We start from the raw sequence: 71,611 nt of genomic DNA on the forward strand, positions 1-71,611 counted from the left end.
GTTTGTTTTACTTTAAGAATTTTATACATTGGTTTATGATTATATTAACAGTTCTTCGTTTCAGAAAAGAATTGAAGGATAAAGAAGTAAACTTTTATGTTGATTTTCTTACTGTTAATTATAAGGAACTTATTAATATTTATAATTGTTAGAGGTGAGAAAACTCTCAATCTTATTTTGACTAAATTTGCTTCTATAATTCTTGATTTCATTTAAAGTCTCATGGTTGAGTTCTATTGGTATTAACTTATATGACATTGATTGAAGGGTAAAACGATAGATTCAAGTCTCATCGCACCAAAAGGGTAAGATGATTAAAATCCAGATGACATAATGAAAAATATTTGAGGGTAAGATGGTAGATGATGTTCTATCGCACCAAGAGGGTAAGACATCAATTCGAGTTTTGATGCACCATAATGATAAGGTATTGGGTTCAAGTCCCATAGAATTATGGCCTACTGTGCCTTGTATGGATAAGACATTGAGTTTGAGTCTCAGTGCACCATATTGATGATAAAATGATTACTGAGGTAAAATAATATATTTTTAATGAAAAGTCTTGAAATTCATCATATTGAATTTGCTTCATTCCTTCAAAAGAATCTGGAAGCAACATGTGATAACTTTAAAATCCGTCTGTTGACTTGCTCCATTCAATCATATGAATGTGGTAGCAGCAAATAATTCGTCTGAAAGATGAAAAATAATTAATGATATGAATAAGGGCGTGAAGGGACGAAATTATAATAGTCATCATTGTGGTAATTATAAAAGGAAGAATACTACAGGTTCTCCAAATAGTCCTTCAAAATGTGAAGGCAATTTTTATTATAAAATGGTATGAAAGGTCATTGGACTTGTGAATGTTGTCGACCCAATTTGACAACTTTATAAATCCTCCATCAAAAGACAAGAAGATAAAATGATGATACACTTGATCTTTCAAAGCGATGTTGAGGTGTGTCATGGAAATATGATGAATTTTAAAAACCATGACAATTTCTTATAATACAAATTTATGAAGTACATATAAAAGATTAGTCCATTCCTTGAAGAGAACGTGACTTGTGATGAGTATTTTGAATGCTCGACCATTCTATAAGAAAATGAGTCAAGATGTGATAAAATCATTATGGGTTGAATATATGCCACAACTCACCTCTATAGGAGGTTTGAAAAAAAATGATATATGCCAAAACTCACCTCTACGATAGGTTTGAGAGGAAATAAATTTTATTTGGAAGAAATGGCTAATGGCATTGTACGTTTAAGCGTCACTATGATATGTTTATTGTGAACTATCGAAAGGGCAAAAGAAAGAAATAGTTCTTGCCTATAAAGGTTGTAGTCATTATTGTGTGGCAATACAAATTTGTCATTGATTGTATACCTATTGTACAACAAAGTAAAGCAAGAAACATGTCTTGCTCATAATGATTTTGACCATGACAATAATAATATAATTTCCTCCTTGAAGGAGATGTTCATCATAGTGATGGTGTCATGCAATATGTGATAGTACTCAAAATTAGTTGCAAGCTCTAACGTGTTCTGCTATTATCAGATGAATAATATTGGGGTTGTAGTAAGTCTCAAAAGAAACTTTTTAAGTTTCGGATGAATTGAAAATAAATATTGAGACTATAAGTCACTACAACTGAAGAGAGTATAAATATTTATGTAAAAGATTATCCCACTTTTCCTCTTGTTTGTTGTAGACAAACATGAACATGCTGATGAAGTCACATGCAAAAGTAAATTATACGTGTACTAAAATAAATATTAGTTGGCATGACCAGTTGACCATCATGGTTTCGATGTGATGCAAATATAATTGAGAATTTATGTGGCTTATATGATGGAGAAATAAAAGATTCTTCAAGAATTCTCTTGTGTTGCTTGTTTTCATTCTACCAACTAAGGTTGGAATTGTAATCCCCTTAAGTTTTTGGAACATATAAAAAAGTGAATATGGGCTCATTCACCTGCCATGTGGATTATTTGCAACTATATGATAGATGCATCTATGTGATGATCACATGTGCTTTATTGTCAACTTACAAATTGGTGTTTGTAAGGTTGTTTGCTCGAATTGTTAAATTAAGAGCACATTTCCAAATTATGAAATTATATTGATAATATTGGTTGATTTAGCGAAAATTGTATGCCTCCAATAATAGCTAAATCATGGTTAGGAGAACAGAACCCCAAATAAATTTTGGTATGAGATAAATTTATTTAACATGTAGCAACACATGTATGCATCAAGCCAACAAGGTTTCCCCATTAAAATTGGTTCAGGGTCAGGAACCATATAATTTCATATAAAATGTTAAATGTGCGGTTATGATTTTAATTGCTTAACCACTCACAAAGATGAATTCCCAAATAAGGTTCAGATGAATGTTAGATTTTCTAACATTAGGGGGAGAGATGATTGACAGCTGAAAATTATGTGTGAGGTTAATTATGAATTATCTAGATCCTCGTCAAATATGTGAACTTAAAGTGAAGGAGAGGAGCAAATGATCAATGTGGTCATAATAATGAGGCAAGTTCTATAAGAGAGCACCACAACATAACACTTCATAAAATCTCGGAAAAGGTTCAGGTACCTGAAAAAAATAAAGAAAAATGAAGACATCTCGATAAGTTATGTCTTATTGAAATCGATATCAAATAACTGTCGACGTATCTTTGATATGAGGTAGCGTTCAATGATATAAATTGTGACGAGGATCTTGAATTCAAATTTGTCATAGAGTGTGGACAGATAAATGGTTGGCCAAGTAAAATGCATAATTCAAGTATATTGTTTCACTTAGAAAAGTGACGTTTTGGATTGATTGTCCATAAATCAAGGTATAATGTCAGTAGAGTACAAATAAATTATTATGCGATAGTATAACCATAAGATATCAAGTACGACTTGTGCCTTGGGTCATAAAGGTTTGTCGCAAGAATCCTGACATTATTGGAGATATTTTCTCCTATGGTGGATGCAATGAAGTTTGTTTTGATCTGGCAACATATAAAAAACTTGAATGCATATAATGAATAATTGTCATGTAGCTAGACAATGAAGGTAATATGAAAATCCTTAAAACAATCGAGATGTCTGAAGCATATAAGAGTTTGAAAGAACCTTTTTTAATAAAGCTTCAAGAATCCTTATATGAATTGAAATAGTCAAGGAAGAAAAGGGTACAAAAGAATGACCCTAATTGTCCTTGTATTTTTATGAAAAGGTCTTGGTAAGACAGAATTTTGTCTTGACCTACAGATTGATAATTTAATAAATGATATATTTGTTTATCATAGCACATACACAGATATGTTTTGATGCATTTTTATATGGATAAATCGGATTCATTGAGTACCCCAATGATTATGAGATCACTTGACATAAATTATGATTCAGTTTGATCTCAAAAGAAGGATGAAGAGTTTCTTGGTGATGAAACTCCATATCGTGGTGCAATCAGGGCATTAGTGCATCTTACTATATTTGACCAACTATTTGTTTTGCAGTAAATTTACTGGCAAGAATCAGTTTCTCCCCGATAAAAGGACATCAAATGGTGTTATGTATACACTTGAATATCTTGGAAGGACCATAAGTATGGGTTCATTTTATTCCGAAGAAATCAAGTCAAAGCTGATTGGTTAAGCAGATGCAAAATATTTATCTGATCCGCATAAAACACGATCTCAAACACACTATTTGTTTGCATATGGAGGCACAATAATATACTATCGATCAATGAAGCAAATGTTGCTATAAAGAAATAAAAGTCATCTATGAAGCAAGTCGAGAGTACGTCTGGTTGAGATAAATGACACACCATATTCAGGAAATGTGTGGATTTTCTTTGAAAAAGAATATACCAACCACAATGTACGAAGATTGGACATCATCGCAAGAAATTAAGTGATATTTTAATCAGGGAGAGTATAATACGCTTTGTACTCTTTTTTCCTTGACCGAAGTTTTGTCCCACTGGGCTTTCCTGTCAAGGTTTTTAATGAGGCAACAAATAATGCGTATCAAAAGATATGTGTACTCTTTTCCTTCACTAGAATTTTTTCCACAGGGTTTTTTCTAGTAAGGTTTTAATGAGGCACATTATTTATGGACATCCAAGGGGGAGTGTTATAAATCCATTGAACTAATTAAGTGGATTGTCCATTGGATATTCATAAATTACTTGTATTCATGTATTTATATTTCCAAGGTGATATGAACCTTGGTGAATAACTATGTATCTACTAATTGCGTATTTATCATGGTGGCCTTTGGATTGATATCTCTAATCTATAATAGACATATCATCCACCTTTTGTAGAACACACTTGAATAAGAAGAAAATTTTATCTTCCATCTTACTTCTCTTGTCTTCATCTCTTTATATTTATATTGCATGAACTTGATTTTATAACATAAATAAATAAATAAATAATATATATTAGGTTAACCCAAAATATTGATAAGACAAAGTTATACTATAATGTCTAAAAGTGAAAGTGAGGCCACTACTACTGAATTGTCTAATAAAGTTTGAAAGGGGAAAAGAGTGTGACAAAAGAGGATGGACCGATCCCATCGCAATTGTGCAAAAATGGTCAAAGATTGAGGCAGAAACTCCAGTGGGTTGCCAGATTATGTTATTGTTGAAATTCTTTGTAAAATCCCCATCACAGATGATTGCACAACAACCATGCATTCTCTCTAAACCTGTGGACTTGCATCCATCCATTGTTACCGCTCTGAATGGCCTGATAAGACGCTTATTCAATTCATTCTTGGACAATGCATTACTCCAAATTCATTCCTCCCGATGCTAATACTGTTACGAGTAAACAGATTAGACTAGCCCAATTTTAGGATGCCTGCGGTCAGGTGCCTTGACATAGTGGCTATAGCAGTAGGAGTGGTGGTGGACTGTGCAGATCCGAATTCTTAGTATATATTGCTAATAGGTACCTCTTCGGTGGACTTCAACAGTGAAATTTGATGAAATGGGAATAGGTTGAAGTAAATACAATTAGTGAGTTAGTTAGTGTTTTATCAAGTTAGTTAGAAATTAGTTATAAGCATCTTAACTTGCACATGATAGGTAGTTAGATATAATTAGTCACATTATAAATATGCTGTAACAACCAATATTGTAACTAATTTTCTGGAATATACAGTACACAATTCTCTCAATGAGCTTTCGTCTTCTTCATCTTCTCCATCTTCTTCATCTTCTATTCTCTTCATCTTCATAGATTTAGTTACAGATTTTCAATAATTCAACATGGTATCAGAGCACAAACTCATGATTATGAGTTAGATCCTGCATAATCTTTTTAGATTTCTGTAATTTTGTTGAGATTTTCTGTTGATTTGATCTTTAACAATGTCTAAAACTGACATTGATCATAACCATCCACTTTATCTTCATCCTTCAGACACTACTGGAGTTGCTATCATCTCAATACGATTGACAGGGTCAGAAAACTACTCATTATGGAGTCGGGCGATGCGAATCCAGTTGTTAGGAAAGAACAAGTTGGGATTGATCGATGGTACCTTGAGTGTGGACAGCTTTGATAAAGAGCTTAGTCATCAATGGAATCGTTGCAATGCAATCGTAGTGGGTTGGATTATGAGTTCAGTAGCAAAGGAGTTACTTACAGGAATATTATATGCCAAAGATGCCAGATCAGTCTGGGAAGATCTAAGAGAGCGTTTCGACAAGGTCAATGCATCAAGGATCTATCAGTTGCACAAAGGAATAGCAACAATTATGCAAGGTTCAGATAACATTTCAGTATATTTCTCAAAACTTCGAGATTTATGGGTCGAATTTGATAGTATGATTCCCAATCCTTGTGATTGCCCTAAATCCAAGGATTTTGTTGCACATATGGAGAGTCAAAAGCTAATGCAATTCTTAATGGGACTTAATGAATCATATGATCATGCGAGGAGCCAAATTCTAATGACTATTCCTACACCTAGTGTCAACAAAGCCTATTCTATGCTTATTGAAAGGGAAAGCCAAAGAACTATGGCAAGCACATCTATCATGGGACAAGGAAATGAAGTAGCTGCACTTCTTGCTAGTAAGAAAGATGGTTATCAGAAATCACAAAGAAATTGGGAGTTGCAATGTGATCATTGTCATATGAAGGGGCATACGAAGCTCAATTGTTATCGACTAATAGGATATCCACAAAATTATTTCAAAAACAAGAAGAAAGTAGGACAAGAAAATACAGCATATAATGTTCATACAGAGAGAGATGCAGAGATGACAGAGAATGGTTCTAATGATAGGAATATGTAGAGAGCACCAACATTTAACAATGGACAGTATGATCAGATAGTAAAATTGCTAGATGAAGAAAAATCTCATGCCAAATATGGTGAATATGGCAGGTATGATCCATTCTTTTATGGCTAATATAGAACAAGAGAAATGGATAATTGATACAGGGGCATCCAATCATATGACTGCATATTTGGATAATTTGTCTGATGTTAGGATTATTAATCCAGAGAAATGTGAGAAGGTTTATTTGCCAAATGGAGGAGTGACTTTAGTTTCACACACAGGGAAATACAAGCTTACAAATACAGATGAAATCAGCAATGTGTTTTTTATTCCAGATTTTAAGTACAACCTTCTATCAGTGTCAAAACTAACTAAGGAATTGAGTTGTTTTGTATCCTTTTATCCTGATTTCTGTTTGTTCCAGGACCTTTCCACTGGGAAAGTGAAGGGGATTGGTAGAGAGAAGGATGGACTTTATCTCATGAACTTTAAGAATTCCACAAAAAGAGCAGTTGCAGGTAATACAATCACAAAAATGGAGTGTGCTGATCGTCTGAATAAAACAGACTTGTTGCTGTGGCATAAAAGACTGGGACATGCTTCCAGCACAACTATGAAGGAGATACTTGGTTGCAAATTAGGTGATTGTAAAGATGTTGTTGAGAATTGTAATGTGTGCCCCTTAGCTAGACATACCAGATTAGCTTTTCCAAATAGTGATTCAAAATCATGTAAAGCTTTCCAACTGCTGCATATGGATGTATGGGGACCTCATAACATTCCTACTTTTGATGGAAATAAATACTTCCTTACTGTTGTTGATGATTTCACTCGTGTCACGTGGGTATTTCTTATGAAGTTTAAAAATGATGTATTGCCTATTTTAAGATCTTTCTTCAAGATGCTACAAACACAATTCAAGGCTGAGATTCAAACTGTGAGATCAGACAATGGTGGGGAGTTCGTGAATTTTGATTTAGCTGAATGGTTTAAAGATTTGGGGATTGTTCATCAGAAAACTTGTGCATATACCCCTCAGCAGAATGGAGTTGCTGAGAGGAAGCATAGACACTTGTTAGAGTTTGCAAGAGCTCTAAAGTTTCAAGGTCATATTCCTAATAATTTTTGGGGTAATTGTGTTCTTACATCTGCATATATTATTAACAGGCTGCCATCAGCTGTATTAAAAGGAAAATCTCCTTATGAAATGTTGTTCAAGAGAAAGCCTCGTTTAGATCATCTTAGGGTACTTGGATGTTTGTGTTATGCAAGTGTTTTACCAAAAGGTGATAAGTTTGAAAGTAGAGCTGTACAAGCTGTTTTCATGGGGTATTCATATGTCTCTAAAGGTTATATCCTTTTCGACATAGCAAAACAGAAGTTTTTTGTAAATAGAGATGTGGTGTTTAGAGAGTTCACATTTCCTTTTCAACATTCTTCTGCATCTGGTGATGATTGTTCTTTTGATTATGATTATTCATGTGATTCATCCTATTATGATATCAATCCTGATATACATGTTTGTCCTACTTCACCTCCTCTTGGATCTGATTCATATTCTGATGCACATATGGTGCCTACTTCAGTAGAGGTTGCTTCAGTAGAGGTTCCTGTTATAACTTCTATTGATAGTTCCTCTAATCCTCCAAGAAGGTCTCAAAGAGTGTCCTCTAGACCTCTCTGGATGACAGATTATGTGACTGCGCCATCTGGGAATTCTGTGCAATATCCCATACAAGACTATATGTCCTATACAGGCTTGTCAGCTTCACACTATAGTTTTTTGAGTATGTTGAACACTGTGGTTGAACCATCTTCCTATCAACAGGCTTCACAAGACCCTCGTTGGATAGATGCTATGAATGCTGAGATACAAGCCTTGCAGGATAATCATACTTGGGACTTAGTCCCTTTGCCTCCAGGGAAACATCCAATAGGTTGTAAATGGGTATATAAAGTTAAACTTCAGGCCAATGGTGACATAGAGAGATTTAAGGCTCGTCTTGTGGCAAAAGGGTATAATCAAAGGGAAGGTCTTGATTACAATGAGACTTTTTCTCCAGTTGTCAAAATTGCTACTGTGAGAACTGTATTATCTATAGCTGCTCAACATGACTGGCATATTCATCAACTTGATGTCTATAATGCATTTCTTCAAGGAGATCTACATGATGAAGTATATATGCAGTTGCCACAAGGTTTTCCAAGTCAGGGGGAGTCTGGCATAGTCTGTAGACTTGTTAAATCCTTGTATGGGCTCAAGCAAGCAAGTAGACAATGGAATGTGAAATTAACAGAAGCCTTGCTGCATTCTCAATTTCAACAGAGCAAATTAGATCATTCATTGTTTATAAAAAGAGAAGGTAAAAGCACTGTGATCATCCTTATTTATGTGGATGATATGTTAGTAACAGGGAATGATTTGGAGTTGATCAGAAGGACCAAGGAAGAATTACACAAAGCATTCAAGATCAAAGATTTAGGAAATTTGAAATATTTTCTTGGTATGGAGTTTAGCAGGTCAAAGAAAGGAATATTAATCAACCAAAGAAAATACGCATTAGAGATAATCTCAGAAACAGGATTAGGGGGAGCTAAACCTGCGTGGACACCATTAGAAATGAATGAGAAGTTGACAGCAATTGAGCTAGATAAGCTTACTGGAAAGGAAGATGATGACATGTTAGAAGATGTAGGACAGTATCAAAGAGTCATTGGAAGATTATTGTATTTGACTTTAACAAGACCTGATATAGCATTCTCAGTACAAACTCTTAGTCAATTTTTACAGCAGCCAAAGAAATCTCATTGGGATGCAGCAATGAGGATAATCAGATATGTCAAGAGACAGCCAGGTCTTGGAATTTTGATGAGTAGTAATAAATCTAATAATATGGTAGTATACTGTGATTCAGATTGGGCATCATGTCCAAATACAAGAAGGTCGGTATCAGGTTTCTTGGTCAAGTATGGAGATTCATTGATTTCTTGGAAGTCAAAGAAACAAACCACTGTGTCTAGGAGTTCAGCAGAAGCTGAATACAGAAGTATGGGAAGTGCAGTAGCTGAGATAGTATGGTTGACAACTCTAATGAAAGAATTGGAGGCTGGCATTGAGATACCTGTTAAAGTTTACAGTGACAGCAAAGCTGCATTGCAAATTGCTGCAAACCCTGTGTTTCACGAGAGAACAAAACATATTGAAATTGATTGCCATTTTATTAGGCAGAAAATTCAAGAAGGGTTAGTAAAGACTGAACATGTTGGAACTAAGGATCAAATAGCAGACATATTGACAAAAGGGCTTCCAAGAGTACAACATGAATATTTAGTTGGCAAGCTGGGGATGCTGAACATTTTTGCACCTGCCAGCTTGAGGGGGAGTGATGAAATGGGAATAGGTTGAAGTAAATACAATTAGTGAGTTAGTTAGTGTTTTATCAAGTTAGTTAGAAATTAGTTATAAGCATCTTAACTTGCACATGATAGGTAGTTAGATATAATTAGTCACATTATAAATATGCTGTAACAACCAATATTGTAACTAATTTTCTGGAATATACAGTACACAATTCTCTCAATGAGCTTTCGTCTTCTTCATCTTCTCCATCTTCTTCATCTTCTATTCTCTTCATCTTCATAGATTTAGTTACAGATTTTCAATAATTCAACAGTCAACAGCACACCTATCGCATTTGCTGATGTTACTGGGGTTTAAAATGATTTACAGATATTCCTTTATCTGGTAGCTCAATTTTCTTAACATCGGCCTCTCCCAAAGTAGTAAATCACACACTAAATTGTACAAGAGTAAAACTAGAGGTCGGAGGGAGTAGTATTATATGTACAATTTGGTCTATTTTAAATTTGATAGTGTGTTACTCAATACACTACTTCTATCTCCTGTATAGATAGATGATTTGTATGTTGTTGCAAAAAGAAGATGTTTGATTACCGTTGTTGGAGTGCAAACGATTGACGATATATTCTTGGTTTAGCAAATATACCTTCCTTGGTATCGACAGACTCTTATGTTCAACACCTCGTCTAGAGAATTTGACAATACATCTTCAAGTGGTACGTATGGATGTTTTCAACTCATTTAATGCTTCGAAATACTTTTGTTTCGTCTTCACTCATTTTATTCTTTTTCGTCATGTGTCTATTCTATTTAATTTGAGAGAATAGTGTTTGATATTAGGGTTATGTGTGACCTGCACTCAAGACTCTTTTCTACAATGAGTACTTAAGTAGTTCCTGTTTTGTTTCGCATTAAAGTGTTACTATTACAGGCCCATTGATCTCCTACAACTGCAGCATCTTACTCAGAAAAATGTACTAAATCTTCTTAATGAAAGATCTCGTCTATTAATATTTATTTCTGTCAAGTGTTTCACTTGCTTGTCTATTGTTGATATATGTAATTATATTCTGTTTTGTTGCTGCAATTTCGTAAATTAGGACGATATTCATCATAGGTTCGTTGCAGAATTTGAAAATCTTAAAGGTTATTTTAGAGTGGAGTCCCTTTATAGAGGATGACACCACAACAGGGTTTACTGAACTGATCAAGTGTCTGCTTGAGCACGCAAAATATCTGGAGAAACTGGTTGTAGTGGTTGAGACCAGCGATTGGTCAAAGGTGATACAAAGTTTGTTAGCTCTTCCCAGAGTTTCTAATAGTATTATAGTTGTCTCCTCAGAATCGGTTGTTGGTGCTGAGTACTGAGTACTTATTTAGATCGATTCCGTCTGTTTCCCAGAAATATTTTTTCAATTCTTATGAATCTCTTTACATTTATTTGATAGATTATATAAAGCTTTTATGTTAATAGTATTATGAAACTTTTAGGGGGACTTCAATTTGGGGAAATCGTCAACAGTTCTTTCCACATATCTATCGCATTCGCTGCTGTTACTGGGGTTCAAAAATGATTTACAGATACTCCTTTCTCTGGTATCTCGATTTTCCTAACAGTCTTCGGCAGGAAGGCTTCTGCCTTTAGCCATTTCCGGCAAGATGCAAAGTAGTAAATCACACATTAAATTGCATGAGAGAAAAACTAGAGAGGGGAGGTAGTAATATTATATAGTTTGGTATGTTTTAATAAAGCCTTATAAATTTGATATTCTGATACTCAATATACTACTCTCTCCTGTATAGATAGATGATTTGTATGTTGTTGTTGCAAAAAGAAGATGTTTCATTTACCGTTGTTGGAGTGCAAATGATTGACGATAAATTCCAGGATTAACAAATATACCTAGCTGTATGTATGTCTTCAATTGATGGAGATACTTTTATTTTGTTTTCACTCATTTATTATTTTCCTTTTATATGTGTGAGAGGGAATTATGTTTTAATGAGAAAGGAGTTGTGACTTAAGTGATCAGAAGATGTTAAGTTAGTTATAATTAATATTAGTTAGTTAGCATTTAACTGATTACAACATGTAGCTTCTTTGTATTGATTCATATCAGAAAATGGAGATTATTTTATTAAGACATAGAAGCTAGATTTGGCAACACTGCACATTAACCCTTGTAGTGGAGTCATTCAGTTAAATTATTCCTCTTAAATCATCATCAAGTGACGATTCTGGATATGTTCCCATGGAAGTTATTCTCAGATTGGGCCAAAACCAAAGATGATCTTGGCAAACACATGACTGCCTTCTTTCTCCTCAGGCATGCATTTTATTCCAAACTGTGAGAAGACTAAAGTGACACATAATTTTTTGTATACCCTTTTCCAATTAATATGGCTCTGTTACTCCATTTGACTGTTTCTGCATCTTGTGCCACATCCAAGCATAAATCATTTCGAAATTCAATATCATGAGTAACTTTGTTGTTCTTTGTGATATGCAACTCTTATACAAGTTTCACTAAATGCGTCCACCAGTGATCACAGGACCAGGTCCTTTGATACAGTGTAAGTGCAGAAAGTGAATAATAGGCATACGGGATTTAACGTGGTAACCTCCTTGCTCAAGGGAATAAAAATACGACCTAGGTCACAGAAGATTTTCAACTGCCTTCACTAATCTCCAAGCAAAAGTGAATACAGATCTCAACTATACCAATGAGACTAAACTCTTAATCTCACACTAAGTAATAACATATTACTTACTGAGCCAAGGCAATGCATCCATTGCCCACTATATTAACTATCACTAATTAATATAGACTTCAAACAGTAAGACACAAAGTTAACTCTATCGATGTTCTTACACTGACTCACACAAAGGTTTGAAACGTTTCTTATAAGAGTGAAACAAACCCTACAAGTATAGCACATTACAAGCATTCAAAACAACGACACACACTGAAAAAACTTCCATAATTGATCAAGATCCTTATTGTATTTTGTGTTTGAAGCTTGGTTCTTTCGGAAAGATTTTTGCTCTCTTTGAATGAATGAATCATCAAGTTGTTTGTCTCTTGGAATATATCAATAAAGAAGAATTGTTGACCACCGGACAAACAACCTCGTCCGCTCCTAATGGTGCAGTACGCTGCCATTTTCACCAACCACCTGATACAACAACTTTACAGTTGTATAGCAGTACAGACTTGGACGAGAACAGTCTCACTGGGACTTGACATAGTGCTTATAGCAGTAGGAGTGGGGTATTAGCAATGACATTTCCTTATTTTAATCAGGTATTAGGAATCTTGAACTTTTGGCCTATGAAAGAGAGGATTTCATAGATAAGAAAATATTATAAGATAAATTTCCAAACATACATAAATATCAACAAACTTAAACTAATTCAAAGGGTACTTCCTAATACTCATTTCTAGATGGAAAATAAAAAAGGGAGTGTGGTCAAGATCACTCATATGTTATACCTTCGCTTACATCTCTCTCTCCAAAAAGAATGAACTACTCTCTCCGTCCCATTTTAGGTGGCACTTTTCAGTTTTCAAAATTTAAACAAATCTATTTCTAATCGTAAGGTTTTTATACATCTTTTAAATATTTTGAATTGTTAACTATACTACTTTTTACGTAACAAATATATAAATTTGTAGATTCCACGCGTAAATTCATGTTTTAGCTTCGGTTAGAGCAAAGCCCAAAATGGCATAACAAAATAATTGTTTTGCCAATGATGGATTTCGCGCCACGGAATGAATCGAGGAACTATTTTCTTCCAATAGTTAGACCTATCCAGAAAAATTGTCGGCCTACGAATGTGGTTTCGATCCTTCCGGTGATGCCAGAAGTCGTTTTGATATAAGATTTTATCTTGTTTCCATTTTGACTCTCAAAAAATAAAAAATATCACATAAATTGAGACAGATGAACTGATAATTTTGTCCAAACACAGAAATTAAGTGACTGATATTGAAGAGGACAAAAACAAATGCAAAAATAGCAACCATTCTGACGAATAAAGATGACAATTTTCATTTATCTAAATAATGAAAAGGATTGATGTGGCAACAATATTCTGATTTCTATTTTTGTTGCTGTAAAACTTACTTTTTATTTTCAGAAAAATATTTAGTATGAATCATATGATTTACAGTTATTTTATTATTTATAATATTTTCTCAAAATGAAAATACTAACGAATGAGACGCCTAAACCCAACTAACTAAAACTCTATTGACACACAAAAAAAATTATATCTTTTTTTTATAAAACACTTAAACCCTTGAAACAACCTCTGACAACCGACCATCTGTCCTGCTTTCATCAAAGTGATACGATTTCTTTTGGACAAGAAAAAAACTTGTACAGATTTTTCAGTTAACAAATCTGGTCTTCTGCAATTTTCTCTCTGCAGCCATTTTCTCATCTTTAAAACTCCCTCTCAACTCCACTACACACCATTTTCTAACTGTCAAACATTTTCTAACACTACTATTTCATCTGCAAATCGATTATTGAGTAGTTAAAATCAATAAAGTTTTGATCTTTTCTGTTTTTTTGGCACTTAAAATTGGATTCTTGATTTTCATTTGGTTCAATGGGGTTTGGTAAAAATAGAGCAAGTTCATCTTCCCATGTTCTGCGAATCCCAAGAGAAGATACACCACTTTTAGCAAACACCCAACACCTTTCTTCATCTTCCAAAACTTTTGCTAATGTTTTTATAGCAGTAGTTGGAGCTGGAGTTCTTGGCCTTCCTTATAGTTTCAAGAAAACAGGATGGTTTATGGGTTCTTTAATGCTTTTATCAGTATCCTTTCTTACTTACTATTGTATGATGCTTCTGATCTATTCGAGGCGTAAGCTTGAATCCCATTACAAAGTTATCAAGATTTCATCTTTTGGTGATCTGGGATATGCTGTTTGTGGATCAATAGGTAGATGTACTGTTGATGCTATGATTGTTCTTTCCCAAGCTGGATTTTGCATCAGTTACTTGATTTTTATAGCCAATACTTTAGCACACTTGTTCAATTATTCAAATCCCAAAATCTTGGGTTTGTCACCTAAAAAGGTGTATATTTGGAGTTGTTTCCCATTTCAGTTGGGGTTGAATTCAATTCCTACACTCACCCATTTAGCCCCTTTGAGTATATTTGCTGATGTTGTTGATTTGGGTGCTATGGGGGTTGTTATAGTTGAGGATGTATTGATTTTTCTCAAGAATAGACCAGTTCTTGAAGCATTTGGTGGGTTTAGTTTTTTCTTGTATGGTCTTGGTGTATCTATCTATGCTTTTGAAGGTGTTGGAATGGTTTTACCTTTAGAAGCAGAGATGAAAGACAAGGACAAATTTGGGAAAATTTTGGGTTTGTCTATGGTTTTCATTACTTTGATGTATGGTTCTTTTGGAGTATTGGGTTATTTTGCCTTTGGTGAAGAGACTAAAGATATAATCACTACTAATCTTGGGAGAGGATTGTTAAGCACCTTAGTACAGATTGGACTATGCATAAATCTGTTTTTATCTTTCCCACTTATGATGAACCCTGTTTATGAAGTGATGGAAAGAAGATTTTGTGAAGGAAGATACTCTTTTTGGCTGAGATGGATTATGGTTTTGGCAGTTACCTTAGTGGGATTGATGGTGCCAAATTTTGCTGATTTCTTGTCACTAGTTGGGAGTAGTGTGTGCATTGTTCTTGGCATTGTGTTGCCTGCTCTGTTTCACTTAATTGTGTTCAACAAAGAACTAAGCTGGCATGGTTTAGCTGTTGATGCTGCACTTGTTTTAATGGGTGCAGTTCTTGCAGTCTATGGAACTTACTCTTCCATGTTGGAGACTTTTGGAGTCAAAGCATGAAGTTGGCTACTTGCTTCGCGTTACAATAATTGAATCCTTAGACATATATCGCGTACTCTCTGGCTAAGGTTGAGTTCAACTTACTCCCAAGGACATATTTACCTTTGTCATGTCATTAGGTCAGCAGAGACGAATCGTGGATTCAATAAAACTCGTTGCATATGCAGGAAAAAATAGTTTAAATTGTGTATATATAATAAGATCAGACTGATTTCTCCTATGAGAATAAGTTTTCTTTGAGTTCCCACCTTCAGGGATTCTACTAGTTATCCAAGAAAAATTTAGTAGTAGTCTGTGTGAGTTTCTTGAACCAGTTCCAAGTTTGAATGAAAGACAAGGTTGTGATAGGGAATCGACATTATCATATAACTAACATACTAAGAGTAAAATCGCACAAGTGGAATTTGAAGAGGGTAGAATGTATGAAAACCTTACCAGCTAGAAAGGTTATTTTCAAAAGACCCTCGGCTAACATAATCATATTACAACAGTCAAAAACCATTTGAATGCCAAATTATGTGAAATGAATACATGTGGTTTATATGATCCTACTACATTCCTCAATCAACTATCATCATAATAACTGGCACACTGGCAGTCAAGTGAGAAGAAATCACTCTCGACTAGATTATCCCTGAAATAGCAGTTAAACAAAAATGAACAAGTTTTTATACATTGAATATGGGTATGGGTGAACACAACATAAGATCTGTTCACCTGGACGTTCGATGAATTAATGCAAGAAAGGAAAAGGTCAAAATAAACCCCCTGGCTTAAAAAAAAAAAAAAAAACTAATGAAATAATATTAGGGAGTACAACTTATCATAATGCTATCTCATGCCACACAGAAAAACTATCTAATCACAACCAATTTACTATCCCTACAACCTAAAAACCTGGCCAAAAATAGTTTTAAATGGAGGGAAAAAAGAAAAGAAAAAGAGATTGCATCCGGAGTAAGGAAATCCATTACCATCTTAAAATGCTTTCCAATTATCAGAATCTCTCTTCGGTGTCTGATTCTCCGCAGATGTCTTAAAGGGATCATGAGACCCAAATGGATCAGCATCATCAAAAGATGGGAAACCATGACCATAATTTGAGTCCCTGCTGCTACGGATGGAATCAAACCTTGATAGTGACTCGCGAGCTGGAAAGGCTCCAAAATTATAATCAGAGTCTGCTGTGCTGCGGAATGAATCAAACCGAGCAAAGGAGTCACGTTGCTGGGATGAACCATTATCATACTCAGAGTCTCTGGTGCTGCGCATGGAATCAAATCTTGAAAATTCACGACTACCGAAGAGGCCGCCATCTTGCATGTTGAATGAATCATATCTGGAAAGGCTGTTCAAGTGATCTTCAGAGAATTCATTAGATCTTCGAGGTGAGTTGGTAGAGCTAAACATAGGTGTGCCTGGAACCGAGTCCGCAAAGGAAAATGGACTCTTTTTCTGGAACATATTGTCAGCAACTGGCGAGCCACCTGCGTTATAGGCCGGTGTGCTGGGAACAGAATCAAAGAAGGGACTTGGTCTAGAAAACAAGCTGTCCCCCTGTGGGAATCCAGAGATGTTACTTGGTGTGCTTGGAACAGAATCAAAGAATGGGCTTTGCTTTGGGAACTGGTTCTCTGAGTAACTAAACCCAGTATTATTACTAGGGGTGCTAGGAACAGAATCAAAAAATGGGGCTTGCTTAGGGAGCGAGTTGCTGGAATTTGTAGATCCCGTTTTTATGGGCCTCAGGCCCCAGTCGTCATCGTCAAATAGAGCAGTTTCCTTGTGCTTCTCATCACGAGATTCCTGCAAAACCACAGACAAGAAGCAAATATGAAGCACTCCTTCCACTGAGCCAATGAGAAACAAATTAATCCAATCATATCACAGATGAGTAGATAATTGCCTAGACCAAGATGCACCAGAAGATGCAGTGACCCCAAGATGCACCAGAAGATGCAATGACCCCCCACCCCCTCAAAAAAAAAAATTCAGGCAAAGAGACACTTCGGAAAAGGTTATAGGTCAAAGAGCCATAAATGTTGGACCCTGACAATTCTTTTCCTATAGCATAGTAATCGAAAAAGTGAATAAATGAACATGTAATGTATCCATTTGCCTCTTCTTCCTCCTTTTTTTTTTTTTTTTTGTAACTAAAATGAAGATGTATCCATTTACCTTAGCAGCAGAATTGATGTTCCATGCAGCATCTGCATCAAGGTCTGTATCAAATGTACCCCAACCAGATTCATCAAAACTTTTGTCCCCAGAGAACGCCGATTCAGCTCCCCAGTGTTCACTGCACTAGTAATACAGAAGTTCAGATTTCTAGAAACTTTAACGCTTGAGAGAAACTGAATTCATCAAAGAATAAAATTGAATAACAGAAAATATCTTTCATTATTTGGAGGGCATAACACCACTGTATATTAACACCAAAAAAGGACGAAAACAACCACATTACCTTTGGGCAGCATGGGGAGAACCATCAAAAGTACCATCCTTCCTATTCAGTGATTCTTCAAATTCCTTTGATGGACTCTCAACTGCATTACTCCCGGTTGGACTATTAATTGAACTTCTTGCTGTATGGGTAGTCTCCACATCACTCATCACTCTGGTTTTTACAGGGCTTGGCAACTTCTCTGACTTTGCATCAGTGCCAGCATCATCAGATGATTTTCCAGTATCATGGTCATTCAGCGAAGATGCTTTCTCCCGAACCAGTGAAGATTTTGGTTTAGGAGGGGCAATGACATTTTGTACGTCAAGATTGAGCTCTTTCACAAATGTGAATTCTGCGGAGGACAATTATTCAACAATGCAATGAGTTAAAATTTATTAAAAACTTGAAAAAAGTTAATAATAGAATTAAGTTTAGGGAGGAGAAAAAGTTGATTCAGTCATCTACTCATCTCTGAAGGCACTATGAAGGTTAAGTTTTTCATCTAAAAATGACAGAAGTGATCAGGTGGTCTCTGGAGGAACTTTGATCGTACAAAGTAGCTGTACTGGAAGGTGGGGCTGGATCACCTCCTTTCAGGGAGATATCCATCTTTTGATTAAATATATATCTTACAACATACCTTCATCGTCAAATTTATCCCACTCTCCATCCCAGTCTGCTGCCCCCTCTTGGATGCCAGGTTGCCAACCTTTGATATTATTACTAATATGTCAGAAACATCAAAAAAGTAAAGCAATTAAAAACCAGACAGCTTAGGTAAGAAATACAAGAGTCATCAAAATGGCATGCTATCCCCTTTTTTTCACCGACGTCCTGACCAATAGATGAACACACACATCTCTTGAACATCAGAATTAGTCCCAACTCATGATCCAGATACACAAGATATAAATATAAAGGAATAGGTCTCAACTCTCATTAAAAAAATTATAATACGCAAATACTCCTCTTTAGTATACGTGCCACAGATTACATCCTCATATGATCAATTGGTGCTATTTTATCTATATAAACAACAAGATTAGAAAACTACAGAACTGGAACAGATCCTAATGCAGCCAGCAAGATACCCCTACTTAAGTACTACACTGAACTCAGGTGCCAAAAGGAAGGCCAACACTAACAAACATAAATGACACTTTAAAGAAGAAAAAAAAACAGCCCAGTAGAACAAAAAAATTGTCGTTAATATGGGGTCAACTCAGAACCAAAAATAACAGGAAATGCTAGAAATAAATTTACACCAATGCTTTTGATCTGGATTTTATGATATCAAGGATAAAGTACAGACAAATAACAATGAAAGCACATATAATTGCAAAACAACAAAAATACAAGCGCCAATACCAAATGGAAGCTCAAGCAGAGTAGTTGGTTTGGCCCGTAGCCCATAAGTCTTGCAGCGTTCATTCAAAGTTTTCACTAGCCCCTCGAGGTCGCCCTGAATCTGATTAGCACGGTCCTACAAAAACCAGACTGGATTTAGATAAATTCTAGATATCTTCAGCGAATCTAATAGTGGAAAAAACATACTACCTGGATACCATCGGTTTTACCATCTTGATCCATTTTGACAATTGTTCTATACAGCTCCATTTTTTTTTCCTGCAAAGGTTTCAGCAGAATACTATCACAACAAAAGCTCTACTAGATTTACAACATTTATTAGACGCTAGTAGAACACAAGAGTTAGTATCAGTGCAGTGGGCTAGAAAGAGCCACAGTAGTACTTGAATATCCCGAAACGTGGCCTCCTCAATTGTCAATTTAGAAGCAACATCTCCAGCCTGCTTGTATTTCTCTTCATATTTTTTAGCCAGTAATTCGACCTGTAAAATTGTCAATTTTATTACACCACAAAATCATTGGACATATTAAAATCTGTTATGCTAAAATAAGTTTTACCTCTCTTTTATCAGCAGAAGTTCTTGCACTTATCTCATTTAGTCTATTATCGCATCGGCTTTTGTATAGAATCTGGTGAAAAAGACCAACACAAAATGACAGTTTTAGTGATGTGCTTCCACTTCAGATATCCATTACTGAACATGCCAGCAAGGAAACCCACCAATCAGTTACTGAACGGAAATTCACAGCTTCAAGAAGAACAACTCTAGACCAAGGCTATGAATGAATTACGACATGATACCCTAGAGCATATAAATATATAATCACTAATTACTCAGAACTCAGTAGGCCACAGGACAAAATCTGTTAAGTCACGCCACCTGAATGACATGGAACAACATCAAGCTGTTGTATGAAAATGAATGATAAAAGATCCACATGGTAAGTGAATTTCAGACTCAAAATTCAAGAATAGTTAAGGAGAGAAGTAGAAATAGTGGTGTTAGAGTCCTACATCAGTGTAGGATGTGGTAATTTGTTTCCTTAAATGGTCTTGGTCAATCCTCATCTTATAAGTTAGCATTTGGGATTGAGTTATTCCCTAAGTCCATTTCTTATCATGGTATCAGAGTCACATTCATCCTAATTCTTGGTTTACCCTATGATACACCCTCATGTTATTATATTATCCATGCTCCAAATGTTCAGATCTGCGTGTTAGGGGAGTATTAAGAGTCCCACATCAGCATGGGATGTAGTGATTTGTTTCCTTGAAGTTTTTGGCAATCCTCACCTCATGAGCTAGCTTTTGGGATTGAGTTAGGCCCTATGTTCATTTCTTATCAAACTGTGACCTGCACTCTTAATCCAAGATCTCGCTGCATCTTATGGGTCATAATTCTATATTTGGCCAGATCTAGTCTAGTCACATTTGACCCAGCTTCTCTTGCTGTTTCCATTTTTCTTTGCAAAATTCATCTCAATCTAGCACTAGACAATGGGGAAAGGGCCCGCTCATCACCCACAACTATTAAGTATTTGAAGGTTCCTGTTGCTAGAACAGCATGCCATTACATTTCACCAGTGAAAAGTTCAAAGAAAAAAAAGTAACAGATGCTGCCAGTCCATCCATCGTTCTGCTGTCCGCTAGTCTGATGCTATGCTTCTGAGTTATGTGCCAAATCACTTCTTACTTGGATACTTTGTCTCTGCCTCTCCCCCTCTTTTAAGACTGCATTTTCTAATTTTTTGTTTATTTTTCGTTTAAATGTATATGTATTGTGTTTGAACTTCATCACACTTTCCTTGGGTTCACCATGAATTAGTTAATTCATTCGCATAAAAAGAGTATGTAAAGTTATTTTCCATGCACTTTCAAATTCATTTCCTAACCTCAACTTCTGTTTCGTGTTCAATAAGTGATTCACTGATTGAGCATTTGGACTCGCATATCTTAACTTGAGAAGTATGAAAGTTCTAACACATCTTTAAAATGAAGTAAATTAATAAAAATACGAGGGAGCATTACAATCACTACAGTTCCAATGCTTAGCAACACTATACACCCAGTAAACACAACGATCTCCATCTATTGGATGATATTGCTCTCCTCGCAAAAATGAGGAAAATGCAAACTCAGAACATGCAATCCCAGCTTTAAAGTACTATAAATGCTAGACGCTTAAGCACTAAAAGACCTCATACCATCATAGAACTGTAGAAGAAATGTGTAAAGTATACCTAGTTTTCTCCGTCTCAATGTTGACTATAATATACCCAACAAAAATATGGTTAGACAGACTTATGAAATATTTTATCACATAAGTAGACCATATCAAACCACGTATGGGATTCCGACACATGATGATCATTTCAGCCACTGAAATTTCGGTCCATTTTATTCCCTCCTTTTCCCTCTACTTCTCCCCCTCCTAACAATTCCTTTTTTTCCCTTTTTGCGCAGAACAAGTATCAAGAACCTTATTCAAAAAGCATCGTTAAATTAATCGATAAAATTATGCAAGAGCAGCAAGGCCAATGCTAACACAAGTCTATAAAAATAATTGCTGCTGGTTATGAATCAGGCATAGATGCCACTATCAATCAATATAACAAAACTTTACCTTAAAAATTTCACAAACAACTAGCCTAGTAACGTGTACTTGATTTTTGAAGACGATGCCATAACACAATGCGGAAAAACATATTGACATGAAAAACAGAACAGTAAAAAGCTCCAACTCTCAGATCGTGTTTTGTTCACATCCTAAGAACAATGCACAAGAGAGACACGGGTACAAGCACTGATCTGTGTTTGAGCTAAGTTTAGCGCAAACTTTACCAAGAACCCTAGCTGACATGCAAAGTCATCAAACGATAGGAACCGAATTATTGCTAGAACAGACAAAAATTGGTTGCTATGTAGCTTCTTGTCTGTCACTTATTTAGGTCAGTAATGAGATAACAAGTTACACAAACTGAACACAATCTGTAGTACATAAGCAGGAAATTCAACCATGGGAAAAACACCTAATCTATCCCCCAAAGGCATGGAGTAGAGGGCCTAATTTCAGGATTTATATTCCAGGTTCAAGACATTGAGAGATATCTAAATAAAACGAGAGGACTTTAGGTATGTAATGATCAAAATACTCACTACTTCCTGCATCTTTGCATGGTAGAACTGATTCTTTTCTTTGGCCTCTAAAATTTCCTTCTCCAGTTCCATGACCTGTGATTGGCATTATAGCATATCAGATAGAAGGAATATATGTCAATTATTAATGGCTTTTACAAGTACTCACCAATAAATCAAGCTTTAACTGAAAAATAAAATTGGAATCTAAGCATCAAGTTTAATCAACTTCTTATAAGTCAAAAATGAAGATCATCATTAATCCTTAATAGCAGAGAAGACAATAACTGGTCAAGATTATAACCAATGTCTTCATAGCATCAAGTAGATTTGCAATTCCACAAAGTCCAGATATCATGAGCATGTGAGAAGTATCTAAAAAGTTCTGCTTATGAAATTATCATGGACCATACACCATGCCAGTAGCATATATATTTTTCACAATCTGAAGCAAGTATAAATGCTTTGCTCAGCAAAGTCACAGTGTTGCTCCACCAATAAACAATCTTTCTATTCTTAAGTTTCTAATCAGAATTACTCAATGGCCTTCTGATACATCAGATGCAAAAAGAAAAGGTAAATACAAACAAATGTCGAAACAAAAGAATGGAAGACACCAGACAATCTCTTGGAAGATTTACCCAAATATGATGTTCATATGTGAATCATGTCCGCTATATATTTATTGCAAGGCAAAAGCTACATCATACCACATCTGTGTACATTACAGATTATACATGTCAATAAGTAGACATTTGATACAAGATTCGACAAAATGACCACGACTCTATTTCCTATTGAAAAACATCCATCCTAAATACTGTTTCTCTCACTGGTTCTATTCACTATTCAGGCAGTATTTTTGGGAAAGAAGAGAAGAAAGTGGGTTTCAGACAAGTAAAGGCGAGCGGAGAAAACATTTGAAAGATTTTTTTAAAACTGGTAACTGAATTTGAAAGAACATTTATAGTCGACCTTCTTTTCTGCATCAGTAGCTTCCTGGAATTTCATGTTCAATGAATCCTGTTCCTCTGTGCTAAGTTGGTCAATCAGATGCTTCTCCAATACTGGAACTTTAGGTTTCTCTTTACTAGGCTGCACAGCTTCATCGGGCTGGGGAATGGGTACTGGACGTGGAGGCCTCCTTGGAGCACCAAAAGCAGCTTGTCGTGCAACATTTGGCCCCTGTGTTTGCTGGAAACCTGAGGGAGCAAGAAATGATGAGACTAACACATCAGTGAAAAGTTGGAAGTCGCAAGTGAGATTCTTGATATAGATACTGCATAAGAAATACCGAAGGCCTTGGTGATTGACATATTAGTTAGCTCGCTCTTTTAATGCCTTTAAATTGTAATATCATTTTTTCACCATGCAAAAGGAATCTGAAAATACTATTTAAGGTTTACCTTCCTTCTCAAATTCAATAACATAGAGATTGATCTGAAATTCTTACCTCACTTAAAGAATATGGCCAATTTCTATTTTTAAAAAAATCATCTACCACATTCACTTACTGCTTTCTCTTTAGATATTCATCTACTATGTTCTCTTTAACAAATGACAGAGCATTTCTCTAGTACAAACAAAATTGTCACCATAAACTTTTTGCTTGATTTCATCCACATGATATAGTACACTAACAGCAAACACGAATACATGTTTGCTCATCATGTACTTAAATAAGTTGATATGAACAAAAAATGTAAGGAATATAAAATCTCATAATGTGCTCATCATGTGCTCAATGGAAGGTTTATATTAACAAAATGTAAAATTCAAAATCACAAAAATACTATTTCTTTCATAAGTTTAAACCACATTAGATCAAAGAAGAGAGTTTATTAGTCAAACACCCCCAAAAAAAAATTAGCATTCCATATCGGGTACTTGTACCATTTAGGATCAATATTGTTAATAAAAAATGAAAACATAGAATTATCTTGCTCCTACAAACTCTAAGACTATGGCAACTCCTAATTGCACCAAAATCTCTTCAAATCCTCCTTCCTTTGGTGAACTTCTATCCTTTTAGAAAATATATGCACGCATTAGGTGTGTGTATTAATAGTACCTTGTTTGGCAAATTTTTTCATGCCATGTATAACTAATGCAAGCATTAGTTATACACTCTATTGTGTATTAAGTTGTATATTACTAATACCAAGGAATTCTAGGTATTAGTAATACACAACATTTTAACACTTGCATTAGATTAAATAATTACAAAACTACTCATTTTCTTTGTTGTCATAAGTTTCTGTTTTTATTTTAATTTGCTTTTCGGTGTCTTCTAATTTTTTGGTGTCTTAATAGGCTTAATTACCTCTAAAGTATTTTTTTATAAAAAAAATGTAATTGCAATATAATTAATCAAAAAATTTACTATTGTGACAATAAATTTGATTAAAAAAATTATTTATCAACTTTTCACAAAAATATTTGACGCAATAGTACAACTATCTAATATTATTTTTGGGGAAAAAAAAAAGAAAGAAGAAGAGTTAATGATATTTTAGAAAATTATTTTTTGTGATGTTTTAGCAAAGAACTTTATTGCAAAGGGAATGTACAAATAAATAAAGTGTGAAGGGTATATCTATAAACATATATTTTTAATAGAAATTATGCAAGATTTGTTATTTCTAATAGATCAAACCAAACAATGTATAAGAAATAATGCTTACATAACTAAAGCAAGCACTACTAATGCAAACATTACTAATGCACTCTATTTTGCATTATTCTTATACACACCACCAAATGACCCCTAATTGTGTTAATTAATTAGCATAGTTTAGGAAACATTATCATTCCATTTCCTAACGTAATTATAGGAATTTAATATTTCATTTTATTGCAATTCATCGTCTTTCCGTAATTAGTTAGCAGTCACTTGTACAAATACTTCTTTTCATGGGATATAAAGATATACTCCATCTGTCATTTTATGTGGCACCCTTTCCTTTTTAGTCCGTCCCAAAAAGAATGTCACCTTACGATAATTAGAAACAATTTAACTTTAAAATTCCCCTTTTACCGTTAATGAAATGTTTGTCAGCCACATAACGTAATCATATTGATGATGCAATTCCCTTTGAACAATTGATCGAATAGAAAAAATTCTATGATTTTCTGGCTGGTTTGAACTAAGAGTACAATTATATCAGGGCAAGGTTCCTTCTCTTGAGGATGCATACACATATATTTGACTCCTATGTACAACAGGAAAAGAGCTGATGAGGTATCATTTTGTATCAGGCTCCAATTGAAAAGTCGGGGTTAACAGTCTCTCATGAACAACCAAAGGCAATCACTGTCGTGCTAGATTTTAATAGCACCTTCATATATATTATGCCTATGATGCATGCTCCAGTTAGGAGCTTCCCTAATACTACAACAATATTCTAAGAAGAGAGGTCCTTAATTCATCTTCATTCCTGAATCATGGGAACTGCAACTGCAGCATCCTAGATCATCAATTTCCACTGCTTGTTATCCATTTTCCTACCATGGTTTATCCATTTTACTAGGGGGTCTTACGGATAGAGGGTGTGTTTGGTATGACGGAAAATGTTATTTTGGAAAATAAGTAATTTTCTTATTTAATATCTAGTGTTTGGTATATAAGCTAAAAATATTGTTCCAAAAACATTTGTACCTAGTCTAGACAAACACTATAGGTGTTGTAGGTAGGAGGTAGGGGTGTGGGGGTGGGGAGGGTGGGTGGGAGGGTGGGCTGGAGTGGGCTGGAGGATGGGGAAGAGATAATCTATGTGTAATGCCATTTGTGGAAATTGTTTTCCTTAGTTCCATTAGGAAAGTCATTTTCCTCATTTTTAAAGAACTTATTTTCCAAAAGAAAATGTTCCCAAACATGAGAAAATTGAAAACATTTTTTATCCGTGTTTTCATAATCACTTATCCAAATTCCACCCATTTTTAATTGGGCAAGTTGGACAGGATACTTGCATTTTTTATCCATTTTTCCAGAACTAGATGAGGCCTAAAACTAATGGTAGAGAAAAAAGATAAATATAACTACACTGCCACAAAACTGAGAACAAACTCCCTATTCAATCAGGATTCTTAGTTAATGAATAAATCTTGCATATGCATGTGTACATGATTGGCTCACAAGCCATGTCCAAGGCATGTATGTGCATAGTATAAAAAGGGTGAAACATACCCGGTGTCTCTCTCCAAGCTGTCGCACCATGAGATCCTGTAGGCTGGCCAGAAGCAGGCAACGGTGACTCGTCAAAGATAAGATTAGCTGGAAGGACTGAAGGGAGAGAGCGACCTTCCCTGTGTCGCTCCATCAGGTAGAGTGCAATGCAGAATTCCCTCAAAGAAAGCATGCTGTCATTATCTTGATCTGATAAATCCCACACCTGTTTTAAGACCTCTGGGAAACCAAAAACAAACTGCATTGATGTCTCATAGGACCAAATAAATACCAGCTTGACTTTAAGATAGAAAACAAGATAATCTAAGATAATTATAGGGAAGATTCTCAAAAGAGTAAGAGATATGCTATCACCCTCTTAAGTCAGTTGTACAAACAATGTCTCAAAGCACCAATTGACCAAGAGCTTAGCATTATGACAAAGCAGATACAATGCTTCAAATCAATTGTAGCCACAATTCTCAGAGAAGTGAGAATGATATTCTCTACCACTACTCTATTCTCTTTCTTTGTCGATACTGTATGCTCTATGACTACTATTAACCATCATTGTCGGTATTTGTTATCAAGCTGTTGAATGAAAACTGTTGTCTTTAGAAGCCTAAAGTCATAACTCTAGCTATGACACGTCTCTGTTCAAAGAAGAAATGTGGTTGGTGAATTCCATAATGTGCCCGTTTATCTTATTATCATAAATTATATTTAATATGTGTTTTTTATGGTAATAGAAGTAATTATGGTAGTTGCAGTAAGCTTCAGATTGTTAGTCACTTGAATTGCATACAAGGTCCAAATCTGTAGTAACTTAAGATCAAGGTTCTTTATCAAGGTTGTTATCCTCAAGCCCCGTGTTTATTCGCAATTATTTGCAGCTTATTTTCAAATCACCCACAGTAAGGTGCTCAACCGTGTGAATTACGCCAGGTTGTCTATAAAATACACCAGTGATAAGTCAACAACTTGTTAGTTGCTTCAAACTTATAACAAGTAACTATGCAGTGTCTACAGAACCAACTCTATATACAAAGTAAAACAATTGTTTTCTTTTATTCTAGAAAAATATGATTAGGAACTCTTCCCCGTGTCCAATATGTAAAATCTGATCAGAGTACTACTATTATGATCTTAAAATTCTTTATAGCAAGCCAACTTCTTGCAAAACCATTTTGCAGATGACAACAGACTCAATCCCTCAGAGAAGACATGTCCTATAAGAGGACATTACATTTACCACAGTAGAACGTCTTTTTACTACTCTTTAAACATAATGGGGAATCTATATTATAATAGTACATTATATATATGCATTCTAGACAAAGGCATGCATGATTCTCCACAAATAACATCAAAAAACATCCATGCTACCTCAAATCCCATAGGTGATTCTCTCGTATACACAAAAGTATTTTCAACCCCTTAAAAAGTGTTCCTACACTCTTCAAGTACATAAACGTTTTTTCTATAAGAACTATTCATGTACGTTATTTCAACTAATAAAGTGTTAAGTATACATAATTTCGATCTTATCACAAGTATAATAGTGAGTAATCCTCTTCATTATGATTTATGAGTATCAAGATTTGTTGAGATCCAGTTGTGTGAAGTGTTGATCATTGGTTGTAAAAAGTTTCACGTATATTTGAATATCGCCATTCATAGAGCGTAACTATGATCAACTAAATATCCTAATTTGCATGAGGTTGGCTGCCTACATCACACCCCTTAGGGGGTATATCTCTTCCTCGTATCCTGCATGAACGTGCGATGCTTAGTGCACGGGGTTGCCCCTTTTTTTAAATAGTGATGTTTTTTGGCATAAGATCACTTCTAATAGAAGTAAGTTGCCAGTGTTAGAATTTTTGAATTAGAATACTAAAAGCTAGGGGATGTCCAATATTTTCTATAACAAAAATAAAGAATTATGATTAACTGACAACATAGTTGGTTTAAGTTATTCAATAAGACAATAAAAAGTTCACAGGGAGTGTCCAGTACTTTAGGAGATAACTGAAATATATATATATAGACTCTCACAACACAGATATAGATATATATCATCTTCTCTTATTTTCTCACATAGTAATACCTCTACGATTTTGGCAGACTTAAGTGACTGCACGAACAAGCGAGGCAACCATGTGTTGTGGCCCCTGCCAAAGGTTTCTCTGTTTTTACAATTTATTTCTCCTTTCGGTGACCGTTCTAGTGGCACCAATCTCACATTCAATGGTCAACCAAGTGACAAGAAGCCTAATTGCATTAAACGTTGAGACTGCAATGCGGGGGTCTATGGAACAGCCTCTCTGCCTTCCAACATAGGGGTAAGGTCTACGTACACTCTACCCTCCCCAAACCCCGCTCATGGGATTACACTGGGTATGTTGTTGTTGTTGAGACTGCAACATGCCTATTTTTGGTGATTGCCAACACATTCACAAAATGAGTGCCGTAGAGATGTGGATGTTAAAATGGATGTACGATCATGCAAGATTAGATGAGATTAAAAGTGCATTTCTAGAAGGCGCAATTAGTACACATTCAGAAGGTGCAAGTAGTATACATTCAGGACGAAAAGAGAGAAGATCACTTGAGATGGTTTGGTCATACCATGCACCGACCTTCGGATAGACCGGTTGGTAGGTGTGAAATTATGGTAAATGAAGATGTTAAAAGGAGGATAAGTTAGACCTAAAGTCACATGAAAGAAAGTGTCTCCCAGAACCTACATTTTCTTAGAATCCAAGCAGACTATTGGAAGTGTTTACAAAATTATAGCAAAGGTTTTGCCAGAAAGATTGAAGAAGTTATGGGCAAATCACAGATGCATCTCTGATTGTAAATAAAGTATGGCAGTTAAAACAAGGGGGTACTGGTATATTATGCAAATTGGATGTAGAGAAAGCTTTTGACCAATTGAACTAGTCCTATCTCATTTCCATACACAGACAAATGGGTCTTGGTCATAGATGGATTAAATGGATCAAGTTCAATATTTTCAACTGCGAAATATACCATTCTCATCAATAGAAGTCCAAATGATTTTTCCTCACCTCAAAGAAGATTAAGGCAGGGAGATCCACTCTCTCCTTTGCTCTTTATTTTAGCGGTGGAGGGATTGAGCAGAATGCCAGACAAGGCCAAGCATATGCAATGGATAAGTGGTTCCAGTGAACATCTCTCAACTGCTTTATGCAATTGACACTCTGATTTCCTGTGGGGCAGACAGGAATCAAGTGCTTTTTTTGAATCTAGCTCTGTTTATTTTGAAGCTCTATCAGGTCTTCACATTAACATGTTCAAAAGAGTTATCTATCCTATTAATGTGGTGAACAATATGGAGCAACTAACGAGATCCTAGGCTGCAGTATTGGATCTTTCCACCACCTACCAAGGCCTCCCACTTGAGGATAAACCTAAATCATCATCCACATGGGGTGGAGTGTTAGAAGAGTTTGAGAAGAAGCTTACATCTTGGCAAATGCAATATCTCTCAATGGATAGTAAATTAACCTTAATAATCAGTGTGCTTGGCAGCATTCCAACCAACTCCATGTCAGTATTTCCCCAGTCAAGCAAGACTTTGGATCAACCGGATCAAATCAAGAGGAACTTCTTGCACTGAGCACAAATTCCATTTAGTCAAATGGGATAAGATGATACTGCTAAAGTACCAAGGTGGCTGGGCATCAAGGATCAAGCCAAGCACAATAGATATCTTCTAACGAAATGGTTGTGGAGATATACACAAGAGGACCAAAGTCTTTGGAAGGAAGTGGTTAGGCTTTGGGATGAATTCTCATGGAATCATCATCTCATTGTTGGAAATGGTCAGCATATCAAGTTTTGGAAGGACAGATGGCCGGGAAACATCACTCAAAAAGGGTGATTTCCCTGCTTTGTTTCAAATAGCTTGGGAGTCAGATGCAACAGTGCAACATTTGTAGAAATGGAAATTTTTTTATCTAACTTACAGAAGGAACTTGCAAGATTGGGAAATAGAGGATTTTCTCGAACTCTTACAACCTCTCAATGGGTTCATAGGAATGACATTGCATCAGACCAGTTTAGGTGGGGCACTGATGGACGAAAGTACAGAATGAAGGCAGCCTACTAGATAGCAATGGACCTGAATGTTATCACTGACACCTGGCCTTTGAAGCTAATCTGGAAGGTCAAACTTCCACCCAAATTTTTTTGTTTTAGCTGGACAGCAATGAATGAAGCCTGTCTAACACACGACGTCTTTGCCACATGTGTAACAGAGAAGCAAAAACTCATAGCCATCTGTTTCTGCAGTGCCCCAGCTGCCACAGACATATGGTACATGTTCCTCACCCTTTTTGAGCTAAGATGGGTAATACCAAACACTATCAGGAAAGTTTTCGAATGCTATAGCCACTAGAAAATTGACAGCACCATCAAAAAGATTTGAAAGATACAGCTTCCATCTTATGGACCATCTGGAATGGAAGATATAGAAGATGTTTTGGAAGGACAGATGCTTACCCTTTTCCCCATCCCAGCAGGGGTAGTACAGAGGCTAGACCAGATCATGAGAAGCTTCTTTTGGCAAGGAAATAATACTAAGAAAGGTAATCACTTAGTCAAGTGGAAAGAACTAATTTCAAACAAGAAACAGGGGGGCCTTGGTATCAAAAATCTGAAGAACCAAAGTAAAGCTTTGAAATTGAAGTGGTTATGGAGATATGCCCATGAGACACACTCTCTATTGAAAAAGGTGATTACAGCAACGTATGGAAAATTGGATGGGTGGATGACTGAAGAAGCAAACAATCCTTATGGTGTCACTGTTTGGAGATCTATCAGAAACTGGTAGACTATTTTGCGTAACCACACTATCATTAGTGTAGGTGATGTAATAAAACCATCTTCTGGAAAGATAGGTGGTTAGGTAATTGGAGTCTTGCAGAGAAGTTCCCTGATCTGTTTGATTTAGCTATCCATCAGGACAGAACAATAGTTGACATGTGGGCGTGCCAAGGCTGGGACTTAAATTTTAGAAGAAACTTGAATGATTGGGAAATTCCTACACTGATCGAGTTCTTCAAAATCCTTGAAGCTTTTCAAGGTCTGAAGAATAGGGTGGACAGACTATGGTGGAATGGGCACAACAAAGGGGTATACAAAGTAAGTTCAGGGTACAAATTTCTCAACTCGATAGTGGCACAAAACTCCATATGGCCATGGAAACAAATTTGGAGAACCAAAGCACCTTTGAAGGTGTCATGTTTCTCATGGATACTAGCAAAAGAAGCTGTCTTGACACATGAAAACCTAAGAAAGAGGAACATTTATCTTAGTCACACACTGTTGTTTATGTGGTGAGGCAGCTGAGACAGTGGGACATTTGTTTTTGCATTGTAGAATCACTGACCAACTATGGAATATTTTCATTAATCTCAGAGGCATACAATGGACAATGCCTAGCAAGATTGTTGACACTCTATCTAGGTGGGAAGAAGCTGGGAAGGGAGCAAAAAACAGGAGCTTCTGGAGAACCATACCATCTTGTATATGGTGGACCATCTGGAAGGACAGAAATGCTAGGTGTTTCGAAGACAGGAGTAGAACAGTACAGAAAATCAAAACAGATTGTATTTTGCTTTTGTGTTTTTGGTGTACAAGGAACTCTCCTATAGATGCAGAAAATATCCTAGATGTGTTAGACTCATGCTAGGATTGGGAGTCCTTTGATATATTGCTATACTTTGACTTGTTATAAAGGGGTTTAGTACTACCTAAGTGCTGAGTTATAACGCAAATGTTACTTATTCAAAAAAAATATATATGTTTTGATGGTCTCTCAACTAGACAATGTATGCTCAAAGCTAAAAGTCTTTTGTATTTATATAGTTTGGCTTTTTGCCCCCAATGTGATTCCCCTAATAGATTTTTAGATTTTGCTTACTCTATGATAGTGTACTAGATAACATACTAAGTGCTCACTCTTTTGTAACCACTTTGCATCTTCTTGATGCCATGAATGGAATCAATAACTTCATCTAAACAAGCAAACTCAAGTTAATTTCCATAACCTTGACTTTGAGAGGTGTGTTAGAAGTATAGTGTTACTGTAAGAAATATAAAATAGATAAATAAACATTTCAAAAAAAAAAAGAATATTAGAATAGTTAAGTTAATAACTTACGTATTCTTTCAGCTTAAACATTTTTTGGGTAATATTTTTTACACCTAATAGGTGTATCTTGTATTCATTTAAGCTGGCATTTTGAATTCAAGTGTATAGCAAACCTAAGTGCTTACTCTTAGTAACAAGAAGGTGCTAACAGAAGGTACATAGAATCTCAAAGCAAAATCAGAAACAGAAAAAATCGCACCTCGAGGCAGCTTCCAACTTAGAAACAAGCTCCGTGCCTCTGCGCCAGTAATTTTTCCATCCCTATCTGTGTCCACTGCCATAAATACTTTGCTATACTTCTGATAATCAGACTGCGTAATCCTTGGCCACGGAAGCTGAGGTTGACCAGGAAGAGAATTTCTACCTGCACTAGGATTTCCAGCAGAACTCTGCACTGGGACCTGTTGGTTCGGCCTCACAGTCAAATGAGCTTGCTGATGCTGGTGTACCGGCTGCTGAGGAAGTGTAGTCTGCAAATTAACTGAGTTAGCTTTTACAGGAGGTTGGGCACCTGTAGATGCTCGGTCTGTGGCTGATACTGCTAAGCTGCTAGCTGAAGATATAGTTGGTGTGGAGCTTTGATTTGGTTGAACTGAGGCAACTGAAAAAACATCTCCAAAGAGTGAATCGGATGGAAATCCATTTCCTGCGACTGAAACAGCTTTAGGAACCTTGGCATCAAGCAGGTTTCCATGCGACAAAGTTGCATTATTTGATTTTGATAGATCTGGTTGCACTGATGACATGGTTGCTTGTTGTGTTTTTTGTGCAGAAGGTGTTGATACAGCCAGACCAAATGCATCCTGACTTCTAGAACTGCCACTTGAATTAGGAGCTTGGGAATTGGCACCTGCTTGTGAGCGACCATTCTGACCAGCAAACAAATCAGTGGAACTGGGAGGGCGAGAAGCTGCAATAGTACTTCCAACTAGCATTCCTTGTCCGGAAACATTTGGTTGAGATTGGAAACCAGGGCTAGGATTTGAGGACCTAGGAGGCCCCACATAACTTTGCTGAGCTGGTAAGCCTTGTTGACCTCTAACGCCGGAAGTATGAGTTGCTGTTGGAGTAGCACCACCAACTGGAGGAACTGTAGAACCAACCTTATTAGTTGGTTGAGGACCTGGTATGACTGCAAGGTTTATTTGGGGAGCAGGAATTTTGGCTGAAGCTGGGGTGAATAGTGCAGCCTTCACTATTTCTGGAGTCAACTCTCGTTTTTGTGCTACCGTAACAAGCTTGAGAGCATTATAAAATTCTTGGCGACTAAGGTAGCCAGTACGACTTTGATCAGCATATGTCCAAATCTACAGAATGGAAAAGAAATGTGAATTTTAGTATTAACTATTAAGAAAATAATAGGAGATCGATAGCTCCAGATATCTAACAGAAGTTACGGATACTACATAAACTACTTCTTCCCCATCTTGACTGTGTTGAACTTCATATGTATACCTGACTTTTGGCAAGCAGCATATTTATTATAGAGCTAATTAATACATCACCTGCTGGAATATAAAGGCATGGTTCATCAAGCACAGGCTGAACCATAAAGCTATTTTCTACTCTTTATCCTCTTCATCAAAAAGTAGCTCCAATATATTTTACTAACTAGTTCCTGGGTTCAATACATCAGCGATCTCTTATCTCCTTTCCTATTTGTGCTTGTTATGGAGTATCTCACTAAACATATGAAGACTGTACAAAGTCAAGTAGGATTCCAGTTTCATCCTAAATGCAAAAAAAAAAAAAAAAACAAGAAACAGAAAATTGTGCAGCTTAGTTTTGCCGATGATTTACTACTTTTCTGTATGGGTGATAAAGACTCTATAATGCAATTATTTGCCTGCTTCCAGGAGTTTTCCAAATAATCAAAGTTGATAGCTAATATGGACAAAATCTTCATATATTTTGGTGGAGTACCTGATGATATACAGGTTCAGATATAGGCTGAACTTATTTACTCAAAGGAGAGCTACCTTTCAGATATCTTGGGATAACTCTCAGTACTAAGACTCTCTGTTGTCCAATGTAAACCTCTCATTAATAAAATGCTAGGAAGGATCACTAATTGGTCCTCTAGATTCTTATCATACACTGGAAGGACTCAACTCATCAAGAGTGTCTTGTTTGCTATACAAATCTATTGGTCTCAAATTGTTGCCCTTCCCAAAAAGATTATATAGGTGATAGAGTCCTTATGTAGAAGATTTTTGTGGACCGGCAGTGTTGATGTCTCAAAAAAAACTTTTATTGCTTGGGATACATCGTGTTATCCTAAATTAGCAGGGGGTTTAGATTTCCAAGATGTTTATACATGGAATAAGCTGCATTGTGCAATCTTTTATGGGCTGTTTGCCAGAAAAAAGATAAAACCTGGGTGGTATGGATTCACACGTACTATGGGAAACAGTGCAATAAATGGGGGACGCAGCCTAAACAAGCCTCTTGGATGGTGCAAAGGATCTTAAAGGCACAACTATACTTCACAGAGGCTGGCATACAAGAAGATGAAGTATTGAGCATGAGGTCTTATTCTATTAGGTCAACATACAAGAAAATGAGAGAAGAATCAAATAATGTGGACTAATAGAAGCTCGTATGATCTAATTATGGAGCTCCAAAATTGCAAAGAGAACAACGGATACAATTTGGTCAAGTGGGCGACAGTTTTGCCTAGAAAATATAAAGGTGTCTTGGTTTTAGAGATTTGAGGAAGCATAACAACAATCTTTTGATGAAATGGTTGTGGAGATACACAGAGGAGACGCAAGCTTTGTAGAAAGATTTGATTAAATGTAAATATGGGGAGGATGGATTCTGGTGTAGTAACATAAGTGCGGATGCCTATAGAGCGGGGGTTTGGAGAGCTATTAGAAACTTATGGCCCAATTTAGAAGCAAATTTACATATCAAGGTGGGGGATGGAAGGAGAACTAGATTCTGGTGGGATGAATGGATCAAACAAACCACCCTAAAAGACTTGTTTCCTGATCTATTTATTTTGTGCACCAATTCTGAGGCAATGATCAGTGATTGCTGGATAGTACAAGGTTGGAATCTCTATTTCAGAAGACCTCTAAATGATTGGGAAATAGAGAGAGTAGCCAAATTGTTGGAGGAAGTGGGGGATTTTGCAGGCACCAATACTGACAATGATGTTGTTAGATGGTCACACAGTAAGGATGACATCTTCACAGTTGGCAGGGCATATAAAAAGGAGTGCAACTTGCAAAGTAGCAGATACCAGAGTTGATGGAAAAATATTTGGAGGACTGCAGCACCAACAAAAGTTAAATGTTTTACTTGGCTGGTCACCAGAAAGGCATGCTTGACACACGAAGTCTTGAGGAAAAAAAAAAGATCATAATTCTGTGGTTCTCTTTATGTGGGAAGAGAGGAGAAACTAACAGTCACCTATTCTTACATTGCACTTTCACAGCATTTGGTGGATAGTGTGGAAGGAGAGGAATAGTAGGAATTTTGAAGATATATCCAATTCCATTCACAAGGTTAAGTGGAATTGCATTGTATCTCTATATTTTTGGTCTAAAGAGATAGGATTAGAGGATTCAGATCAACTCTTAGAATTCTTAGGATCCTTGTAAGTATTTTGCTCTTTGTTTTTTTCTCTGATTTTCTAAAGGTCCCCAGCATATCCTTATTGCTGAAGATACAATGTTTACCAATTCTCAAATTATGAAGCTCCAAAGAGGAAATATATCTTGTTTTGGCTCTGCATAGAAGACTACTTACCAAAGCCGGGCTAGCAAATTGGGGATGTGTTGAATCTAATACTTGTCCATTGTGTGATCAAGCTGCTGTGGGAAATATTGATCATCTGTTTTTGTGTGCCCTTATGTATCTGCTATTTGGACGAAAATCTTGGTGTGGCAGGGCATAAGGCGACACAGTATGAAATGGCAGGAGGAGGGAACTGGGCAATAGCACACATGAGAGGTAACAGTATCAATGCTCAAATATATCATATGACTCTTGTTGGGAATGTATACCATGGGTGGCAGGAAAGGAGTTGTCGAGTGTTCCAAGGAAAAACAAGGAATGCAGCAGAGATTATCAGGAAAATCATTCAGGATGTTCATGGGCGAGGATCCTTGTATCTGCGACTAGAAAAACGACTAGAGGAGTTGAATATGTATCCCTGAGTAAAGGCATACCATATAGGGATTTAGACGCTAAAGTGTTGCAGCTGATTGACCAAGGCTGCTATTTTTTATGATCTGTAACTCTTACTTGGTAAATAAAATGTTCACTTACCAAAAAAAATACTCAAACTTGATCTAAAAAATTTGCGCATTTGTTTCCTTCCAAATGGTCCACCAAATTACGAACATTTATAACTCTAATTTTAGATATTTGAATTATCTTAAATTGAATCCAGCGCCGTATCCTTACCCTGGATTCATACCCCCGAATTTTAAAATTTAGATCATGAAGGATCCGACCTCCAAATGTGCACCGATATCGGAGAACCGCACCTGAGTCTGAGCAACTTAGAGCATATGGTTGAGTCAGTTCATGTAAATATTTTCATCTCACCACTTCAGGAAACTTATCAGTATCTATTACCCCACATTCACAATGTTAATTCTCAAGCTCCTGAAAACTGGGGTGCAGTATAATAACTGCCAACTTACTTATTTCTAAACAACCATGTATTCCATCTCGGGACATCCCAACCCACCCCATAATCCACATACTATAATAGTGCAACAAAATTTGCAGCTAAAATGATCTTAAAAAATTACAGCTAGCATTGCAACGACAAAACGAAGCACCCAACATCATGAATGGGGAACCAACATCTGAAGCACAAATCTCAAAAGATTGAATCCGGTTGTTAAATTCCTATATAGGTGTCCGTGATGATGAACATTGCCAACAACGACTGTAGAACCAAAGCTTGCAGTTACTGGAACAACCGGGAAGGAGAAACACATGGTAAAGAGAGAAATGGACAGCAAATAGGCTCCTCTCTGAAAGATAGAGAGGAAAACTAGATTCATGGGCAATCTGCTACTGGTTAAGATTGAATCCATCACTTGGTTTAAGTGAAGACAGTATTAAACAGACTATGGATGATTTCTAAGTTCCCTTACAAAAATTTCAACTGAGACTGAATTGTGCCCGAACATAGCGGAATTGGCATAGAAAATTCATACAGCTGACACCACTAGTTTGGGATTGAAGTTTAGAAAATCAAATGATACTCAATATTCCAAATCTTCATAATTCCTACTAAGCCCACGTAACTCAAATTCCTAATCCAACCAATACACCTAATGGACTAGAAAAAAAATAGAGCAAGAAAAATGAATTGATGTACATTGCAATCACATGAACTTCATGCTACATCGATACGTAAACAGTACAAAAATTAAGCGAATATTGAAACAGGACCAGTTTTGTAGAAAAATGAAAACTTAGTAGCATGACGAAAAGCAAATGGATACTATTTCTTCTCATTGGCGCTAAGGAATAACCTGCAGGTAATAGAGAGGGAAAAGAAAGAAATGCAGAAATCAAATAACCTGAGCGAGGACTGGTTGGGGCAAATTTGAGCCTTTGAGAAATGCAACGGCCTCAGGGCCACTGATCCGACCATCCTGATCCAAATCAGCTCGCCGAAAATAGGCGTCAAATTGATCCATATTCGGACTCTGATTCTGTGCAGCCATTAGTCAATTGAGATATCTTCCCCCGATTGATTGCGGTTCTGAATTAGATCTGTGGGTAAAGCAATCGTTATCGAATCATTTATAGCAAAGTTTGATCTAAAAACTCAAAGGGTTTTAGAATGTCAGCCGACGGCGACTTGCCGGTGCCGGAGGCTAGAGAGAATGAATTGGGTAAAGTGAAAAAACAGAGTGCATTCGTCGTGGTAGTTTTATGTGTTGTGATCAAAGCATGGTTTTCATTTCAATGAATGTTGTTCTTCATCAATTAAATTATTGCTCAAATTTATTCGTTTTTCTCCTTTTGCCATAAATGTTCATTTTTTTTTCTCAAATTATTATTTATTTTCTCCTTCCAAAGCTTTTGTAAAGTTGTAAATTGTTATATTTCAAAAATATTAAAATGAAATTAATTTATTTTATTTTACTCTTAATATTCAATTATTTTTAAGATTTGTTAGTTTTATTTTACTCGAAGTTATTTTAAATTTGAAAACAAAAAATTATAACTTATTTTCTAATTATTTTACTTCTAAAATCATATTTAAACACATTTAAGCATGAAGTTATTCCAATCAAACACATTTTTATTTTCAATTCCATAATTTTAAACAAAACAATATAAAATATTTGTTATTTATAATCAACGTCTACTAATAGTGTTAATAATAAAAAGGCCTCAAATTAAAGACATAAGAACATGCCTATTGCTGCTATGGGAGTAGCAAAACTATACCTGGTAATGTTAAAGTATATGATATGATTTATTATGAAAATTAAATGATTCTTAATGGACAAAAGGTCAAAATTGGATTGTTTCTGGGTAAGCAAACAGAATTAAACATTATTGCAGTTGAAAAATAAAAGATACTACTAAAGAGACATCAAACTTATTCATCCATACAATTAGTAATATATAGGCTATAGCATAGACTAATTAATTTGTCTCCCATAATATTGAAATTAACTTATTCATCACTGATTGAAAATTTTGAACCCCAATTTTTAAAGTAAAAATTTCTTAATAAATAGAATTTTTCTTTGGATAAATCTTACATGAAACAAATTTAGATTTATTAAGTTAATAAATAACGATATATTTTAGATTATTAAGATATAATTATCATTTATCATGAACAACTATAGTTTAGAGGGAGCTGGCGGGTAAATCTTTTTTTTAAAAAAAAAAAATCAATGATTTAGAACCGTATCAAAAGCCAGATTTAATTTGCTACTATTGAAGTTTGGAAACTGAGTTTTAACATTTTAAAATAAACTTGCAAATGTCATAGTATTATTTATAATAAAACATTGTGTTTATGTTAAAAAGGATTCATCTCTTTCTTTCTTTTTCTATCGATGTGTGGTATGTTTGGTGTTAAGCTTTTTTTACTTTATTCAATATTCGATATCGATATTGAATTCGAATTGGATTTCCGTCATGTAAGTCCTCATTGGAGAAGACACATTTCTTATCAAGATCTTTTTCATCTACAAAGGTCAAATTTGAAATTTTTGATTAAGAGAGGAACATTGAACAACCTCATTTACTATACTACTTCGATGGTGGTATCAACTCTCGCCACTGTCTTAACCCTCTTCTTACCTTTCCTTTGCTATTGGGTAATATGTTTTTTCACGGATGCTTGGTTAATCAATTTTTATTTTATTATATCAAACATAAATTATGTATTAAATTATTTTTATAATAAAAATCACTCAATTTTTCATTTAAGTATTGGATAAGTGTAAATGAAAATCTCATATATATAGATAGTTATAAAAAATATATATAAGGTATTAGGATATTTTTTATGATATAAGGTCTTTGAAAAAGATCATGTAGGTTTAGTATCATATATTAAGAATATTTTTTAACTTTCTTATCCAACAATTAATATTAGAGTTAATGAATCAGCTAGATAAGTATAAAAATAATAAAAATGACTTAACTAAATGCATTTACTCGTATACAATTAACTTTAACTTTGAACATGCATACGCAAAGAAATTAGTGGGTCATGATGATCTCAAACACTCAATTGATAGGTCAAGAAAAACTTAATGGAAGTATGTTTGAACAAAGTTTCGTAGTGTAGTTAAAAAAATGATAATTATGAAGTGTTTGATCCACTCAATAGTGTGAGACATTTTGAAAAAATTGTGTAGGCTTAACTTAAAAGCGAAAAAGATACACTATGTTATAAATATTTTTGTAATTATTTGAATTTACCACAAAAGATTATTTAATACGAAAATGAGATAAACAAAGTTATCCTGTAAATTGAGATATCTTATCAGATTAGTATATCTCATTTTTACACGAGGTAACTAATCTCATTGTTTTAGTACAAATGACAACATATATAGATAATTTCAGATCTAATTAATACTTCAAATTAAATGCAAATAAAAAATTCTACATTTTTATTTTAAAATTATGGTCACTAATCTATAATCAGACAACCCTAAGTATGATCTAAAGAAACAAGTTACTAAACTATTTAAGGTAACGAAAGTATTATAAATTGTCTAGATATCATATAATTAACTTTACGTAATTATCATATACGAGAGAATTTTTTGTAATATTTAGATATTTAAAATAATTTAATGGTACAAATTACAATGATTCCTATATAATCAGCTAGGGGAGTTCAAAATCGAACCGAAATCGATAAGCCGAATCGATAAAAAAGTTATTGGTTTATAGTATTGGGTTATTGTTTAGTGGTTTTGATAACGGTTTTGATTTTTTTTGTTATCGGGTTATCGGTTCTTAACGGTTTGAAGTTTTTTCTTAACGGGTTATCCGATAACCCGATACTAAATTAAATAATTATATTTATACCATTTTGTATAGAAAGTCCTCAACTTAGAGTTTGATTTCCTACTTTTATTTTTGGTTGTCTCAAACAGTTGGTTATTCAACAATGTAAAAGTGTTTGCTTTTGACCAAGATGTAACATGTGAACTCAAGTGCATGGTTAATTTGGTTTGTCACCTTGTTTCTAAGTGATTTCAATGTTTTTTTTGTGTGTGTGTCAAATCTTAACGATTAAACCGATAATCGAACCAATAACGATGAAAAACCGATAAGTCAATATCTTAATGGTTCTATAACGATTTAGCATCTCTACAAACCCATAACCAATAAGACAACCCAATAAACTTCAAAATCGAACCGAATCAAACCGGCCGATACGCAACCCTATACTCAGCCCTCAGGTGAAATTAGTGTTTTTTTTATTAAAAAACAATAATAGAATAATTGAACAAACAAATTAATATTTAAAATATATTTAGAAGTGTCTTTGAAAATTTAAACTATATTTGACGGTAGAATAGATTTAATAGTCTTAATAATAGATTCACAATAAATATGTGTTGTCTTAATCGATATAATAAATTAACATTCAAAAGTAAAAGCAATAAAGAATTTTCTCATTATCAATTTTTAATTCTTAATATTTTATTAGTGTATCAAGACAAGAATTGACACATCATAATATATATATATATATATATATATATATATATATTGTAATTGAAATTTATTTTTTCTTCAATATAAAGAAGGTTATGTTTTTTTATAAAATGATGACAATATAAAAGTGTCAACGCAACTATAAATGATATGATAAAACAAAAAGCAAGACCACTAATACATATAAACAATAATTAATTCATATAGTTTTGGATGTTGCGTGGAGCAAATTATAAAGTGTACCAAGTCTCGCATGGGATTACTGAGATGATGAACATCATTTTCCTCACATTATATTAATGCCCAATTTGGTAGTTGGCTTAGTTCTCAAATCTAAACTTCCCCATCAAATCTAAACTTCCCCACCAAACAAATGACAACTCTAACTCAACTAATTTTAACTCAAATATCTGATCCACAATAGAACTAAGAAAATAAAAACGAAGTAAAAATCTATTTAGAATTGAATTTTTTTGACTCTTGACTTTAATTTTCTATTTATGTAAATATAAATAAATTGCTTAATATGAATAAATAATCTATTTAGAATTCAGTAAGCAAAAAGAATTATGATTCAAGATTCATAGACTGAAAGTTTTGAATCCTCGTTTGTTTTAACCTATTACAAGGAAGCCAAAAATATTCCATTTATAATAAATAAAACAAGATTATCTTGGATGGTTTAGTTATGTAAAATCTCTAAGAAGAAGAGATTTCTACAAATAAAATCATGATAATTGAAAATGTTAAAAGAAAAATAAGGCAAATCAAAAAGTAGAAGGGAAAAAAAATCTCCTTTAATAAATTATCGTTAGTAATAATTTATTAAGGAAAAAATGTATTGAAAAATAACTATAGTTTAAATTAGAAATTAAGTGATAAATTATCTTTAATTTCTTAAAAACTAATTAAGTAAAATTTAATATTTTCTTTTAAGATAATGAATAAACAAAAATGGACCCATGAAGTAAATTACTACTATATCCTAATTTTTTGGTGCTAAAAAAGGACTTAACCTTAAGTGAATGAATAGCTTGAAATGATTTTGTAAAGTCAATTGAAAAAAGAAAGTGAGAATTTAAATTTTTAATTGAATAAAATGGGAAAGGAAATAAGCAGGGAAAATTATAGGCATGGGAAAAAAGAGGAAAAGAGGAAAAAGTGGAGAAAACATGGTATACAAGGCCACATATAACCCCGCAATAACGCACTGTCCCATTCATTCTTTGCTTCCATAAAGCTTTTTCCTCGACATTTTCCACTTTGCTTCTTCTCTAATCCAATTCTTTTGTAGATCACACTCTGCGAATCACCTCTGATCCATCATGTCAGGTTCACCGTCCTCATCGTCGGCATCCGAAGATGAAGATGAAGGAATCGATTCGTACAGAAAAGGAGGATATCATGCCGTCAGAATCGGTGATTCATTTTCCGGTGGACGATATATCGCTCAGAGAAAACTTGGCTGGGGAGAATTCTCTACCGTTTGGCTCGCTTATGATACTCGATCATCCGTAACGTTTCTCTTTATTCATCAATAACTTCCTTCATTTCCTTTTCATTTTGTTGTTGATGCTTATTTGAGATCGTTATTTCACGATTTGTGAAAAGTTTATACTTAATTGATGAATATCATCTTTGTTTGTGGCTAACTTGTCGGTGATTGTTTAGATTAGATCACACCTTCATCAAGTAACTATGCTGTCCAATTGGTGGATACCAATCAATTTTATTTTTTTTTGTCACGGAGGATTCTATTTGACTAAGTTGAATGAGTATGTTGTTAATATTGAGGGAAACTCAGCTTAGTCTTAGACCTATATGAAGGAGTGTCGTGTAGATTGATAGCCACGTTAAATTAGTCTAAATATGATGAATACTGATTTAGGATCCTGAAATAGAGTGGAGTGGATGTACGGGTTTCGTATAGAAAATCCCAAAGTAGTTCATTGATCTATTGATTTATTGGCAGCAGCCAGGGATTTTGAAGTTGGACGGTTCAGATTGAATTTGTAGCTTTATGGCTATTAAGTTGTTGCACCACTTTTTGTCAGGATCTCTGAGGGCAATATTTCCCCATTAAAAATGACACTTAAGAGAAATCTTATAGACTTGTCTAATAATGGAAATAGATTCTTCTCTGATACCTTATGCTGCACTTGAACATATTGGGACATCTATTTTTGTTTTTTCTCCCACTGATAAGGTTCAGCCTTACCTATCTCCTTGTGTATCTGAATGATACTTTATGTTTCTGCATATCTATATGTTTGATGACAGTTATAAACTGATTTTGCTTGACAGTTCAACCCTTCCAAAAACTTCCCTAACACAATCTGAAGTGAGGGTTCCTTTTCTTTTCTTCTTTTTTAGTTCACTCTTCTTGTCTATATCCGACCATCTCGAGCAAGTAAAATATGTTTCTTACTGCTTACAGACTGAAATAATCTCCATTTAGTTTTAGTCATTACCATTCGAACCATTTCTTTATAAGACTTGACATATATTGCTTATGTTTGTTATGAATAATATGCATATACGAGGTCAAATTGTGAGATCCGTGACCCAAAAAACAGTTTTAAGTCCTCGGTGCTGAGGATAACTTTATGTATGCTGTTGAAACATTGTTTGAAGACCCAAGAGCCATCATAAAGTGTAAAAAATGTTTGGGATGCGTTTCATCTCCAAATGCCTTAGGAGATATTCTGAGCTCCAGAGAGAATTAGGATTTGAAAGTTTCCATGTCAAAGCATTTATCTAGAGGGGAATTTGACCTGGTTTGGAGTCAACTGGTGATACTAGAATGATTAAAATATCAATGCATTAATTAGCTCGCATCATCAGGGAATTCAAGGATACTTTCTTGTTATGCAGAATAAGCACATGTATTTGTTTACCAATTCTCAAAAAAGAATAAGCACATGGAATTTGCTCCTTTTTTGAGAATGTTTATTCAATATGTAACTGGTTGTAAGCCACCTAGTAAGCACTGAAAAGATTCAAAAGCATCTTGGTTCAAAACTAATTCCAATTTCCAACAAGCATGCACATTAGATTTCTTGTTCTGTTTTCTCATTGTGGATGGTTTTGAAATTTATAGAATTTTTTTAATTGTTTTCTTGGACTCTAGAGCTTATTGTGCTTAACTTTGTTTCGGTAGGAATTTGTAGCTTTGAAGATCCAGAAAAGTGCACCACAATTTGCTCAAGCTGCTCTTCACGAAATTGAAGTCCTTTCTGCTATTGCCGACGGTGATACCTCTAATAGTAAATATGTTGTTAGACTTATTGACCATTTTAAGCATACAGGACCAAATGGACAGCATTCATGCATGGTCCTTGAATTTCTTGGTGACAGCTTATTGCGTCTCGTCAAATATAATCGTTATAAAGGCCTTGAGCTGGACAAAGTTAGGGAAATATGCAAGTGCATTCTAATTGGTCTAGATTATTTGCACAGGGAACTTGGAATTATTCATACAGACCTAAAACTTGAAAATGTTCTTTTACTTTCCACGATAAATGCCACAAAGGATCCAATTAGATCGGGAACACCGCCCATACTTGAAAGGCCTGAAGGGATCCCAAATGGAGGAGCAACTATGAATATTATTGAGAAAAAGCTAAAACAAAGGGCAAGGAGGGCAGCAGCCAGGATATCCGGTAGACGGTCTTCAATGGGTGGGGTAGGAGGAGGTGCGAAAACAAATAGAAGTCTCGATGGTATTGACTTGAAGTGCAAGGTTGTGGATTTTGGAAGTGCATGCTGGGCTGACAAGCAGTTTGCACAAGAAATTCAGACACGACAGTATAGATCTCCAGAAGTTATACTTCAGTCTGGATATTCATTCTCTGCCGACATGTGGTCTTTTGCTTGTATTGCGTTTGAGCTTGCCACTGGCGAGATGATGTTCACACCCAAAGGTGGACAAGGTTTCAGTGAAGATGAGGTAAAATAATTTCATCTATGCTTTTTGATCCAGTTCTTTTGATATGCACTACTTAACTGTTGTGCTCAGTGCCTTTCATTTGAATATCATCCTTTTTCTTGCAACTTACACTCTGGGGGCCACTGGATGTTCGCAGTGTGGGGAAGGTTCTCATTTATGTCTAGAGATGTTTTGGAATTTCATTTTGCTGATTTGCAATCAGCTTTTTTTGCACATGTGAAGTGGAGTTGTCCAAATTAGCCATTAAAAGTTTTCTATCAGATGGATCTTATTGCATCATCAGAAGATTCTTAAAAACTGCACTTGAATGCATTTCTTAATGTCTTTTTTTGTTCCAGGATCACCTTGCTATGATGATGGAGCTTCTAGGAAAGATACCTCGGAAGGTGAGCAGCTTTTTTTGACTTGCATGAGCCTTTAAGAAATTATTTAGAAGTAATTCTTTACATTATATCTTATAAAAAATGATGTGAAGCAGATAGCCAATGGTGGGGCTCGATCTAAAGATTACTTTGACAGATATGGAGATTTGAAGAGGATCCGGAGGCTGAAGTATGGGACTTTAGAAAAGTTACTTATCGACAAGTTCAGGTTTTCTGAAATTGATGCTCTTGAATTTGCCAAATTTCTTTGTCCCCTTCTTGATTTTGAGCCCGAGAATCGACCAACTGCTCAGCAGTGCTTGCAACACCCATGGCTCAACATTAAAGGTCAAAACCAAACAGAGGTGAAGAGTGAATCTGGTATGGAAAAGGTTAATGTTGGGATGAGAAACCTACAAGTGAAGGCCGGTAAGTGATGTATGAATGAATGGTTGGTCTTCTCACTGCAGCACCGCTCCATTGCCCTCTCTCCCCCGTATCAGATTACTTGTGAATTAATTTTGGATTGTGTTTAAGATTTAATTAGATTCAAGTCATTGGTAGACTTAGATGTATTATTTTGATTGATTATCACGAGGAAACGACCTCCAAAAGGAGAAATTGGCATTAGTCCCTGAAATATCCCTAGGTGAAGCTTCCACTTGATTTAATGATGTTGACATTCACAAAAGAAACTATCCTTCATTCCGCTAACAAATAAGTTGGCCCATGTTCTATTGAAGGCCTGGAGGAACAAAGCAAGCTCTACAGCGTTAGTAGTCTATGGCTTCATCTGGACTCAGCATTATCAATCTAGGAAAGGATCTTTAGCAGCCTGTAGAGAACATTACATTAATGGGAGCCTCTTGATATGGAGTGTGTTATGTACATTTAAACATCAAAAGATTTGGATTCTGTGGAGGAAGTTTATTCTCCATTTCCGCAGGTAGGAAAGAATTCTTTTCTTTTTTGATTTTAACTCAGGTTGAAGTCTTTGTAACAACTGATATATAATTTTTTTTTGTATACATCACTCTGAAGTATATTAGTTGCCACTTATTTTTTACAGAGTTGTTTGTTACTATATTCATGAAGGTTTTACTTAATTAGCATGAAAGTCTTATTTCAACGCCCTTCCCTTTTTGTCTTGTTGTGTCTTAATGAATTGTATTGGTTCTTTCTTTTTGTCTACATAGTCAACCACTGTTATATTATAAGGTGTCTCTATAAGGGACAATTTTAGTTGCTAAGAGGTGAATGGTGATATTCAATTACACTGTTACCAGTTCAAATCCTAGTGACCTAACTCTTTAATTTTGTGCAAGAACAAAAAAGAAATGCAAAATGTACAATTGGTGAAAGTGATGGAGAAGAAGATGCACCTACCTGGCCTTAAGGAATAATAGAAATTGATGGGATCTAACGTGAAAGAGACCCAAGGTCACCAAATACCGCTACAGGGACCACATGCCGATCCAATTTTGTTGCAAGACTTCTGGGCTTTTAGCACATGTATGAAGTGCATAAACATTAGCTTTCAATCATGTGTGGCTGAATTCAATTTATTCGTGAATTTTCTATAATTCAATATCAAAATCTATTTTATCATATAATTTTAAATTTGAAACATAAAATTGGGAGTCGAATCTCAGGTCCAGAATCGGGGTAGAGATCGGGGACTGATTCTGGATTGGGATCAAGAGTCGTCTCTTAGATTGGGGTCAAGAGTTGGACCCCATGTTAGGAGTTTGATTCGGGAGTTTGATCTCGAATCGGGATCAGGATTTGGAACTCATGTTAGAGTCGTGAGTCTAGTCCCAAATTAGGATCCAGGCCGGAATCGAGAGTTCGGTCCCAAATCGGGGTGAGGGTCGGAAGTTAGGCACTTGGTCGGAGTAAGACCCCTTGTTGGAGTTCGGTGGCAAGGTTGAAAGAGGGGTTTTCAAAAGTATTTTTCTTATTTTATCGTAGAAAAGTCATTTTTCTAAAATTGGAGAAACTAAATTTATTTGAAACAAAACATATAAACCAATCGAACATGAGAAAATTAAAATACATTTTCCAGAAAATGTTCCCTTCATATACCAACCACACATTAAATGTAGACTTAATTGACACTGTCACCCAAATTATTATCAACTTCAACTAAATTACCTTATGTTTTCCCTCTTTAAGCTTTTTAAGGTACAAGCTTAGCAAGCTGCAACCGATTTTTTTTTCTTTTACAAATAATGAGTGTCGGGTATGGAAAAATGAGGAAGAGATTAATAGGATGAAAGTTCAGGTAATTAATCAAATGAGCTACTCAGATTTCCCAGTTGTATCCAACTTCAATCGTATCCGTTCTTGCTACAAATTACTTGTGTAGTTTAACTTTATACATCATGATAATTGACGTTCAGTGGTGAAATAAAAAATTTCGTGAATGAAAAAATTGCCTCTTTAATTGACTTTATTAGTTGGGATCCTAAAATAAATGCAAAATATTGGGTGAAAAAAAAAAACAATTCAAATGTGTTGAATTATAAATGAACTGAGCTATAATTCAACCTCAGTTTATTTAAATTAAGATAGTTGAACTAGTTTAGGTCAATTAATAAAACTAAACTCATTCAACTCAAAATCATTTGTGTTTGTCTACTTTTATATTTGTTATCTTCTACTAACACAAGTATATTCTTTCCCTATGAGCTCTTCTAATTCTTAATTCATTTCATTAGACCATCAAGTAATTTTTTACGGCGAAACAAAATATATGTCTCCTATTTATTCCTCAACAATTTACATGTCAACCTACATACACGATACAACACACGTTAACTATTTTATTACTCCTTCCACCTACCTCACATTATGGCTCCAGCTGCTCTTCTGCAAAATCAAACTGCCTAAAAGTTGGAATAATTTTATAATCTATTGGTAAACATAAATTTGTTCTATAACTAAGAAATCTCACAGGACCAGCTTCCGATGATTCGATGCTCGATGAATAATAGATTCATTTGTCTTCCTATTCCAATTAAATATTAGAGGGTTTTTCTCAGCAGGTTCTAACTCACATTGGATAATCTTATAACTGAACCAAAGCTTGGGGATTGTTAACATAAATTACACTTGTCATAACTATACTTCGAACTATTGTTGAAGCAGTTGAAAGATGCAAATATTTGATCAGCTTACTCCTCAGTCAATAGAAATTACCTCTGCAGAACCATACTCTGTACCATTTTTGGCAACTATGTATACTAGATAAGATTTGTTAGTGAATTCCTGTTGTGCTGTTGTTTATGGTTGACAACATACTGATATCAATTGATGAAAGTAATAACATCTTCCTATAAAATCACATTCATGTTAGATCTGAAAAAGAAATGGAACTAGAGCTTTGTGGTATCTGCACCTGGTTTAATTACAAGGTAATCGAAAAGCATAACTAAAATTTCTAGAAAGAAAGTATCCTGTATGAGAAGTGGTTTCAGTGCAGTAACAGGCTCATATGATTTAGCCATTTTGCAGGAAGCATGTGTGATGATAATATGGAGGACTATATCAATGCCATTTACAACTTCAAATGTAAAGAATACAAATGCTGAAAAAAATTTATATTAGAAATTGAATTGGTTGAGATTATACTAATACAATCTATGTAATCGTCTCCGTGCATTCTCCACATTCAATGGCAGCACATAAAGCCTTCCAGATGGGCGCTAACATTTTCACTGGTGGACGTAATTCCTGGATATTATATTTGAATACAGCAAATTGTGTAAGTAAGAGAAAAAAAAAACTGGAGTTATATTCTCTACTAAGTCCTTTGTGTTGATTAAAAGTCCTTTCCTTTGTTTGTTCTATCTTAAATTCCAACCAAAAAGCAAACAAAATTCGAAGCTAGAAACTGGACATCTCATTTTGAAGGGCTATTTTCAACTACAAAGATACGAGTATGAAGATTGCTAAGGATTTGCTAGATAAATATAGGAGGGATAGAAATTTCACCTTGAATACTAGCATAAGTTCTTCCTCTCCTCGAATAATCAAAGATAGACTCCAATAACAGGTGATTGGTGTGACACATTCTGTCAGCACTGGTTTCAAAATCCTGCTGATGGGGACAAACTGGCGAACTGTTTTCCCACTAAATACAAAGGGCTGAATTAGAATTTTATTTTGATAAACATAAAAATGAAAACAACAGGTAGAAGTTTCTCAGATCAGAACAAGAATTGTAAAATGGTACCCTCATGGTTCCATGTAAACGGTATCATCAAAATATATCAAGTGATTCTAAGAAATTAATCATTTTTCAACTTGGATCCAATAAGAACTTCATCTGTCCAATTTCATATAGGAAAATAACTTGAGCAGTGCACACAGAGAATCTAGGCACAGAACAAAAGTAATACACTAAACACTTCTACTTGTTTATGTAACATAGTTACACATCTCACAAAAGAGACTAAGAAACAAGTCGCCGTATGCACAGCAATCTTTAAGGAAACATAAACAATAAAAACCCCGCTCCTATGCAATAGCTCGCAAACCATGTAGGAGAGGTAACCCGCACTAGCCAAGCCTATTGCGACGAGCTCGACCCAGAAGGCAAACCCCTTGCTTTCGCTAGCAAGGGGTTTTGAAGTTGAGACCTCCAACATGTAAGTCCCAAGCTCAAACCATTGGGCCACCCTAAAGGGTTTTTAAAAGAATCACAGTGTTGAAAATTATTTTACAATTTACTTCAAGCAAATAGCAAAACATTCACCTCTATACAGGAGCAGTAAGTACCTTCCATACTGAGTCTCAAGTTGAACTCCAAAAGCTGGCAGAATTAGAACAGACTCTGTCATAAGCAAACACAAGATACAGAATGAAATATAAGTTGGTGAATACATCCCAGAACCAAATGATACTAGCGTATTCATTATACTATCTTTTATAAGGGAAGAAGCTAAATCAATAAAGCATCCACCAAATATTTGAGCTTAAGTGACCATCGTTAATTTGATACTTCTGTGGAGTTAAGACTTAAGAAGGTATGGTACATGAACTACAACGTGATATGAATATTCCTAACAAAGTAAAAGGCAAATTTTGTAAAAAACTATGAGACCAGCAATGGACATTGGGGTGATATATTGGGCAGCAAGGCCAAACATATCCACTAGAATAGAACGGTGGAAATAACGATTTCTAGATAGATGAGGGGCCATATAAGATAAAGCCAGAAATGATTACACACAGACCACAAATGCACAAATATAGTATAAAACGAAAGAATATTGTTTGAGATAGTTTAGGCATGTCTTACGTCAACCTCAAAATGCACTTGTCCATAGGTGTGACACTATGTTGCTTGAAGGTGCTAAGAAGGACAAGGCATACCTAGAACTACATGGAGTGAAGTTGTCTTCAAATGACCTACAATCTGTAGGACCAGTTTGAATTTAACAAATAAGAACATAGTAATGGATCTATATAAGCAATAACAACAAATTAAGATTAAGATTTAGTTGCTCTTATTACACTTAACATTATGTCCTGGCAGGGGTAAGGGTGATTCAGAAAACCTTTAGTTTCAAGAGAGCCTAAAATTTGCGTTGGAAGAAAATCTCTTTACCAGATTTAATAAAATTGTCCCAAAATGATTCAGAACTCACAGATGGGCAACCAACTAACTTGTGACCGAGATGTAGTTGATTGATAGACTGTACATGAACCAAAAATGGATGCCCCAACATCTTGGTTCCCAATAAAATTTCCTCTTAGCATATAGTTTCTGTGTTCCAGCAAACTTTTTGATGCCGGAAACAAGCAAGAATTACACGCACAAACAAACTCACACACATTATTTATATTTACCCTGCTCCTTTTGTTGGCTTTCGATGCTAAGGTCCTGAAATCCTAGTTGATTGGAAACATATACGTACATACAAATCCGTGCGCACACATATATATACAAGGATAAGGGGAACGTAATGATCCCCAGATCGCCAGACACTGATTATCAAACTTTAATCAATCGTTTGCAAGAAACTAGAACATTATAACTACAAAAATACAGCAAATATTAGTATATTCATTTCAGTGATACCATACAACAATCAATGTTTTGCACTGGATATGCTGGGTTTAAAACTCAGTAAAGGTTAAGCTATATCAACTACCATATTAGAACTCTGTCAAGAACTTTTACCTACTATAATAGATAATACTTCAATTCCTATTGACAGACAATTCTAAGGCGAAAGGTATTATATCCAAGGTACTAACTGAAGTTACCGAGTGAGAAGGGCATGGAATATTTAATGAGTTTTGGTCTCAGATTTTGACCTTCTCACACAATGTGCATCAATACAAAGTGCAACGGCAGTGATTTCCAGCTGAAGGGATTTCATACCAACCCATATAACAGTGGATGTGATTAAATCTGGAAAATGCACAATATAAGCTGTACAAATTAATAGAAGTTACACATCCTCACCTTTCTTAACTGGCTTCTTTAGAAATAACCTCATAAGCAATGTCATGATAACTAAGCTCCAAATATGAAGAGTATCTAGCTTTCCCTGCATTAAAAGACCTCCATCAAATCAAACACAATGTTTTTACTTCATAATTCAGATGAACCAAGTTTTGACCCCAGCTACATCTTTAACAGACTTAAAACCCCAAATGATTAACCACCACAAACATAATACTATTATCATTGCTAAAACTATTGAGGATAGAAAAAGTGAGTATTATCCTACCCTCTTCCTTCTAATTCCAGGAAAACGATGATAAAATTCTTCAGAACTAGCAAGAGAGGCAGTATAAATTGGGGAAAAGAATCACACTTTACATAAATTGGTAGTACTATTACTTATATCATAAATACCAGCATTACGTGAACTAAGAGTTCCATTAGAGATTACATTTCTAGGGTTAAAGAACTCTAATTTGGAATGAAATGAAATAAGGAAACAACGAGATTGGCTTGGCAAGGAAGATGAAGGTATAATTTACCTGCCGGAATAACAGAAAGGTGGGATAGGCAAAAAGGAGAAGAGTAAATAAGCATAAATTGAAACCCTTTTCTCTACTCCTTCGAACCACAATATGGTGAGCGTCAATGGCTTCAGGTGGGCCTTTACCCACTTCATGTACGTATGTGTATTTTCCTACTGCAATGGCCAATGCCTCCGCCATGCCACTGTTACTCCGGCATCAACGTCGACGAATTGCAGATTTGATCAGGGATTCAAGAAGATAACTCTCAACGGGTTGATCCGGACCCATCAAAGAAAACACTTATGCTGTTTAAACTCTATAATAACTATTATTAGTAAATACTAGGCATTTGCAAAGAAAAATAAATGTGATTAAAGTCAAAAGTGGAATTTTTGGTAGTTAGATATTGTATTTGCACATTAAATTTAGCTTGTCAAATGAAATTATTTATTTCATTTAAATACTCTTTAAATTAATTTTTTAACTTCAAATTATTATTCCATGTTGAAATTGAAATAACTTAACAAATTTTATATCAAAACGATGTTTCTTTTTCATTCATTGAATTTTTATGCACATTAATAATGAAAATAACACACATGATTGATATAGATATTACACATTCAAAACAAGATGAGTTATTGGGATACCCCAAAAGTTAGAAAGTCGAAAAGGAACGGAAAATGTAGAAAAATTGACTGAAGTGAGGTTCTACGAGTTCAATCAACGGACATAGGATAGTATGAAAGGAGTCGTAGACTTGGAGATGATATTTTAGAAAATTAAGTTTCTGAAGTTTGACTACGAATGAATAGGACGAACCGTATGGTGGTTGATAGATTGTAGATGACACTCGTAAAATTGATTTAGAGATTTGATTTAGGACCTCGGTCCTACGAAAAGGATTTGACGGGACGTCATTTGTTCTACGGACCGTAGGAAGGTCCTGTAGTAAGGGTCCAAACTTAGTGAAATTTTGGAGTGAAAGTTGAGTTTTACGGATGACTTATGGACCATAGAAAGTTTGATATGTCGTTGAATGGTCTCATGGGAAATGATTGAATATTTGGGATTCTGAAGTTGGTTCTACGGTTGACCAATACGAGCCGTAAAAATACATACGCACCGTAGGTCGCAATCGTAGGTCTGTCGAACAATTATTCTTGGAGGGTATTTTTTGGGTCTTTTCATATACATTTAATGCCTATACTACGTCGTTTTTATCATGATTCTAAGCCCTATAACTATCATTCCCCTTATAAAATTCTCCAACTCCCTCATTTAATCAAATTCCTAAACTCTCTCTAAGGTGTTCTCTAAAATTCTCTCCAGATCAAAAAAGAAGAATGTAGGGTTCTTCACGGTCAAGTCTCCTTATTCACCATCAATTCTGGGGCTTCAACATCAACGTATGTAGGGAGTTCATTAATGAGTTTCATTTACCCATTGAGCCTCTAAAGATTCTTCAATTCTCCAATTCAATTGATTAGATTTTCCTTCAATTCCTCATGAGTTCTATTTGTATAGATTCATTTGTCTGATTTTGATCATATTACGACTATTTAGACTTAACTGCATGTTTTTTAATCAATTCAAGGTGAACTCATGCATTGATCATGATTTTTTATTATAAACTCCAATTGCATGAATTTGAAAAAAAGTCATGAATCTATGAATATGTTTTCATGAACTTATGCATGATTTGTGACAAATAATGATTTATGATCAGGTTACTTAAAGATGCAACTATAAAATTGTAAAAGACTTTCTCACATGTGCATAAAAATTTGTGAAAGTTTTTCTCACATACATAAGAAATGATGAATGGTGAAAGGTTCTCTCAAACGTGGTTTAAGGAGCTACACTGTGATGATTCTAGTTTGGATTAGTATTTTAATTGTGTTTTTCAATGGATGATGATGATTTTATGTTTATGACTATTCTTTTGAGATTTTTACTTAGCACCGAGAGGATATTGAGATGGAGGCTCTCCCGTTACCGTTAGTAGAGGTTGGATCTGTAGTAGCAATCTTCTTGTCCCTAACTTTATGCCTCAATAGGTTGTATTAAGTAAAATAACTAGTGGATCCATCTAAATTAGAAGTTTAAGGTTGTTGTCTTGATAACAATGCCATCTCTTTTCGGTGTGAAAGCAAGACACCAAATTCTATGTTATAACTCACATGATTTATGTCAGTTAACGATAAAATTCCCACAAAATTAACTAAGGTGTTTTCAAATGTTTATGAAGCTTCCTCTTATGATTTCAAGATGCATTGATCATGTTTATGATTATGATTCTATTTAAAGGTTTTTACTATGTTAGGTTGGTCATGCATATCATGTCTTCAGAGAACCTTTCTCTAATGACTTGGGGGATTAATCAACGTAAAAGAGCAGCTAACATTGTTTTAAAACTTTACTTAGAGTAAAAAGTCAGGTTTTAGGCTAGTAATAGGTGAAAAAAGTTTGAAATACGTTTTTTAAAAAGATGACAAAAGTCTTTTACGGGGCCATCTATGGTTCGTGATTTATTCTATGAACCGTAGATCTCATCCGTGAAATTCATACTAAATTTTAAGGCTCAAATTTCATTCCAAGAGTTTGAACTGTAAATTTCTGCGTACCGTAAATTCATATTCTATTTTAAGGCTCAAAAGTTCATTCCGCTATAACAATCAAAGTTATACAAATTTGTACCATGTATTGTTTAATTCTTACACAAATACTAGGATTGAGTATGATGTTATCTAAAAGAATAGTCTTTAAAGATTATACTAGCATTACTTTTAAAAATAAAAACGAAAATGGTCATAATTGCACCTGAACTATGTGAAATAGATTAACTATATCCTTTATTTTATTTTGGGATTAAAAATGCCTCTGCCTTTGTCTCAAGAGATCACAAATGTCCCCAAGAGTTAACAACCCAATTTTTTTACTGTCTTGACAAGCCATGTAGAACTAACCATCCACCTAAGCGTTCTTAACTAGAATTCACTATAAAAAAATTGAATCTTTAGCAGCGACATAAGTCACCACAAAATTCCAAAATATCGCTACTATAGATTTTCAGTAATTTTTATCATTAGATTATAAAAATAATTTTATATTTTTTTTCTTTATAACACGGATATTATCTTCTAGAAATCACAAATAACATCGACTGAGGTGGCATTCGAAGATACTATTTGTTTTATTTTTATATCATATTTAAATACATAAAAAATATGAAAAAGCATTGTGTTGTAAGAGATTGAACAAGTAATTTTAGTAATATTATTGTAGATATATATTACTTTTACAAAATTAGGTCATAATCGAAAAATTAATTGTCAAATTCTTTTATTAAAAAAAAGGTTTTAATGGCAAACATTTTTTTATCCCAAATAAAACCGAGGATAAAAGAAAAAGCGTGACAAATTCAAAACTTTGCATCAGAAATCAGAGAAAGGAGAAAGAAAACACGAAATGCGGAGATATTGGTTCAGCAACAAAGATGAGGAATCCATAAAGTAAGCAGGAGAAAGGGCTGGAGAAGAAAATGGAGACATCAATGGAAGGATCCGTTGCCGCGCCGATTATATTCCTTATCGTCGTCGCCGTTCAGTACTTTTCCCGTCATGTCGAACTCAATACCAGTGTATTTTCTCCATTTCCCACCTCTTATAAAAAATTTATATTAATTTCATAATGTGTATGATATTTGGATTCAGGTGCGTCAGTGTTTTTATTTCTCATCCGATACATTGTTGATTTATGTGTTTGTGTGAGAGAAACTGTGTACGTACACATATACAACAATTATACTTGCATATCATATCCATACAGATGCGGACCTTTTTGTGTACGTATGAGGTGTAATTTGGGGAAAATTATGTATATATGTGTATATATAGCTTGAGATATGAGATATATTTCATCAGACACTTTAAGAACACTAAAACTGCACTAATAGTGTAGTGGTTTAAACCATGCGCTCCTCCTAGGTGAATGTATGGCTAAAATATGGAGCATGTGAAAACTAGATGTTTTATGTTGACAGTCATGCTACAAGTAAGCTAAATGTTGCACTTGGTTGAATATTGAGTTATTTATCTGTACTACCGATATATATGTATACGTATACACACACAACTGATCGCATAATATTGATCTTGTCTGTTATTTGAATAATCCATTTGTCAAGAGTTTAACACAAATGAAGTCATCCTGTTTATAGGTCAAAGTTTTTTTTTTCTTTCTGTTCAGATAAATCACAAATCTTCTAATCCTTTTTCTTAAGCAATTAATTGTTTTATTTTGCTGTTGTATTATCTCTAATATAACAGTCTTCATTGTCAGAGAGTTGCTGTTAATGCTGCGGAGTTGAAGTTGCGTGCAGAAATTAAGCAGCTGCAAAAGGAAGCGAATGCCATGTCACAGTAAGTGATTCCAATAGTTCAAGTTATTAATCTTATCTGATCTTGTATAGGAATTCAATATCTTCTACTGTAATTCGTGTTACTTGGAGTTCTGCACATGAGTGTTATATTTTCTCTATCTCTTAAAGTTCTCTTGATCTATATTAATCTTTGATAATTTCTCTATGAATATGACAAGTTACATCCTTCTAGTAATCCTCTGTCACATTCTATATGCTTTAATTGTACTCGAGGTAGAGTTTAAGATGTCAATTTGACTTTTACCTTACCTGATCAAAACAATATGCTTGTTTGACTTATATTATAACAATGACAGTGGATTAGAATGTTAATGTAAGTTTGATATAGAAAATCATGTATCAAAGTTCAAAAACTTGAATGATTTAATGAATCTGAGTTCTTGAAGGTTGCAAAATTGTAATTAAATGAAACGATCTCTAACATTTTTGAATGTTACAACACCGAAAGGGTGTCATATGGTGGAGTATTATTTATCTTCATATCTATACGGAGTGGAAGACTATATGTTAATAGTTAATGGTAGATGGTGAAAACAAAAGTTGCTGTTTTTAAGTAGAAACATGATACCAAAAATTTCCCTGTTATGCTGTATAAAACTTATGATGTGTCTTAGGAAATGTTCAGGTTTCCAACCAAAGTACTAGTATTTCTTCTGTTCATTCTGGGATTTTAGTTAAGAAAGTGAGAGTTGCCATAGGCTGGTAATTCACTTTGTAGGTGATAATAATTTTGTACAGTATATATGATATGTAAAAGCTTATGTTGTTTTCATATTGATTTCAGGCCTTCAACGTTTGCACAAGCTGCCAAACTAAGGAGGACGGCAGCAGCCAAGGAGCAGGAGCTTGCAAAAAGTATGGCATATACTACCATACTAAGAATAGATATTATTGTTTATCCATAATTTTTATAGACTTGATTTATGAGAATGCTTCTGCATAGGTTCGTATTTCTCCATCAAAGTATAGCTGGACAAGTAAAATAGCATGTAGAAAGAAACTTAAGGTACTCATAGTTGAAAAGACTATAGTAAGAAATGGCAGTCAGAGTCCCGATTACTCTATTTTGTCTGGTGTACTTGGGCTACCATAGAAAGCAAGCTAATAGAAGAATGCTTGGAGATACTTCTGTCAAATTTAGCTATGCCAGTACTAATTAGTCTTGTACCAATATTCCTAAAGTATATGGGTGGTGAAACAACCCGACTGAGATATCTTTAAGAGCAAAACATCCGTCCCTCTAGGTTCAGAAATAACAAGGTTTGGCGTGCTAATAGTTTTACTTCAACATCTTATCTTTTTTCCTACTGACCCATGATATCCTCTCAGCACTTCACAATTAGCGTGCACCCTAATTTTCTGGAGGATCTGGGGAACAAGGGTTCTCAAGGCTGTCATTGCAAATGGTCAGTTCCATTAACAACGTGTTGTACTCCATGAATAACAAGCTAGGCATATTAAAGGGCCAAATACACCTCCCTTTTTTTAGGACCTAAAATTACTTGAGCGGCTATCCTTTTAAGTAGCAAGTTTCCATAATTCTCTGATTATTGACACTTTTTTCCTGCCAGTTAGAGCATAAATAGTTAGAAACCAAGTCTACTATCCTTCTTATGGTTAAAAAGTAATGACAGCTTGGTGTGATTTTCTATTAAAACCTATGTTGTTCGAACTCTTCAAAAATGTTGAAGGGTGCGTGTAGGATCCTCCGAAACCAGTGTATTGTTGGAGGATCCTATACGGGTGCAGCAATATTTCTGGAGAGTCCGAGTAACATAGATTAGGACGATTTATGATTTGTTTTTGGAAGATGTAGAAAAATCTCCACATGATAATCATCCACTTAGGAGGAGCAATGATTGAGTGCCAACAAAAGCTAATGGTGGGGGTTTGAGAAGAAAGTAATTCATATCAAAATATAAATGGAACAAAAGATATGTGCACATGAGTGGTTGCTAGTGTAAGTACACTCAGAAAATGTAGACCAGTTCTCATATATGGAAAAAGAACTAACCAATAATATACGCATATGATGCATGCTATTTACAAATTAGATTTTGTTTATTGATGAAACTACTGAAGGAGTCAACAAGAAAGTTTGAACTGCAGCTAGGTAATCTAGAGAATAAGGGTTTTAGGATGTGTAGAAGTAAATCTGCATCTGAGTGCTGCAAGTTACGTCCCTCATAAGAAGAACAAAGGTGATCTAAGATTAAATGGGATTGTGGCACTTATGTGCAGACAAATCAATCTTGGTTCAGATTCCTAGAAGAATGGTAAGATAGATGCCGATATGACACATTGAATCCATCCAGACTTAGCAAAGAGAAGAACTTCATGGATACATAAGAACCAAATTGGCGGCACTCTTGTAAGTTGAGAGTATTGATTAGTCATGTTGGTATACTCACATTTTATCTCATTTTTGCCAAAATTATTCTAGTTGACTTTTAGATTTGTGTGTCAGTGAAAGAAATAAAGAGATCCTCTAGTATTAGAAAACCCTTAAATTTGTTGTAAAAATAAATTATTGAGTACATGATTCTCAGATGGTTATCGAGGCGAGGATTCATATACCAGATTGAGGTGTATTTGCTGTTCCTGTTGTCGTTTACTCCTAATAACTACATTTAGTTCCATACAGATCAAGAAAAGCTCATGAAAGAGATGAAATCGTCATATGATAAACACAGAAAGGCCCTAATGGTTGTAAAGGTAATGAATGTGAGCTTTGCTAGTCAAGACATTGATAACATTTGTTAAAATTGTAAGATACTTAATCAGCTACTGATCACACAGGTGTTGACTTACTTCATGATGATTGTCTGGTTTTGGCGTATCCCTGTGGCTTCCATACCTAAGCAGCTCCTGCAACCCTTCGGTACTGTTATCCCCTAGTATTTTTGGTTTCTTTGACCCTGCATGTCATTTTATCAACTTTAGGACTTTTGTGATATATTCTAGTAATATTTGCTGTGCCATGCCTTTCGATGGGATAGACAGTAAATATATATTTATTGCTTTCACCAACATTGTATGACTGTGTCACTGATGTGCTGTAACTTTCCATGTTGCAGGTAGGATATTGTCTTGGCGGTCTGGAGGTCCATCGAATGAAAATGTGATGGTAAGTATCGTGAGGTTTACCGTTGATTGGAATAAATCGTGACTGTATGAACTAGTAATGAACTTAGGTCTTGAGTTTGAACCTTTGAAGGTTTGGAGTACTCACTCAATTTCTGGGAAGGGTATCGTTCCTGATATCTTGAGACAATTTTAAGAAGTTAGGAAAAGATAATTTGTTTTTTGTAGGTGGTATGTTCGGGGGTTGGGGTGCTTATTCTCTCGTATTTCCATCAGTCCTCATTTCCTATGAAATCCCAAGTTCAATCAGCTATGAGAATGCCTTGATCGATAATTTTGGTGTCCATTCACTTACAAAAATGTGACTGAGAGTCTGGAGATTCAATCTTCTTTACCATTACTTTCTGTGATTCATTTGTAAAGTTTATTATGTCAAATCTTATCCTTCTTAGTGTGCCAATGTGCTCTTAATCCAGTCCAAAAATGCCTTTTTATTGAAGAATGTTCGACTAACTCTTTGTATGCAACTGCAGGTGGGAGTCATTCCATGGTTAATACTGTCCACTAGAGTCAGCAAACTTATCTGCCGGAAAATATTCAAATAGGAGAGTAAGGCTCTAGATACACACATCAATCGAAAAGAACCAAGATGGTCAGTCTACTGATGTGTATTTATTTGATTGCAATTAATATTCACATCGATGAAATTTTGTCCTCAACGAGTCGAATAATACTGTATCATTTTTGACAAGATACATTAGTGTGAAGAGTAACTCGTAAACCTTTGTATGGTAGTGCCAACAGTGGCATTGCCACAAAAAGCATAAAGCTATGCTCACTGTAGCTATAGAAGTGTGGAATCATGAATAGTAACTGAAATAAACATAGTTATAGGTAACATTTTTTCTTTTATCAATATTTCCAGGTGCCTTGTAAAACTTACAGTAGAAGCTATACTTTTGCTCAAACGATTGATGAGATTTTATATATAATGCAAGGGAAATGATCTAAACACGATACAAATAAATGTAGTAAAATCATATGATAAAAAGTCGACAACGAACTTTTGATTGATGTTGGAGAGAAAAGTCATTCATACTACGAGTTTATTTTTGAAGAAAATAAAACTGTTCCCAAATGCTCAAATTGAAAGTAAGGCCGTTGTTCTTTCTTTTTCTTCATTTTTTTCAACCTTCAAAAAAAATAAATACAATATGAACTTTAATTCTAGCATCGATAGTGTAAAAAGGATTCTTTTTTTTAACGCAATTGGATTAAGAATGTAGACTTTTCAATACGAGGGATAAACATGAACCCGTTTTATACCTAACATTTAAATGGTTGAATTTCAACACTCTGCAATACTTTGTTGCAAAAGATTTAGGAGCTGAATAATGTGTAGTTGAGTTTTCTTTGGTATTGAGAAGTCGATAAATAGCTTTGATATCGCAATTGGTGATTTTGAGAACTATTGATGATGAAATTGTTTCGATTTTAACAAAATATCGAACTTAATTTGATAGTGCAATTGATCACTATTCGAATTCCATTAAAATTGAATGAGGTTTGAGGGCGATTAATAGAAAAAAAAAGGACCTATTTTATGGCACAGTGTTGAAGAATACTATTGCCAAATGATGACAATTTTGTTAAATTGAAATTTAAGGGCAAATTTAAACTAATTTATTGGCTATTAGTTAAAAAAGAGTTCACATATTGAAAACGTTATATCTTAAGTCCATTACGATAAACCAATCTAACACATATTTTTACAAGAAATGTAGATTTAACCAAATGTATTTACAAAATAGAGGACACTACTGTCAAATGATAACAATCTTGTTATTTGAAATTCAAGGACAAATTCAAACTAATTTATCAATATTTATTAATCTTACTGTTAGTAAATAAAAAATAATAAATTTTTATTTTGAAAACTTTATATCTTTTAAGTCCATAAGAATAACTAATCTAACACATCTTTTTAGTAAGTAGATTTCAAAAAAATGTTTTTTACCGAACAGAAGACAAATTTGAATCATTTCATAAATGTTGTGGTCAAATTAGACCTTTGCCCCCTTTTAAATTGAAACAAAAATAAAAATATTTAGTCACTAATACAACGACGTCGTTTCGATTTAACTGTCCTAAGTCTAAATAATGAGTATATATATATAATCTCCTCATAAAACAATTGAGAGCTTTCTGGGCCTTTACACAGCACTTTTGTTCGCTAGGGTTTCGGTGCAGATTTTTGATTTTCGCTTCATCTGAATCGTTTTCTGCAAACTTGCGAAGCTATGTACGGATCAAGAGGGTGAGTTTATCTTACTTGATTCATTCTTCTCCTATCTGTTCATGTGGGTGTTCTTTCTTTTTCTATGTTGATGTTTTGTTTTCAAATTTTGTTTGTAGCAGTTGACGAATTTAGATGATGCTTTGTGTTTGTGCCTTGTAGTAATTAATTATTGATTCTTTTTCTAGGTTGATTTTGCCCTTAGATTGTAAAATTAGCACTTTCTTTTGCTATATATGGGAGGGTGAATTCGATAGCATGGGGTTTCTGAGCTGCTCTAGCATGCTTGTTACTTCAAGATTATTCTTTGATTGTTTCAACACCATACTGAAGGATAAATTACAGTTACATGTATCTATAACAGTTATCCTATATACCAACGGTTCATTATAACCCCCAAGTTTTTTTCTTTTGGAACCAATTTCTCATGTTTTATGATCTTTATAACAATATTATGATATAGCATCCAAGTAATATCCGTTATAGAGAAGTTCGCCTCTAGACCTTTTCAGTGTACACGAGTACCATGTTTTTAGGGAGTTGTGGATTTCTGGTTCAAAAATAAAGTTACTGAGCTTTAGGAAGGTCTTACTAGCAATAGAATTTTTTTTGATGAAGTAATTAGTTCTATTGCGGGCATCAAGATGCATAATAGTTACAAAAGCTTAGTAGCAAAAGGTCAACTCTCCTATACATTATTAATTAAGAATCAGGGAGCGGACATAGTTCAGAAATGAAGCAGGGCAATCTAGAAGGGGATAAATAAACCCAACTATACAAAAACATGAGGCAGTTAGCTTTTAAAGATTGGTATCCTGGCTTGGAATGTTTAGGTGATTTCCCCCTTTTTTTATATGATGGTAGGAGAACTTTTGGGTTATGATCGTCTTTTTCAGCATGATTATTTGCCTTATCTAGCTACTTTGTTGGTGTTGCTAGATATATTAAGAACATATTGAAGGTTAAGAAATAACCCCTTTAAACTTGAGAATTTTGTGGTCTGGTTTATGCTTAGGTATTGATTTCTCGTGATGTCTCCAATTTATGTGTTTTATTTTCTTGTAATTATGCTTGTCGGTTGGAAGCATGCATGAAATGTTGTGTTTTTGTTTGGAGAAAAGTAGTATATGAAACTAGGTGGTAGGAGAAAATATGGGTCGGGTTTGGTTTCTTATTAACAAGGTTGAGTGGGGGAATTTTTTTTTTCTTTTCTGGGTATCAATAATGAAGGGCAATGTTGGGGAGCGGGGGGTTTTCAGACGGGTACGAGATCGGATCAAAGAGACCAAGAATGATGGAATCAAATCCCTACTTCGCAGTGAACAGCAGTGCAAGTGGCTATCAGCAGGCTTTTGACTATGATAACAGATGTCAGCCTTCTGCCTTTCCTGTTGTTCGTTTAAGGGGTCTTCCATTTGATTGCACTGAAATTGACATTTACAAGTTCTTTGCTGGCCTGGACATTGTGGATATTTTTGTGGTCAACAAGGATGGTAGGTTCTCTGGAGAAGCATTTGTTGTCTTTGCTGGTCACATTCAAGTGGATTATGCTCTTCGGAGGGATAGACAGAACATGGGGAGGAGATATGTAGAGGTTTTCAGTTGCAAGAAGCAAGATTATTACCAAGCTATAGCTGCTGAGGTGAAGGAAGGAGGTTATGAATCTGACTACCGTGCTTCCCCTCCAGCTCGTCCAAAGAGGGCCCAGAACAAAGATCAAATGGAGTACACAGAGATATTGAAGATGCGCGGTCTCCCATACCGTTGTAAGAAATCTGATATCCTCAAGTTTTTTGGTAATGAATTTAACCTTACAGATGACAAGATAAACATTACCTACCGCTCGGATGGAAAAGCTACTGGTGATGCTTATGTGGAGTTTGCATCGGCTGAGGAGGCAAAGAAAGCTATGTGCAAGGACAATATGGAGATTGGATCAAGGTACATCGAGCTATTTCCTTCATATCCAGATGAAGCAAGACAAGGTGGATCAAGATCACGACGATGATGGAGAAGATCTCCTAGTATGAAATTTTTCATTTTGGGTTTAGACATTAAGTCCAGTTAAAGACTTTCTCACCCTGTTCCCGTATTATGTTTTCTACACAATATATATGAACCTGTGGAAGTTATCGAACTGTCCGTCTTGGATGTCTTAGTTGTGGTATCGGCCAACTCACTTTCAACTCTTGTGCCATCAATTGATTGTCTTTTTGTTGTGTTGTTTCGTTATGCTCAGTATTCTTGCTTGCAAGTCAATTACATACAAGATTATATGTCTTTATTTCCTTCTCCAATTTATTATGTAGATTGTTGGCCTTTCTGGTTTTGCTCAGAAGGGTTGGGAAGGCCCAGGTTACTATTTTCCTTGTCCGGGTACTTCTGTTTGTATGCTTATATCCGTTTGCTCGTTTGCTTCCTAGAACGCTTCTCTTTCTGTCTTCTTTATAATGATCTGACTCGATTGAGGTGTGAGGTCTTCGATTTCTACTTTCAAGTGTCAATTATAGTAATTATGACGAGTTTAGTGTTCTGTTATAGTAATTATGATGACTGATGAATTAGAGAGATATTGAGTGTTCTGTTATCATAGGAGATTATTTATGCTATTGTCATGAGATGATTTAAATCTGTCTTGCTAAGAGAAATGCTGAAAGAGGATTCAGTAATTTCCAAGAGATTGAGGAACAAGTAAAGTGAATGGTATGTTCAAAAACTGCTTAATACAAAGACAACCCCTTGAATTTGCTAGTAAAATTTATTTAGGCACTTGAATTCTAACTTGTTCCAATTGAACACATGATAAAATGTTTTTATTAGACATTTTCAGTTCCAAGTTGTGAATTTTTTGTGTGTGTATGTTCTTAAGTGCACATTACGTTGATCAGTTACTACCTAACATATTATTTACCTCCTCTGGTTATACACAGTATCCTCGGTATATCGTAAAACCTTTAGCTTGTTTCAGTTGAGTTTGATGTGATAATCGAAGTGAATGGTACATTTATTGTGGTTAAGTTAATTACCTAATAAACATTTGAGAATGCGTGCAATATTGAATTGAAAGTGTATAATAGGAACACTTTATCATATAGTAAGTTACCGTTCAAATGTTTAAATTTCAAATTTAAGAGGTTGTTTATGTGTTTGAGCCTTCTAAAAATGGTATGATATGTTCATCTCATCTTTGGGTAACAATTTATTAGTGGTCAACTCCCTGAAATTTGATTTACTATTGTATGGTTGACACTTGAATAAGCTTTTCCTAAGAAATAAATCAGCTTGTAGCAGTTTTTACTGATGTTTTTTTTTCTAGGTTACTAATTAATGCTTACTATTGAGAGTTGCATGAATTGTGTTTAAGTGATATAATTGCATTTTTCTTTAATTATATCCACTTGCACTCTCACTACACAACACAAAATATAATTTGATAGAACTGCACATGGTTTGACCAAGCAACCTTTTTGGTAGCATTAGCATTTTCCCTGAGATATTTTGAATTTTTGATATCTTATTTTAAGTGAATGAGAAAGAGTATATAGTTAATCTTGACTACGTGAAATTGAATAAATATGTTTTTATTGTTAATAGTTAATTCAGAAATATTTTTACCGTTAGTAGTTTGATCTAAAAATACTCTTATTATTACTTAATGAATCAAATATCCTATGATTAATTGTCGTTTCCTGATAAAGTAAGGAAAAAGTATTTCTTAATCTTGTGTGAATTAAAGTAAAGACGAACATTTGTTAATTAAAAAGAATATTCTTTGGAAAAGAATAAATATAAAAAGAAAAAATATATATTTATTTGAAAAATAACACTTTTTTGATCCATTAAGTAACAATATAGTATTTTTAGATTAAACTATTAATGACAGAGATATTTTTAAAACTATGTTACTATCAACAAAAGACATTTTTATTCAATAACACATCCTTAAAAATATTTTAAACTCTTTTTCGTAGTTTTTTTATTGGAAAAATAACTTAAATACACAACTATAAGTTTTATATTCTCTAATTTTCCCTTCTTTTTTTAAATATTACATAATTTCTTTTTTTTTTAAATTTTAGTAGAAGTGTATAGATACATAACATTCTCTCTCCTATAATACACAATCCCCCAATATAATGCCTATTTTTTCTCCACTAAAACACTCAATCTTCTAAATCAGTTTTTGGATTTTGAATTATTAATTTTAATTAATTTTAATTAAAACACCCAATTTTGAAATTTTGAATTTCAAAATTCAAAAAATTTGAAATTTCAAAAAACTGCATAATTTCTCTCCCGTTCTTATTGTTCTTCTTACTTCACCACGTCTTCAATTCTTCTTACTCCAACATTTACTAAACTTTACTCCGGCTTTACACATGATAAAGAGAGTGTATGGTGACTAATTACAACAAGCTCTGCAGAAAATCACCTTTCCTCGATGACAATTTAGAGCTTTTGTGGTGACTAATGCAACTAGCATGAATATGAAGCACCTCATATTCACGACTAAATTGCCACCAGTGATTGTAAGTCACTACTGTTATGCATAGGAGGAGCTATGCACATATTATGTGTATTTTTAAATCATGTTGTGGATTTAGCACGTAATTGGATATATGATTCAGGCCTACATTGTTTTGGGTTTGTATTTTTATACTTATTTTAAAATTATTGTTGAAATTAGTAAAAATTTTAAGGAATCCAATATGTATCAAAAAATTATGAAAATTATTATCATGTATCAGACAATAGGTTTAATACATAAGTACTAAGTGGATTATAATGTTTAGGCTATGATTTGATACATGAATTAGGTGTGTATCATATGATTTCCTATGTATCAAGGGTTTTTGAAATTTTTTATCATGTAGCAGTGATTAATTTTAATAACTGCGCCATCAAGTGTGCTTGCTGATACATTTTGAATCAGTGTGTATAGTGTTTTAGACGATGCATTGATACATGAAGTGTTTGCTGATACATTTTGAATCAGTATGCTTGCTGATACATTTTGAATCCATCAAGTGTGTATAGTGTTTTAGATGATGCATTGATACATTTTGAATCCATCAAGTGTGCTTGGTGATACATTTTAAATCAGTGTGTATAGTGTTTTTGACGATGCATTGATACATGAATTTGTTGTGTATCATAATGTTTTCTATGTATCATGCGGTTTTGAAAATAAAATTACTGCAGTTCGAAGTTTAACAGATTGTTCATAAAAAATGTATTCAAAATAGATGATATAATCTTTGATTTTCAAAATTTTAAATTAATATCCAATTACGTGCTAATTTAATGCTGATTAATGATCTGTTACCGTAAATTAAGCTATTTTAGTTAACAAGTTTAAATGTACCATTTTTTCCTCTTTTTTTCTTTACAGTTTAAATTTACCATGTATCATTTACCATGTATCACTAGAGTCTAAAGTATCAAGGCACAAAAATTTTAAAAGATTTTTAGTAAATACTAAATTTGTCGGGACAGAGTGTAATTATTGAATTACACTATGGATTCCTTAAATTTTTACTTTTTTATTTATATAATACACATTGCCGGCTCAATTGTATAAAAAAAAGGCATGTGCTTTTACACTCCAAATTTGAGAACCTCATTTTCCATTTATATATAATAATAGCTTACAGATTTGTACATGACTAACTTAGATCCAAAAAAGTTATTCACTTCAATTTCGCTTATATTTTTTAAAAAAAAAGAGTTGTTGAAGGATTTATAATAGATTATGATATTCCCTTATCATAAAGCATAGCTGTCCTCTAGGGTCTAGACTGTCAAAAGTGGTAAAATCAAAGCTTATTAGCACTTTGATTATATAATTATCATATAAATAATTATTGACCATTATTTAATTTGACCAATCTTTGTTAAAAAAAACTCTTCAACTTATACATCAATTATCGACTAAAGTAAACTCAATCACTTAGTCTGCCACTTTAACATGGTTTGAAATTTGTATCCACTTTACAAATGGCTCTTTAGTATTTCAACAATAATGTCTTTCTCCTTGTTTAAAATTTAGTGAATAAAGTTATCGATATTTATATTGCAAAGGCTTAATAAAATGTCACAAAGGCTTAATAAAATGTCGCAAAGATTTAATAAATAATGGAAAAATGTACAAGTATCTCTCTAGATTATGATGAAAATCTCAGAGATATACCTAATTAAATTACGATCCTATTACTTCATTTTAAAAAAAATTATACACCGTTTTGACTTACGTAGCATTCGAGTATCTCTCACGCGCCTCAATTATTGGAGTCACGAAGTGTGCTATATAAACAAAAGGTGTACAAAATTATAAAATAATAAATTTAGGAAGATAATAAAATGTTGATTTAGTTGAGATGTGTCTCTAAAATTCTGATATTAATCTAGGAAATACTTAATACATTTTTCCATAAATAATTGATAAAATAATCGAATATAGATAAATCGATCTTGACATCATTTTGATTTTTCTTCTAGAAAGAAGACTTAAAGATTTGATCTAAGTAGTAACTATTTGTTTATTCATAAGATGAAGTATATTATACATCAATTCTAGTGTCATTGACAAAAGAATCTTTTTAATTTTCCACTTGCATTTTCAAATTTTGACTTTTTCTATTTTCTAACGTAAGATGGTTGAATTTTGAAGTGAAAAAAAAATTATCCTCTCCCAGTCTTCATTTGTTCGTTAAATTTTGATTTTATATACTTATTAAGAAAATAATTATTAATATAATATTTTTTATTTTATTTCTATTAATTAATAACGTATCAAACAAATTTACTCATTTATATATTTTAAAGACAATAACTCAATGTTATTCCCTTCGGATTTTGTTATATGTTACACTTTTGATTGCACGTGCATTAAGAAATTAAGAAACTTTACCGTTCTACCCTTATTTAATATTTTCTTAAGGTAACTTTTCAATAAATGATGAATATGCTAGATTTCAAAAATTAACATGTATTTGAATGTCTATTTAAATTTTTGAGTTTTCTAGAGTCAAATTTTTTCACCAATTGATCTAAAAATTTAAAAAGTTTATTAAAGCTTCAACTTTCAATATTATTTTTTATTTTTCTTCCATTTTTTATTTTTAATTGTTTGTTGAGATTTCTTTTCAAAATAAAATTTTATAGAATAAGGAATGGAGAGAGTAATTAATCAAAGTACTCCAATATAGAGTACTACTTAATTACTTATTAGTTTTCCTAGATTGATCAAAGTATATACTTTTAAGACTATTTAATTATTATACCAAAGTATAATAGGAAAAATATGATTCAAACTATTTACGAAAATGAATGACATATAAAAATAAATCGAAAGGGCATAAAAAGATATCAGATAAAAGGAGAGAGCCTATATGTAACAACATTTATTGGGATTGAAATTAAGTTGTTATAGTTTCAATATAATCTGATTTGTCACATCATATGGTTAATCCAGACTAGACTAACATAAATAACATATAAAGTTAATTGTGGTGGTCCATAACATTACTATACAATGCCCTTTTAATTGAGAATTTGATGTTTTCTAATATAGCAATAATTATAGCTTTAACTACACATGTATCAATTCCACCACATATCAACTTTGACCCAAACAGATTCCTGCTATACACACTGCGTGGGGGTGGGGTGGAATTAGTAGTCCGTCAACGTTTTTACTACGAGAGTTTAAAATATAAAAAATAAATATATAAAAAAAGGTTTGGCCGAAGGGAGGGTCGCTCTTGATTGGGGACGTTAGGGTATTGATAAACAAATACGAGCTCTCTCAATTTATTTTTACATATTTAAAATTTTAAAAAATAAATTTCACTTTTTTCTGTATACCCTAACATAAATTGTTTATTCTTCAAATTTCTTTTTTTTTCTTTTCATTAGAAGCAAGAAATATTAAGCGTTACACACTTTTTTGTTGGTTTATCATATGAGTGTTTGAAATATTATTGCTATTGATATATACATATCCAATCGCTGCACTATCATAACATATACATACGTACACTAGACTAATCCTGGAAAAAAAAGTGGTAAACCAAATTAACTTAGGATTAAGCATTAAATTATGATGACATATATGTTTGATTGTTGTGGATTTCTACTATTAACAACCAATATAAGGAATCCATATGCATCATGGATGGGTTTGTTTTTCTAGAAAGCTTAACATAGTGAAATTTGTCTGATATGTGGTTACGCTTAATTTCTTTTATTAAATATAAATATAAATATTTTTTTGCATAGAACAATTTTCTTTTAATTAAAAAAGGGTCAATTTTGTACCCTCTTTTTTTGGGGTGTGTAATTTTTCTTTTTCTTTTCATGAGTTTTACATTGGTGATACTCTCTTATGTGTCATCACTTCACTTCATTTGGGGGTATTATGTTCTTTGTCCTGAT

The 71,611-nt window shown here is 34.3% G+C and overlaps 6 protein-coding genes across 14 annotated transcripts; 4 read left to right on the top strand and 2 right to left on the bottom strand.

Annotated features, from left to right (window-relative positions):
* The first annotated feature begins 13,985 nt into the window (after nucleotides 1-13,985).
* LOC107011600 (amino acid transporter AVT3C-like) lies at nucleotides 13,986-15,864 on the top strand. The gene has a single exon (XM_015211170.2). The coding sequence runs from the start codon at nucleotides 14,309-14,311 to the stop codon at nucleotides 15,572-15,574; it is 1,266 nt and encodes a 421-aa protein (XP_015066656.1). The 5' UTR covers nucleotides 13,986-14,308; the 3' UTR covers nucleotides 15,575-15,864.
* A 131-nt stretch (nucleotides 15,865-15,995) lies between these two features.
* LOC107011599 (epidermal growth factor receptor substrate 15-like 1) lies at nucleotides 15,996-38,867 on the bottom strand. Of its 6 annotated transcripts, none has more exons than XR_003576764.1 (15): nucleotides 38,423-38,867; nucleotides 33,070-34,177; nucleotides 26,711-26,929; nucleotides 23,500-23,726; nucleotides 22,546-22,620; nucleotides 19,947-20,018; nucleotides 19,772-19,870; nucleotides 19,578-19,646; nucleotides 19,389-19,503; nucleotides 18,661-18,729; nucleotides 18,039-18,372; nucleotides 17,753-17,873; nucleotides 16,549-17,380; nucleotides 16,292-16,342; nucleotides 15,996-16,208 (listed from the first exon to the last, which is right to left on the bottom strand). XR_003576764.1 is itself a non-coding variant. In XM_015211167.2 (14 exons), exons 1-13 carry the CDS (start codon nucleotides 38,567-38,569, stop codon nucleotides 16,553-16,555), a joined length of 3,483 nt encoding a protein of 1,160 aa, XP_015066653.1. In that variant the 5' UTR covers nucleotides 38,570-38,866; the 3' UTR covers nucleotides 15,996-16,208; nucleotides 16,549-16,552. The 6 variants fall into 6 exon arrangements, 4 of the variants coding, with proteins under 4 accessions (XP_015066653.1, XP_027770432.1, XP_015066654.1 ...); XR_001455912.2 differs by having other exon boundaries at nucleotides 16,292-16,346; XM_015211167.2 differs by lacking the exon at nucleotides 16,292-16,342 and having other exon boundaries at nucleotides 38,423-38,866.
* Nucleotides 38,868-43,180: 4,313 nt separating this feature from the next.
* On the top strand, nucleotides 43,181-47,448 carry LOC107008727 (SRSF protein kinase 1-like). Of its 2 annotated transcripts, none has more exons than XM_015207872.2 (4): nucleotides 43,181-43,567; nucleotides 45,214-46,002; nucleotides 46,341-46,388; nucleotides 46,481-47,448. In XM_015207872.2, exons 1-4 carry the CDS (start codon nucleotides 43,379-43,381, stop codon nucleotides 46,799-46,801), a joined length of 1,347 nt encoding a protein of 448 aa, XP_015063358.1. In that variant the 5' UTR covers nucleotides 43,181-43,378; the 3' UTR covers nucleotides 46,802-47,448. The 2 variants fall into 2 exon arrangements, with proteins under 2 accessions (XP_015063358.1, XP_015063359.1); XM_015207873.2 differs by having other exon boundaries at nucleotides 43,186-43,567; nucleotides 46,522-46,755.
* Nucleotides 47,449-49,725: 2,277 nt separating this feature from the next.
* Nucleotides 49,726-53,677, bottom strand: LOC107009240. 2 transcript variants are annotated; one of them, XM_015208542.2, is made up of 5 exons: nucleotides 53,367-53,677; nucleotides 52,843-52,927; nucleotides 51,124-51,201; nucleotides 50,361-50,488; nucleotides 49,726-50,099 (listed from the first exon to the last, which is right to left on the bottom strand). In XM_015208542.2, exons 1-5 carry the CDS (start codon nucleotides 53,547-53,549, stop codon nucleotides 50,007-50,009), a joined length of 567 nt encoding a protein of 188 aa, XP_015064028.1. In that variant the 5' UTR covers nucleotides 53,550-53,677; the 3' UTR covers nucleotides 49,726-50,006. The 2 variants fall into 2 exon arrangements, with proteins under 2 accessions (XP_015064028.1, XP_015064030.1); XM_015208544.2 differs by having other exon boundaries at nucleotides 50,361-50,499; nucleotides 51,147-51,201; nucleotides 53,367-53,673.
* Nucleotides 53,678-56,818: 3,141 nt separating this feature from the next.
* LOC107009493 lies at nucleotides 56,819-61,821 on the top strand. Its single transcript, XM_015208833.2, has 7 exons — nucleotides 56,819-56,994; nucleotides 57,696-57,775; nucleotides 58,580-58,650; nucleotides 60,440-60,510; nucleotides 60,595-60,676; nucleotides 60,873-60,922; nucleotides 61,413-61,821. The coding sequence occupies exons 1-7, from the start codon at nucleotides 56,896-56,898 to the stop codon at nucleotides 61,482-61,484; spliced, it is 525 nt and encodes a 174-aa protein (XP_015064319.1). The 5' UTR covers nucleotides 56,819-56,895; the 3' UTR covers nucleotides 61,485-61,821.
* Nucleotides 61,822-63,061: 1,240 nt separating this feature from the next.
* LOC107011669 (heterogeneous nuclear ribonucleoprotein F-like) lies at nucleotides 63,062-65,413 on the top strand. Of its 2 annotated transcripts, none has more exons than XM_015211251.2 (2): nucleotides 63,062-63,196; nucleotides 64,406-65,413. In XM_015211251.2, the coding sequence occupies exons 1-2, from the start codon at nucleotides 63,180-63,182 to the stop codon at nucleotides 65,181-65,183; spliced, it is 795 nt and encodes a 264-aa protein (XP_015066737.1). In that variant the 5' UTR covers nucleotides 63,062-63,179; the 3' UTR covers nucleotides 65,184-65,413. The 2 variants fall into 2 exon arrangements, with proteins under 2 accessions (XP_015066737.1, XP_027770551.1); XM_027914750.1 differs by having other exon boundaries at nucleotides 63,080-63,196; nucleotides 64,435-65,413.
* Nucleotides 65,414-71,611: the final 6,198 nt, after the last annotated feature.

Source organism: Solanum pennellii, chromosome 2, assembly GCF_001406875.1.
Source record: "Solanum pennellii chromosome 2, SPENNV200".
NCBI classification, from domain to species: Eukaryota; Viridiplantae; Streptophyta; class Magnoliopsida; order Solanales; family Solanaceae; genus Solanum; species Solanum pennellii.

What these genes read in the sequence shown, in the direction of transcription:
- LOC107011600 (XM_015211170.2), top strand. Translation starts at nt 14,309, where the DNA reads ATGGGGTTTGGTAAAAATAGAGCAAGTTCATCTTCCCATGTTCTGCGA.
- LOC107011599 (XM_015211167.2), bottom strand. Translation starts at nt 38,569, where the DNA reads ATGGCTGCACAGAATCAGAGTCCGAATATGGATCAATTTGACGCCTAT. An exon ending in CTTCTGCTGATAAAAGAGAG is followed by an intron (nt 19,871 to 19,946) that starts GTAAAACTTATT and finishes ACAATTTTACAG; the next exon opens with GTCGAATTACTGGCTAAAAA. An exon ending in ACATCAATTCTGCTGCTAAG is followed by an intron (nt 17,381 to 17,752) that starts GTAAATGGATAC and finishes GTGGTTTTGCAG; the next exon opens with GAATCTCGTGATGAGAAGCA.
- LOC107008727 (XM_015207872.2), top strand. Translation starts at nt 43,379, where the DNA reads ATGTCAGGTTCACCGTCCTCATCGTCGGCATCCGAAGATGAAGATGAA. An exon ending in AAGGTTTCAGTGAAGATGAG is followed by an intron (nt 46,003 to 46,340) that starts GTAAAATAATTT and finishes TTTTTGTTCCAG; the next exon opens with GATCACCTTGCTATGATGAT. An exon ending in TAGGAAAGATACCTCGGAAG is followed by an intron (nt 46,389 to 46,480) that starts GTGAGCAGCTTT and finishes GATGTGAAGCAG; the next exon opens with ATAGCCAATGGTGGGGCTCG.
- LOC107009240 (XM_015208542.2), bottom strand. Translation starts at nt 53,549, where the DNA reads ATGGCGGAGGCATTGGCCATTGCAGTAGGAAAATACACATACGTACAT. An exon ending in CCTTTCTGTTATTCCGGCAG is followed by an intron (nt 52,928 to 53,366) that starts GTAAATTATACC and finishes CTTTTAATGCAG; the next exon opens with GGAAAGCTAGATACTCTTCA. An exon ending in CTTACTGCTCCTGTATAGAG is followed by an intron (nt 50,489 to 51,123) that starts GTGAATGTTTTG and finishes GTGGGAAAACAG; the next exon opens with TTCGCCAGTTTGTCCCCATC.
- LOC107009493 (XM_015208833.2), top strand. Translation starts at nt 56,896, where the DNA reads ATGGAGACATCAATGGAAGGATCCGTTGCCGCGCCGATTATATTCCTT. An exon ending in AGGCCCTAATGGTTGTAAAG is followed by an intron (nt 60,511 to 60,594) that starts GTAATGAATGTG and finishes CTGATCACACAG; the next exon opens with GTGTTGACTTACTTCATGAT. An exon ending in CATCGAATGAAAATGTGATG is followed by an intron (nt 60,923 to 61,412) that starts GTAAGTATCGTG and finishes ATGCAACTGCAG; the next exon opens with GTGGGAGTCATTCCATGGTT.